Source organism: Schistocerca serialis, chromosome 3 (genome assembly GCF_023864345.2).
Source record: "Schistocerca serialis cubense isolate TAMUIC-IGC-003099 chromosome 3, iqSchSeri2.2, whole genome shotgun sequence".
Taxonomy (NCBI): Eukaryota; Metazoa; Arthropoda; class Insecta; order Orthoptera; family Acrididae; genus Schistocerca; species Schistocerca serialis.
Window position 1 is genome coordinate 960,316,998 of NC_064640.1, and position 72,089 is coordinate 960,389,086.

At 45.2% G+C, this 72,089-nt stretch overlaps 1 protein-coding gene across 1 annotated transcript; it reads right to left on the minus strand.

The window, feature by feature from the left end:
- Nucleotides 1–10,176: 10,176 nt before the first annotated feature.
- On the minus strand, nt 10,177–21,660 carry LOC126471344 (proline-rich protein 2-like). The gene is made up of 3 exons (XM_050099465.1): nt 21,450–21,660; nt 16,959–17,546; nt 10,177–10,214 (listed from the first exon to the last, which is right to left on the minus strand). The coding sequence occupies exons 1-3, from the start codon at nt 21,658–21,660 to the stop codon at nt 10,177–10,179; spliced, it is 837 nt and encodes a 278-aa protein (XP_049955422.1).
- Between the last annotated feature and the right edge of the window lie 50,429 nt (nt 21,661–72,089).

Here is a 72,089-nt window from a genome sequence, read left to right on the forward strand (position 1 = left end):
AGCAGCTGGCAGGAATAATTATGACTCTCTTAAGGTAGCCAATACCTCGTCACCAGCGAGAATCACATTAGTAACTTCAAGAAACCCCAAGCAAGTGTAACGATGTTCATCTTAACAAACACAACTAGTGGCGTATTGCTTCAGGCAGACTAACCACAGTATCTAAAAAATGTCTATTTGGGCGAGCAACTGTCAGGAATTACTATGACTCTCTTAAGGTAGCTAATAACTCGTCACCAGCTAGAATTACATCAGGAACTTAATGAAACCCCTGGTAAGAGTAACGATGTTCCTCTTAAAATACACAAGTGGTGGCGTATCGCTTCAGGCAGATTGGCCACAGTATAAAAAAAATGTGTATTTAGGTCAGCAACTGGCAGGATTCACTTAGACACTCTTAAGGTAGTCAATGCCTTGTCACCAGTAGAATCACATCTTCATAGTGAAGAAACATCTGGCAAGAGTAATGATGTTTCACTAAAGATACATAACTAGTTGTGTATCGCTTCGGGCAGACTGGCCACAGTATCTAAAACATGTGTATTTGGTGGAACAACTGGCAGGAATACTATGACTCTCTTAAAGGACCCAAGGCCTCGTCACCAGCGCGTTTTACTTTTGCAACATCAAGAAACTGGTTGCAAGAATAACGATGTATCTCTTAAGATACACAACTGGTGGCGTATCGCTTCAGGCAGACTGGCCACTGTATATAAAAATTGTGGATTTGCGTGAGAAACTGGCAGGAATCACGTAGTCTCTCTTAAGGTAGCCAATGCATCGTCACCAGTAGAATCACATCTTCAAAGTCAAGAAACCCCTCGCAAGAGTAAAGACGTTACACTTAAGATACACAACTAGTGGTGTCTCGCTTCAGGCAGGCTGGACACAATATCTAAAAATGTGTATTTGCGTGAGCAACTGGCAGGAATAATTATGACTCTCTTAAGGTAGCCAAGGCCTCGTCACCAGCGAGAATCACATCAGTAACTTCAAGATACCCCAGGCAAGGGTAACGATGTATCTGTTAAGATACACAACAAGTGGCGTATCGCTTCAGGCAGACTGGCCACAGTATCTATCAAATGTGTATTTGGGTGAGCTACTGTCAGGAATCACTATGACTCTTTTAAGTTAGCTAATATCTCGTCACCAGCGAGAATCACATCGGGAACTTAAATGAGTCCCTGGCAAGAGTAACGATGTTCCTCTTAAAATACACAACTAGTGGCGGATCGCATCAGGCAGCCTGGCCACAGTATTAAAAAATATGTATTTCGTGGAGCAACTGGCAGGAATCATTATGACTCTCTTAAGGTAGTCAATGCCCTTCTCCAGTAGCATCACATCTTCAAAGGCAAGAAAACCCTGGCAAGAGTAACGTTCTTTCACTTACGATACACTACTAGTAGTGTATCGTATCAGGTAGAGTGGCCACAGTTTTAAAAAATGGGTATTTGCGTGAGCATCTGGCAGGAATACTATGACTCTCTTAAGGTAGCTGAGGCCTCGTCACCAGCGAGAATCACATCAGGAACTACATGAAACCACTGGCAAGGGTAACGATGTTTCTCTTTAGATTCTCAACTATTGGCGTCTTGCGTCAGGCAGACTGGCCACTGTAACAAAAAAAAAAGTGTATTTGGGTGAGCAACTGGCAGCAATGACTATGACTCTCTTAAGGTAGTCAATGCCTCGTCACCAGTTGAATCACATATTCAAAGTCAAGAAACCTCTGTCAAGAGTGAAGATGTTTCACTTAAGATACACATCTAGTTGTGTATCGTTTGGGGCAGATTGGCTACCGTATCTAAAAAATGTGTATATGTTTGAACAACTGGCAGGATTGCTATGACTCTCAGAAGGTTGCCAAAGCCTACTAACCATCGAGGATCACGTAAGCAACTTCAAGAATCCCCTGGCAAGGGTAACGATGTTTCTCTTAAGATACACATCTAGTGGCGTATCGCTTTGGGCAGACTGTCAACTGTATCAAAAAATTGTGGATTTGCGTTAGCCACTGGCAGGAATCACTTACACTCTCTTTAGATAGCCACGGCCTCGTCACTAGCGAGAATCACATCAAGGACTTCAAAAACCCCTGGCAAGTGTAACGATGTTCATCTTAACAAACACAACTAGTGGCGTATTGCTTCAGGCAGACTAACCACAGTATCTAAAAAATGTCTATTTGGGCGAGCAACTGTCAGGAATTACTACGACTCTCTTAAGGTAGCTAATAACTCGTCACCAGCGAGAATCACGTCAGGAACTTAATGAAACCCCTGGTAAGAGTAACGATGTTCCTCTTAAAATACACTAGTGGTGGCGTATCGCTTCAGGCAGATTGGCCACAGTATAAAAAAATTGTGTATTTAGGTCAGCAACTGGCAGGATTCACCTAGACACTCTTAAGGTAGTCAATGCCTTGTCACCAGTAGAATCACATCTTCATAGTCAAGAAACCTCTGGCAAGAGTAAAGATGTTTCACTAAAGATACATAACTAATTGTGTATCGCTTCGGGCAGACTGGCCACAGTATCTAAAACATGTGTATTTGGTTGAACAACTGGCAGGAATACTATGAATCTCTTAAGGGACCCAAGGCCTCGTCACCAGCGCGATTCACATTAGCAACTTCAAGAAACTGCTTGCAAGAATAACGATGTATCTCTTAAGATACACAACTGGTGGCGTATCGCTTCAGGCAGACTGGCCACTGTATATAAAAATTGGGGATTTGCGTGAGAAACTGGCAGGAATCACATAGTCTCTCTTAAGGTAGCCAATGCATCGTCACCTGTAGAATCACATATTCAAAGTCAAGAAACCCCTCGCAAGAGTAAAGACGTTTCACTTAAGATACACAACTAGTGGTGTCTCGCATCAGGCAAGCTGGACACAATATCTAAAAATGTGTATTTGCGTGAGCAACTGTCAGGAATAATTATGACACTCTTAAGGTAGCCAAGGCCTCGTCACCAGCGAGAATCACATCAGGAACATCATGAGCCCCCTGGCAAGCGTAACGATGTTTCTCTTTAGAATCTCAACTATTCGCGTATCGCTTCAGGCAGACAGGCCACTGTAACAAAGAAAGTGTATTTTGGTGAGCAACTGGCAGGAATAACTCTGACTCACTTAATGTAGCTAATGACTCGTCACCAGCGAGAATCACATTAGGAACTTAAAGAAACCCCTAGCAAGAGTAACGATGTTCCTCTTAAAATACACAACTAGTGGTGGATCGCTTCAGGCAGACTGGCCACAATTTCAAAATAATGTGTATTTGTGTGAGCAAGTGTCAGGAATCACTATGACCCTTTTAAGGTAGCTAATGACTCGTCACCAGCGAGAATCACATCAAGAACTTAAAGAAACCCCAGGCAAGAGTAACGATGTTCCTCTTAAGATACACAACTAGTAGTGATTCGCATCAGGCAGCCTGGCCACGGTATTAAAAATGTGTATTTGGGTGAGCAACTGGCAAGAATAATTATGACCCTCATAAGGTAGCCAATGCCCGTCTCCAGTAGAATCACATCTTCAAAGGCAAGAAATCCCTGGCAAGAGTAACGTTCTTTCTCTTAAGATACACAGCTAGTAGTGTATGGTATCAGGTAGACTGGCCACAGTATCTATCAAATGTGTATTTGGGTGAGCAACTGACAGGAATCACCGTTACTCTTATAAGGTAGGCAATGTCTCTTCACCAGAAAGAATCACATCAGCAACTTCAAGAAACCGCTGTTAAGAGTAACGATGTTTCTCTTAAGATACACAACAAGTGGCGTATCGCTTCAGGCAGACTGGCCACAGTATCAAAAAATTGTGCATTTGGGTGAGCAACTGTCAGGAATTACTATGACCCTCTTAAGGTAGACAATGCCTCGTCACCAGTAGAATCACATTTTCATAGTCAAGAAACCCCTGGCAGAGAAACGATGTTTCACTTAAGATAGACAATTAGTGGCGTATCGCTTTGGGCAGACTGGGCTCAGTATCTAAAATATGTTAATTATCCTGAGCTACTGGCAGGTATACTATAACTCTCTTAAGATAGGCAAGGCCTCGTTACCAGCGAGAATCACATCAGCAACCTCAAGAGACCGCTGGCAAGAGTAAAGATGTTTCACTTAAGATACACAACTAGTGTTGTATCGCTTCAGGCTGACTGGCCACAGTATCTAAAAAATGTCTATTTGAGTGAGCAGCTGGCAGGAATAATTATGACTCTCTTAAGGTAGCCAAGACCTCGTCACCAGCGATAATCACATCAGTAACTTCAAGAAACCCCAGGCAAGTGTAACGATGTTCCTCTTAACAAACACAACTAGTGACGTATTGATTCAGGCAGATTAACCATAGTATCTAAAAAAATGTCTATTTGGGCGAGCAACTGTCAATAATTACTATGACTCTCTTAAGGTAGCTAATGACTCGTCACCAGCAAGAATTACATCAGGAACTTAATGAAACCCCTGGTAAGAGTAACGATGTTGCTCTTAAAATACACAAGTAGTGGCGTATCGCCTCAGGCAGATTGGCCACAATATAAAAAAATTGCATATTTATGTCAGCAACTGGCAGGATTCACTTAGACACTCTTAAGGTAGTCAATGCCTTGTCACCAGTAAAATCAGATCTTCATAGTGAAGAAACCTCTGGCAAGAGTAAAGACGTTTCACTTAAGATAAGTAACTAGTTGTGTATCGCTTCGGGCAGACTGGCCAAAGTATCTAAAACATGTGTATTTGGTTGAACAACTGGCAGGAATACTATGACTGTCTTAAGGGAGCCAAGGCCTCGTCTCCAGGGCGATTCACATTAGCAACTTCAAGGAACTGCTTGCAAGAATAATGATATATCTCTTAAGATACACAACTGGTGGCGTATCGCTTCAGGCAGACTGGTCACAGTATCAAAAAAATGTGTATTTGGGTGAGCAACTGTGAGGAATCACTATGACCCTCTTAAGGTAGACAATGCCTCGTCACCAGTGGAATCACATCTTCATTGTCAAGAAACCCCTGGAAAGAGAAACTATGTTTCACTTAAGATAAGCATCCGGTGGCGTCTCGTTACAGGCAGACTGGGGACAGTATCTAAAAAATGTCTATTTGGGTGAGAAACTGTCGGGAATCACTATGACTCTCTTAAGGTAGCCAACGCCTCGTCACTATCATAATCACATCAGCAACTTCAAGAAAGCCCTGGCAGGCATAACGATGTTCGTCTTAAGATACACAACTAGTGGCGTATCGCTTCGGGCAGACACCACAGTATCAAAATAATGTGTAATTGGGTGAGCAACTGTCAGGAATCACTATGACTCTCTTAAGGTAGCCAAGGCCTCGTCACTAGCGAGAATCATATCAGGAACTTCAAAAACGCCTGGCAACTGTAACAATGTTCCTCTTAATAAACACAACTAGTGGCGTATCACTTCAGGCAGACTGGCCACAGTATCAAAATAATGTGTATTTGGGTGAGCAACTGTCTGGAATCACTATGACTCTCGTAAGGTAGCCACTGCCTCGTCACCAACGAGAATCACATCAGGAACTTCAAGAAACCGTTGGCAAGAGTAACGATGTTTCTCTTAAGATACGCATGTAGTAGCATATCGCTGGAGGCAGACTGGCTACAGCATTTGAAAAATGTGTATTTGGATGAGCAACTGGCAGAAATCATTATGACTCTCTTAAGGTAGCCAATGCCTCGTCACCATCATAATCACATCAGAAACTTCAAGAAACCCCTGGCAGGAGAAACGATGTTCGTCTTAAAATACACAACTAGTGGTGTATCGCTTCGGGCAGACTGGCCACAGTATCAAAATAATTTGTATTTGGGTGAGCAACTGTCAGGCTTCACTATGACTCTCGTAAGGTAGCCAAGGCCTCGTCACTAGCGAGAATCACATCAGGAACTTCAAAAACCCCTGGCAAGTGTAACAATGGTCCTCTTAATAAACACAACTAGTGGCGTATCACTTCCGGCAGACTGGCCACAGTATCAAAATAATGTGTATTTGGGTGAGCAACTGTCAGGAATCACTATGACCCTCGTAAGGTAGCCAATGCCTCGTCACCAACGAGAATCACATCAGGAACTTCAAGAAACCGTTGGCAAGACTAACGATGTTTCTCTTAAGATACGCATGTAGTAGCATATCGCTGCAGGCAGACTGGCTACAGTATTTAAAAAATGTGTATTTGGAAGAGCAACTGGCAGAAATCATTACGACTCTCTTATGGTAGCCAATGCCTCGTCACCATCATAATCACATCAGAAACTTCAAGAAACCCCTGGCAGGAGAAACGATGTTCGTCTTAAAATACACAACTAGTGGTGTATCGCTTCAGGCAAACTGGCAACAGCATTTAAATATTGGGTAATTCGGTGAGCACCTGGTAGAAATCACTAAGACTCTCATAAGGTAACAAATGCCCGTATCCAGTAGAATCACATGTTCAAAGTCAAGAAACCCCTGGCAAGAATAACGTTCTTTCTCTTAAGATACACAACAACTAGGGTATCACTTCAGGCAAACTGGCCACAGTATCAATCACATGTATATTTGGGTGAGCAACTATCTGGAATCAATATGACTCTCTTAAGGTAGCCAAGGCCTCGTCACTAGCGAGAATCATATCATTAACTTCAAAAACCCCTGGCAAGGGTAACGATGTCCCTCTTACGATACACAACTAGTTGCGTATCGCTTCGGGCAGACTGTTCATAGTATCAAAATAATGTGTATTTGGGTGAGTAACTGTCAGGAATCACTATGACTCTCTTAAGGTAGCCAAAGCCTCGTCACCAGTAGAATGACATCTACAAAGTCAGGAAGCCCCTGACAAAAGTAAAGTTGTTTCACTTAAGATACACAACTAGTGGTTTATCGCTTCAGGCAGACTGGATAGAGGATCTAAAAGAAGTGTATCTGGGTGAGCAACTGGCAGGAATCACTATGACTCTCTTAAAGTTGCCAATGTCTCGTCACCGGTAGTATAACATCTTCACAGTCAGGAAACCCCTGGCAACAGAAACGATGTTTCATTTAAGTTAAACAATTAGTGGCGTATCGCTTTGGGCGGACTAGCCTCAGTATTAAAAAATTTGTATTTGGGTGAGCAACTGGCAGGAATCATTATTACTCTCTTAAGGTTGCCAATGCCTCGTCACCATCATAAACACGTCAGCAACTTCAAGAAACCCCAGGCAGGAGTAACGATGTTCCTCTTAAGGTACACAACTAGTTGCATATCGCTTCAGGCAGACTGGCCACAGCATTTAAAAAATGTGTACTTGCGCGAGCAACTGGCAGGAATACGATGACTCTGTAAAGGTAGCCAATGTCTCGTCACCAGCGAGAATCACATTAGCAACTTTAAGAAACTGCTGGCAAAGTAACGATGTTTCTCTTAAGATACACAACTAGTGGCGTATCACTTCAGGCAGACTGGCCACAGTATTCAAAACATGTGTACTTGCGTGAGCAACTGGCAGGAATACGATGACTCTCTTAAGGTAGCCAATGCCTCGTCACCAGCGAGAATCACATCAGGAACTTAAAGAAACAACTGGAAAGAGTAACGATGTTCCTCTTAAGATACAGAACTAGTGGCAATTCGCATCAGGCAGCCTGGCCACGGTATTAAAAATGTGTATTTGGGTGAGCAACTGGCAAGAATAATTATGACCCTCATAAGATAGCCAATGCCCGTCTCCAGTAGAATCACATCTTCAAAGGCAAGAAATCCCTGGCAAGAGTAACGTCCTTTCTCGTAAGATACACAGCTAGTAGTGTATGGTATCAGGTAGACTGGCCACAGTATCTATCAAATGTGTATATGGGTGAGCAACTGGCAGTTATCCCCGTTACTGTTATAAGGTAGCCAATGTCTCTTCACCAGGAAGAATCACATCAGCAACTTCAAGACACCGCTGGTAAGAGTAACGATGTTTCTCTTAACATACACAACTAGTGGCGTATGGCTTCAGGCAGACTGGCCACAGTACCAAAAATTTGTGTATTTGGGTGAGCAACTGTCAGGAATTACTATGACCCTCTTAAGGTAGCCAATGCCTCATCACCAATAGAATCACATCTCCATAGTCAAGAAACCCCTGGCAAGAGAAACGATGTTTCACTTAAGATAGACAATTAGTGGCATATCGCTTTGGGCAGACTGGACTCAGTATCTGACATATGTTAATTAGCGTGAGATACTGGCATGTATACTATAACTCTCTTAAGATAGGCAAGGCCTCGTTACCAGCGAAAATCACATCAGCAACCTCAAGAGACCGCTGGCAAGAGTAAAGATGTTTCACTTAAGATACACAACTAGTGGTGTATCGCTTCAGGCAGACTGGCCACAGTATCTAAAAAATGTGTATTTGAGTGAGCAACTGGCAGGAATAATTATGACTCTCTTAAGGTAGACAAGGCCTCGTCACCAGCGAGAACCACATCAGGAACTTCAAGAAACCCCAGGCAAGGGTAACGATGTTTCTGTTAAGATACACGACTAGTGGCGTATCGCTTCAGGCAGACTGGCCACAGTATCTATCAAATGTGTATTTGGGTGAGCAACTGGCAGTAATCACCGTTACTCTTATAAGGTAGCGAATGTCTCTTTACCAGGAAGAATCACATCAGCAACTTCAAGAAACCGCTGGTAAGAGTAACGATGTTTCTCTTAAGATACACAACTAGTGGCGTATCGCTTCAGGCAGACTGGCCACGGTATCAAAATATTGTGTATTTGGGTGAGCAACTGTCAGGAATCACTATGACCCTCTTAAGGAAAACAATGCCTCGTCACCAGTAGAATCACATCTACATTGTCAAGAAACCCCTGGAAAGAGAAACTATGTTTCAGTTAAGATAAGCATCTGGTGGTGTTTCGTTTCAGGCAGACTGGGCTCAGTATCTAAAAAATGTCTATTTGGGTGAAAAACTGTCGGGAATCACTGTGACTCTCTTAAGGTAGCCAATGCCTCGTCACTGTCATAATCACATCAGCAACTTCAAGAAGGCCCTGGCAGACATAACGATGTTTCTCTTAAGATACACAACTAGTGGCGTATCGCTTCAGGCAGACTGGCCACAGTATCAAAATAATGTGTATTTGGGTGAGCAACTGTCAGGAATCACTATGACTCTCTTAAGGTAGCCAAGGCTTCGTCACTAGCGAGAATCACATCAGGAACTTCAAAAACCACTGGCAAGTGTAACAATGTTCCTCTTAATAAACACAACAAGTGGCGTATCACTTCAGGCAGATTGGCCACAGTATCAAAATAGTGTGTATTTGGGTGAGCAACTGTCAGGAATCACTATGACTCTCTTAAGGTAGCCAAGGCTTCGTCACCAACGAGAATCACATCAGGAACTTCAAGAAACCGTTGGCAAGAGTAACGATGTTTCTCTTAAGATACGCATGTAGTAGCATATCGCTGCAGGCAGACTGGCTACAGCATTTAAAAAATGTGTATTTGGATGAGCAACTGGCAGAAATCATTATCACTCTCTTAAGGTAGCCAATGCCTCGTCACCATCATAATCACATCAGAAACTTCAAGAAACCCCTGGCAGGAGTAACGATGTTCGTCTTAAAATACACAACTAGTGGTGTATCGCTTCAGGCAAACTGGCAACAGCATTTAAGTAATGGGTAAATCGGTGAGCACCTGGTAGAAATCACGAAGACTCTCATAAGGTAATAAATGCCCGTATCCAGTAGAATCACATGTTCAAAGTCAAGAAACCCCTGGCAAGAATAACGTTCTTTCTCTTAAGATACACAACAACTAGGGTATCACTTCAGGCAAACTGGCCACAGTATCAATCAAATGTGTATTTGGGTGAGCAACTATCAGGAATCAATGTGACTCTCTTAAGGTAGCCAAGGCCCCGTCACTAACGAGAATCACATCAGGAACTTCAAAAACCCCTGGCAAGGGTAACTATGTTCCTCTTAAGATACACAACTAGATGCGTATCGCTTCGGGCAGACTGGCCACAGTATCAAAATAATGTGTATTTGGGTGAGCAACTGTCAGGAATCACTATGACTCACTTAAGGTAGCCACGGCCTCGTCAATAGCGAGTATCACATCAGGAACTTCAAAAACCCCTGGCAAGGGTAACGATGTTCCTCTTAAGATACACAACTAGTGGCGTATCGCTTCAGGCAGACTGGAAACAGTATGAAAAAATTGAGTATTTGGGTTAACAACAGGCGGGAATCACTTAGACTCTGTTAAGGTAGCCAATGCCTCGTCACCAGTAGAATGACATGTACAAAGTCAGGAAATCCCTGGCAACAGTAAAGTTGTTTCACTTAAGATACACAACTAGTGGTTTATCGCTTCAGGCAGACTGGCTAGAGGATCTAAAAGAAGTGTATCTGGGTGAGCAACTGGCAGGAATCACTATGACTCTCTTAAGGTAGTTAATTCCTCGTCACCAGTAGTATAACATCTTCATAGTCAGGAAACCCCTGGCAACAGAAACATTAAAAAATGTGTATTTGGATGAGCAACTGGCTGAAATCATTATGACTGGTAACGCTACCACCCTGCTCGGACGTACGTTAGCTCTATAAAGCCTGTACTGCAATACGTTCACGGGGTTCACCTTATAAACACGGATTTTAGTACATTAGTTGACCGCGTGTACCTAACAGAAGCAAGATCGGACTTATACTCAGTCAATAACTACAGTGATGCATCAAGCAAATGTAAAGTATAATTACTCTTTCGCATGGACAAGAAGTACGCACAGTAGATGCTACCTATTATTAATAATTCGGTCGCCAGCCTACTTAGGCAATGAGTGAGTTTTTCCTTCTACAAGTGGGTGCATGTACAAGCATAACTACACGTAGTAACGTGGCGTTATTTGGCAAAGTTTGGAACCAAAAAAAATCCACTGAACTAAAGTTTTCTCCTTTTGTATTAATTTGGACGAGCTAAATTTACACAACACCACACAGTAATGATTACTACGAACTGCATTTTGTATGTTGGGCAGACTGAAATCGGGCATAGATTGCCCTAGCATCGACAATCTTGAAAATACACACACAATATCAGTATTAATGATGGAAAAACACTAATACACTTAGGATTAATAGAGACTTAGCTTTACTGGTCAAATGTGATCAACACATTTCAAGGTTTGAAAGACTGGTCAAGAGGAGGGGGGGGGGGGGGGGACCCTGAAACTGTTATTGTTGTTAAACTGAAACTATTAAGTACTGAAGGCAAATTAACACTCAAAATAATCAATCTATGGATAACTACTCTTTGGTCTTACTTCTGGATAATTTAACTGTCATTATTTCTGTCTCAAATTAATTAAATAACATCGCTAACTCAATTCAAAAAACTCTCTTCCAATTTAGTCATGCTTTTGTTCTTTACCAACATTTGCAACAACACACAGAACTTTAGACTCCTTTATGGCATAGATTAATCTGCTGATAATTTTCATTAACACTAACATTAAACTTTCAGTTCAGGATACTCGGGTTGCACAATACGAGGTAAGGACCCTGTCTAGGTCAGTGATCAGGATAAGTCACGGCTAAGGCAATGCTGGTAAAAGTCACGTTATTATTGAACAGTCAGAAACATTTTCGACACTGGTCCACACAGATACACTTCTAAAGATGAAATAAATGTTTGAGCTGTGCAAGTCGGTGCGGCGGATGGCGGGCAGCGTGATAGCGAGAAGCACGGCACACATGCAACCACGGCTAAGGCTCTCACTGCAGCGGCACTTTCCTTCTTCTTAGCGTCGTTATATTTCCAACTTTGTGCCTCAGAATATAGCCATGCCAAGTAGTCGTTGGAATCGGTTCATCCGAGGCTCAATGGAATCCACTTTCCCTGGGTAGCCTCCTCGGTACAGTACGTGTACTTCCGAAGGATGCCCAACTCCGACTGTTGCTCGCCTCCGACTGTAATACTGTGCCCGTTGCGCCGAACCGCGGCAGTGTGTGTTTTCCCGCCTCGCCTGCCTCCACCTTTTCCCGCTCCCCTACAGGTAGGGTATTCACCACAGGTTTTCTACTACACATATCCTAATGCATTACCTACGTATGGACCAAGTGTATAAATTACAATTTTCACATCTTACAATAGTTTTAACATTAAATACGCTTTCCTTTGATTACCACATAATTTGAAATCTAACATAAATAATAATATTGGTTTCAAAAGTTGCTCACAGTCTCTTTAACATAACGATACGAACCAAAAAAAAAGTTCAAATCATTGCTTACATTAATTTATCTAAATTCATAAAGAAAAAAATTATTATATGTAAAGTTGTCGTTACACATGCCCCTGTTTCCAGAAAATTTTCTGAAGTCCAAATTTTATGGGAACACTAAATCTTACAATTATACAGTGGTTCCGAATCTTTACTTAATTGTCCAAAAAGATTTACACTACATATTTCCTTTTACTCACTGTATATAGGTTTACACTTTTTTAACACATCAAGAATAATTACTTGTCATTTACTCAAGTGCCTTTTGCACAGTCCAACTTCCCATCATAACATCACTAAAATAGCAGTTTAATCATTTTTTCTAAATTTCTCAAAGAAATAATTTAAGATTCTGGAATACAAACATATAACTACAAAAACAATTGCATATTTTGTATACACAATAAGATAATTTGTAGCTGCTTGTTTTGAATAGCAGTCCATTTTCTTACTTACTAAACAAAACACACACACATATATTCAGAAAATTAACTACACATATTTGCTGCCTATTATGCGGATTTGGGCAGTCCTTTTCACTTCATATTGTCACATCTCCTGGATCACATTTACAATTTTCCATCGATTATTTATCTGCCCTCATTGGTATTTGGCAGTCCTTCATATTATGGTTCATACACTGCCCATTTTCATTTTTGACAGTCCCATCTTTTATCTGGCTGATAGCATTTATCCTTTCTTTTCAGTCCTTTTCTCCATACACTTTTACAGTTACAGTACAATTGGTGATCTGAAACTCACATTACTCGACTTTCGCGCCAATGATCTTCGTCTTCGACTCTTTCGAGAAATGCTTGGAAGCTGCGATGATTGCTTCCTACATACCTCTTTGAATCTTCTGGAAGCTTTTTCTGTAACTCCCAGATAATTCCTGAATCTGATCTTCGGCCTCTTAAATGCGTCAATTTCCGGTACCAATGCTCGCAGAAATCTTTCAAAGAATTCCTGCCCCTGTTATCATGCTGTTTGGCCATGATGAACTCCCGCCATAAATGGTCCTGCTTTTGTTCAGACCAATATTCTTCCGTAAATCTCTGCCTAAATTCTTCGAACGTCATTCGTTCGGTATTTAAATTTATGCCCCAGCGGGTAGCGTCACCTGCTAAGGTGCTAATTACTACATTTATCATTTCCTGATCTGACAAGTGCTCAGGAAATACTCTCTCGCAATTTTTGATAAAATCTAACAGATGCCACCCGTTATGTTTCTTGGCTGGATCGAAGCGTTCCTCGCCTTCTAACAGCTTCGTAATTGGTGTGCCATTACAGACAACACCACACCTCTCTTTAATTTTGCTCTCCAGATCGAAAATTCTGCCTTGAATTTTCGTAGTATTTTGTTTACAATTTTGAACACATCCGGATACTTTTTTACTTAAATCCCTTTCAGTGTCTAAAACTACCTTTTTCAATTGCGATATCCCGTGTTGACATTCGTTTACGATCTCAGTTTTAAGACCGAAAACTTTTTCGTCTACCTTAGTTTCAACCAGAGGTTCTACTTTCTCTTGGATGTTGAGAATTTCAACATCGAATCTACTATTAATGTTTCCAATTTCCTCCTGCATAGTATCCATATTTCTGTTAATGGTATCAATTTCAAGTTTCAGTGTATTTACCACAGAACTTAAATTACACACTTTTTGTTCTACCTGTTCTATTAGTTTACAAATTTTAATTCCCTGTCCTTCGACCTGTGCTTTAATTTGATCCACCTGTGTTTTGAGTTGCTCGTCAACGTATGTTTTAAGCTGCTCATTCTGTGTTTTGAGCTGCTCGTCAACGTGCGTTTTAAGCTGCTCGTTCTGTATTTTGAGCTGCTCACTCTGTCCTGCAATTTGTTTGGTTAATTGTTCAAATCAATCGTTCATGTTTAAAATTTTCACACTGTTTTGTTCTACGGAATCGGTGTGTTCCGATCCTACTTCTAACGTTTCTTTCGGTTCTTTCTTTATCAGTGATGAATCAAATATGTCAGTGGATTCGTTCACGTACCCACTATCATCTACAAGTCACCCTCTTCTTTCTGTTTTGTCCCTTGCTGTATTCGAGACGATCTCGACATTTCAACCTGTTCGTTGACGTGTTCGTGGTATTGTAAGTACGCCAATTGTCTTCCGCTAACGCCATCTGTTATCTGGCCGCGTAAACTCTGGCTACTGCCAGACGCATTCTCCCTTTCACTTTGCGCATCTACCCTGCCTACGTTCCTGTCCATATTGAATGCCAACTATACCACACTATTATACTTGACTCACACTGCAGTTTATTTTACTGACTTTTATTGCAATTCGTGCCACTGAACATCCACTGTTCGGTATTTACATTAATTTGTAACCGACAACAGCTGGATGTCCTGTCACCGGGAAGCCACTTGTAACGCTACCGCCCTGCTCGGACGTACGTTAGCTCTATAAAGCCTGTACTGCAATAAGTTCACGGGCTTCACCTTATAAACAAGGATTTTAGTACATTAGTTGACCGCGTGTACCTAATGGAAGCAAGATCGGCACTTATACTCAGTCAATAACTACAGTGATGCATCAAGCAAATGTAAAGTATAATTACTCTTTCGCATGGACAAGAAGTACGCACAGTAGATGCTACCTATTATTAATAATTCGATCGCCAGCCTACTTACGCAATGAGTGAGTTTTTCCTTCTACAAGTGGGTGCATGTACAAGCATAACTACACGTAGTAACGTTGCGTTATATGACAAAGTTTGGAACCAAAAAAAATCCACTGAACTAAAGTTTTCTCCTTTTGTATTAATTTGGACGAGCTAAATTTACACAACACCACACAGTAATGATTACTACGAACTGCATTTTGTATGTTGAGCAGACTGAAATCAGGCATAGATTGCCCTAGCATCGACAATCTTGAAAGTACACACACAATATCACTATTAATGATGGAAAAACCCTAGTACACTTAGGATTAATATAGACTTAGCTTTACTGGTCATATCTGATCAACACATTTCAAGGTTTGAAAGAATGCACAAGAGAAGGGGGGGGGGGGGACCCTGAAACTGTTATGGTCGTTAAACTGAAACTATTAAGTACTGAAGGCAAATTAACACTCAAAATTATCAATCTATGGATAACTACTCGTTTGTCTTACTTCTGGATAATTTAACTGTCATTATTTCTGTCTCAAATTAATTAAATAACATCGCTAACTCAATTCAAAAAACTCTCTTCCAATTTAGTCATGCTTTTGTTCTTTACCAACATTTGCAACAACACACAGAACTTTAGACTCCTTTATGGCATAGATTAATCTGCTGATAATTTTCATTAACATTAACATTAAACTTTCAGTTCAGGATACTCGGGTTGCACAATACGAGGTAAGTACCCTGTCTAGGTCAGTGATCAGGATAAGTCACGGCTAAGGCAATGCTGGTAAAAGTCACGTTATTATTGAACAGTCAGAAACATTTTCGACACTGGTCCACACAGATACACTTCTAAAGATGAAATAAATGTTTGAGCTGTGCAAGTCGGTGCGGCGGATGGCGGGCAGCGAGATAGCGAGAAGCACGGCACACATGCAAGCACGGCTAAGGCTCTCACTGCAGCGGCACTTTCCTTCTTCTTAGCGTCGTTATATTTCCAACTTTGTGCCTCAGAATATAGCCATGCCAAGTAGTCGTCGGAATCGGTTCATCCGAGGCTCAATGGAATCCACTTTCCCTGGGTAGCCTCCTCGGTACAGTACGTGTACTTCCGAAGGATGCCCAACTCCGACTGTTGCTCGCCTCCGACTGTAATACTGTGCCCGTTGTGCCGAACCGCGCCAGTGTGCGTTTTCCCGCCTCGCCTGCCTCCACCTTTTCCCACTCCCCTACAGGTAGGGTATTCACCACAGGTTTTCTACTACACATATCCTAATGCGTTACCTACGTATGGACCTAGTGTATTAATTACAATTTTTACATCTTACAATAGTTTTAACATTAAATACACTTTCCTTTGATTACCACATTATTTGAAATCTAACATAAATAATAATATTCATTTCAAAAGTTGCTCACAGTCTCTTTAACATAACGATACGAACCAAAAAAAAAAGTTCAAAACATTGCTTACTTTTGTGGCGGTGTTCGTAGCGACAAGCAATTCCCTGTAGAAACGGCTTACGAAGTCACCGCCACACTTTTAATAGCGGGCCGACCGGTCCGCTGGAACAGTGAACAGAAAGATGAAAACCCAAACACTCGGATTAAATAAAAGTCGGTACTTATCTTCATTAACGAAGATACAGCACACACAATAGTGAACTCCGTGTCTACAGAAATCTGTCTAGTTCGAGTCGGAGCGGCTAGGTCAGCGTCAGCTGACGACAAACAACAACTCTGCTGCGATGAACCCACGACTCACTAGCAAGTACACAATTCGGTGGCGAGTATACAACTGAGCGGCGAATACAGAACTGTTCTAGCGCTCGCGACTGCAGCGCTTAAGAAGCCAGAAGCCAGCGGTGGCGCGCGCAGACTTGCGGCGATTTCCTGTCTCCCTGGCGCTGCTTATGCGGATGGCGTCCGGACCTTGATGCTGCCAACCTTTTGGCAGCGGGCTCGGGTGGCATTACTGGCAAGGATATAACACTCCTCCCCCCCAAATCGCCGCACCGTCGTTGAATAATGACGTGGCGAGCGTCGACGGCGGGGGAGGGGTCTGGCCGCAGGCGTAGCAGAAGAGACCGGGGCGGAGACTTGTCGGTGGCAGTCCCCGGTCCGCACCCCAGCATTGGCTGCGCGGGGCCTCGGGAAACACCGACTGAAAACCGAGGTCAGGGTGCACGCCTGTGACCACGGGCGCAGCTTCTGGTACTGGACGCGACGGGGCGTCGGGACCCACGACGAGAGGCAGCGTCTCCTGACGCTGCGTCGACGGCTGCTGAGTGGGCGCCGGACAAGGCGCTGCGGTGTCAGACTCCTTGGGGGTGCCCAAGGAAAGCGGCTGCAGGACAGGCTGCACAGCCACCGCTTGGGACGGCGGCCCGGCTGAGGGGTCGACGTCCATCAGCTCCGAAGGCGGTGGCGACTGAAGAGGGACCGCAGGCGCCGGAGCGACTACCTGGGGCGCTCCCGGATGAAGCTGCGCGGGAGGCATCAACGGGACGGGCTGTCGGCGTGGTAGCGGCGACGGCTGCTGCTGCTGCCCTGGGGGCGGCAGCGAAGTCGGAAGGCGCGGCTGGAACCCGCCGCGGACCAAATCTGTGAACAAAGAACGAGCGGCAGAATCCGGGCGCCAGCGCGGCGCAACTGGTTCTGATGCCTCCGGTGCACCCCAGTAGCACCTTGAACAGTATAAAAACCGCGACCCTGGACACGTAGGACGGTACCACGTTCCCAACGACGGCGACCGTGATAAACTCTGAAAAAAACGGCGTCGTTGCGCTGAAAACGCGTGCGATGCTCAGAAGCGGCGCGTCGATCCGGGGGGTGCAACAACCGTAGTAGGGTGCGATGACGACGGCCGTGGAGAAGCTCCGCAGGCGAGGGGCCGTCGCGTGGCGTGGTCCGGTACGACGATAGGAACGTGATGAGGGCCTGCTGACGAGAGTGCGTAGCACGAAGGCGGTCCATATGTTCCTTGAAAGTGCGTACAAAACGTTCCGCTGCACCATTCGATTGAGGGTGGAACGGCGGAGTAAGAACATGGCGAATGCCATTGGCAGAACAAAAACTTTCAAATTCAGCAGAGGTAAATTGTGGACCATTGTCAGACACTAAAACTTCTGGAAGACCCTCAATACAAGAAATTGAAGTCAACGCCTGGATAGTTTGTGCAGACGTTGTAGACTGCATGGGCACAACAAACGGAAAATTACTAAATGCATCTATCACGATGAGCCAACGAGAATTCCAATATGGACCAGCGAAATCAATATGTACTCGCTGCCAGGGACCGGCAGGGCGTGCGCACTCAAAATAGCGTTGAGGCGGAGCAGCTTGGTGTTCGGCACACGTCGAACAATCTGTAGACATCTGCGTAATCTGCTTATCAATGCCGATCCATGTACAATGACGGCGGGCAAGCTGCTTGGTGCGGACCACTCCCCAATGACCTTTATGCAACAGGTCGAGGACCTTGGATTGGAGCACTTGGGGAACCACTACACGAAGCTGGTCATTCTCGGTGCGTAACAGGAAAACTCCGTGCGAAACAGATAACAGATGACGTTGCGGATAATAGCGACGAACCACAGGATCCGATATGTCCTTTGCCTTGGACGGCCAACCACGTTGAACAAAACGTACTAGTAAACTCAGATGAGGATCCGTAGCTGTCTCACGTGCCACCTGACGATAATCAATCGGAAAATCCCGGAGGGATTGATGCTCATCGGCGTCAATCTGATGGCAAGAGTCTTCAGAGGAATCGAAGACATCATCCGCAGCAATCGGCAATCTAGAAAGCGCGTCAGCGTTTGCATGCTGAGCAGTAGGGCGATACAGTATCTCATACTGGTATTGTGATAACAAAAGAGCCCAACGTTGTAGTCTCTAAGCTGTCCGCTGAGGAACTGGTTTAGACGGATGAAACAGTGACGTCAGGGGCTTGTGATCTGTTACTAAATAGAATGGTCTACCATAGAGGTAGTGATGGAATTTTGTGACACCGAACACAATAGCCAACGCTTCCTTGTCCAATTGGCTATAATTACACTGAGCTTTGTTTAGCAATTTAGATGCGAACGCAATAGGACGTTCGGTGTTACCGACTCGGTGAGACAACACAGCACCGAGGCCGAAAGAAGAGGCATCACAAGCTAACACCAGAGGCTTGTTAGGGTCGTAACGGACCAGACAACGATCATTCAATAAAGCCTCTTTAAGCTGCTGAAAGGCTGATTGGCAATCAGCTGACCACACAAACGGAACATTCTTACGGCGGAGACGATGCAACGGTGCAGCAATCTGTGATGCATTAGGTATAAACCTAATATAATACGTCAATTTGCCAAGAACTGCTTGCAATTCATGCAGATTGCGAGGGGCGGGCAAATCACGAATAGCTGCTAAATGTGACTGGGAGGGATGAATGCCTTGAGCATTAATAACATGTCCCAGATACTCCATCTCCGTAAGGAAAAATGAACATTTATCGATGTTGCAACGTAGGCCTGCCTGAGACAACACTTTAAACAAACACTCCAAATTACTGAAATGTTCAGCAGGCGTCCGACCGGACACAACAATATCGTCTAAATAGTTGCAACACGATGGCACATTAGCCAGAAGTTGTGACAAAAAACGCTGAAAAACAGCTGGAGCTGACGCACAACCAAAAGGCAAACGCAGAAAACGGAACAACCCCAACGACGTGTTTATGACAAAATACTGTTGTGATTGCTCGTCGAGGGGCAATTGCAAATATGCTTCACGGAGATCAATTTTGGAAAAGAAACGAGCTTCCCCTAACTTATTCATCAGCTCGTCCGGTCTAGGCAAAGGAAAAGAATCAATGACAGTCTGAGGATTAACTGTCGACTTAAAATCAGCACACAAACGTAACTTGCCGGACGGTTTCTTTATAATAACTAAGGGAGAAGCCCACTGGCTCGCTGAAACGGGTTGAATAACACCGTTGTTTTACCAACGACGAAGTTCATCTTCTACAGGTGCCCGGAGGGCGTGAGGCACTGGACGAGCACGAAAAAATCGAGGCTGAGCATTATCTTTTAACGTAATATGAGCGGCAAAGTTCGCAGCACAACCTAGTTCGTCTTTAAATATGTCACTGTATCGTTTACACAAATCGGTTATGCTGTCTTGAGGAACAACAACAGAATTAATTTGCAACACATTGTCTTGGATTGACAGGCCAAACAAGTCAAAACAGTCTAATCCGAAAATGTTTACACTGTCTGTAGCGCGGAGCACTGTGAATGAAACTGTTTTTGTATTGCCACGGAATGTGGCTGGCACGCTACATACACCTAACACGGGAATGTGTTCGCCACTATAAGTAGCCAAAGAATGTTTTGCCGCTGAAAGTTTAGGGCGGCCGATAGCCGCATACGTAGCACTATTTATGAGAGTCACAGACGCACCAGTGTCTAATTGAAAATTGAAGGTCTTATCCTGGATGCGTAGCTTCACAAATAGTTTATTACACTGTCTCTGGATCGGTGCAGTGGAGGCGGAAGACACAAAATCAGCGCGTTTAGCGAGTGTTCGCTGCTTACGACAACTCGTGGGTTGGGCGGGTGGAACAACAACTCCCGCGACACTTGCAGTCTGTACATTACTTTTTACAGCGTTTGAATTACGCTTGGGTCGCATAGCAGAGGGCTGGGTGGGTGGCTTATTCCGAACAAGTTTATTACCCACACGAACCGTGGAAGAGTCTTTAAACGCGACCTTCTGGGCGGGCTGGCTTTGAAGAACATGAATATCCATGGGCTGGGCAGCACTAGAATTGTTCTTGCGTTTACGCAAACAAACAGTCTGGATGTGTCCTTTCCTTTGACAAAAGTGACAAACCGCGTTTCTTAACGGGCAACGTTCACGAGGATGAGCAAGAACACACTTAGGGCAAGACTTAACTCTATCATTTCGCATACGCGGCTGACGAATGTGTTTAACATGACGCGGCCGGCTAGTGTTTACAGTCTGACTCTGCCGGTGGGGCCGCGGGCGTGACATGCTTAGCACAGGCAATTTGAGAAATACATGGCTGATCTAACTCACACTCAGCATAGTCAAAAGTATCTTGGGCTTCAATGATGTTCATCACAGTCTCTAATGACGGGTCAGGCAACTTTAAGATAGCAGCACGAATACGAGAATCTGCAATGTTTTGAGTAATAGCGTCTCGTAACATGACATCACTGTAGGAAGCTCCACACACACAATTAAATCGGCACTGACGGGTGAGGCCCCGTAAATCTGTTAACCACTGTTTATTAGATTGATGAGGCAGTTTCTTTAATCTAAAGAACTTGAATCTGGCTGCTGCCACATGAACTCGCGACTCGAAATACTCAGCAAGCTTGTTAACAACAACGTCATAGTCTAAAGCTTCTGGCTTGGATTCCGGGAACAACTTACAAAGTAGTCGATAGACTTCCACGCCTGCAGTGGAAATTAAATAAAGCTGCCGCTCAGTACCTGTGATTTTGTAGACTGTCATGTGCGCCTGCAACTGCGCGAAATATTCTCGCCATTCATCTCGTGATGCATCAAAAGCACGGAAAGGTGGTGCTGCCTGTGCTTGTTCCTTTTGTGTTGGAGGATTAGCCGCTTGTTTGGCGATTGCTTCCACCAGACTTTGTATTTGCTGACTCTGTAACAAGAGCAACTGTTGTAATTCGGCAGACATAGTGAACACAAATTAAACGAGCCCCCAAAATTTTATCGCTATAATTAGTATAACCAGAAACAAGTTGAACCAGCCCTGCACACGAGTTCGGAAGTCCTCGTCGCCAGTTTTGTGGCGGTGTTCGTAGCGACAAGCAATTCGCTGTAGAAACGGCTTACGAAGTCACCGCCACACTTTTAATAGCGGGCCGACCGGTCCGCTGGAACAGTGAACAGAAAGATGAAAACCCAAACACTCGGATTAAATAAAAGTCGGTACTTATCTTCATTAACGAAGATACAGCACACACAATAGTGAACTCCGTGTCTACAGAAATCTGTCTAGTTCGAGTCGGAGCGGCTAGGTCAGCGTCGGCTGACGACAAACAACAACTCTGCTGCGATGAACACACGACTCACTAGCAAGTACACAATTCGTTGGCGAGTATACAACTGAGCGGCGAATACAGAACTGTCCTAGCGCTCGCGACTCCAGCGCTTAAGAAGCCAGAAGCCAGCGGTGGCGCGCGCAGACTTGCGGCGATTTCCTGTCTCACTGGCGCTGCTTATGCGGACGGCGTCCGGACTTTGATGCTGCCAAACTTTTGGCAGCGGGCTCGGGTGGCATTACTGGCTAGGATATAACACTTACATTAATGTAACTAAATTCATAAATAAAAAAATTATTATATGTACAGTTGTCGTTACAAACTCTCTTAAGGTAGCCAATGCCTCGTCACCATCATAATCACATCAGAAACTTCAAGAAACCCCTGGCAGGAGTAACGATGTTCGTCTTAAAATACACAACTAGTGGTGTATCACTTCAGGCAAACTGACAACAGCATTTCAATAATGTGTATTTCGGTGAGCACCTGGTAGAAATCACTAAGCCTCTCATAAGGAAACAAATGCCCGTATCCAGTAGAATCACATGTTCAAAGTCAAGAAACCCCTGACAAGAATAACGTTCTTTCTCATAAGATACACAACAACTAGCGTATCACTTCAGACAGACTGGCCACAGTATCAATCAAATGTGTATTTGGATGAGCAATTATCAGGAATCAATATGTCTCTCTTAAGGTAGCCAAGGCCTCGACCCTAGCGAGAATCACATCAGGAACTTCAAAAACCCCTGGCAAGGGTAACTATGTTCCTCTTAAGATACACAACTAGTGGCGTATCGCTTTGGGCAGACTGGCCACAGTATCAAAATAATGTGTATTTGGGTGAGCAACTGTCAGGAATCACTATGAATCTCTTAAGGTAGCCAAGGCCTCGTCAATAGCGAGAATCACATCAGGAACTTCAAGAAACCGTTGGCAAAAGTAACGATGTTTCTCTTAAGATACGCATGTAGTAGCATATCGCTGCAGGCAGACTGGCTACAGTATTTAAAAAAATGTGTATTTGGATGAGCAACTGGCAGAAATCATTATGACTCTCTTAAGGTAGCCAATGCCTCGTCACCAACATAATCACATCGGAAACCTCAAGAAACCCCTGGCAGGAGTAACGATGTTCGTCTTAAAATACACAACCAGTGGTGTATCGCTTCAAGCAAACTGGCAACAGCATTTAAATAATGTGTATTTCGGAGAGCACCTGGTAGAATTCACTAAGACTCTCATAAGGTAAAAAATGCCCGTATCCAGTAGAATCACATGTTCAAAGTCAAGAAACCCCTGGCAAGAATAACATTCTTTCTCTTGAGATACACAACAACTAGGGTATCACTTCAGGCAGACAGGTCACAGTATCAATCAAATGTGTATTTGGGTGAGCAACTGTCAGGAATCACTATGACTCTCTTAAGGTTGCCACGGCCTCGTCACTAGCGAGAATCACATCAGGAACTTCAAAAACCCCCGGCAAGGGTAACGATGTTCCTCTTAAGATACACAACTAGTGGCGTATCGCTTCAGGCAGACTGGCCACAGTATTCAAAAAATGTGTACTTGCGCGAGCAACTGGCAGGAGTACGATGACTCTCTTAAGGAAGCCAATGCCTCGTCACCATCGAGAACACATTAGCAACTTCAAGAAACCGCTGGCAAGAGTAACGATGTTTCTCTGAAGATACACAACTAGTGGCGTATTGCTTCAGGCAGACTGGAAACAGTATCAAAAAATTGTGAATTTGGGTGAACAACAGGCGGGAATCACTTAGACTCTCTTAAGGTAGCCAATGCCTCGTCACCAGTAGAATGACATCTACAAAGTCAGTAAACCCCTGGCAACAGTAAAGTTGTTTCACTTAAGATACACAACTAGTGGTGTATCGCTTCAGGCAGGCTGGCCACAGGATTGAAATAATATGTATTTCGCGAGCAACTGGTAGAAATAGCTACGATTCTCTTAAGGTAACCAATCCCCGTTTCCAGTAGAATCACATGTTCAAAGCCAAGAAACCCCTGGCAAGATTAACGTTCTTTCTCTTAAATACACAACAACTAGTGTATCGCTTCAGGCAGACTGGCCACAGTATCTAACAAATGTGTATTCGGGAGAGCAACTGGCAGGAATCACCAAGACTCTCATTAGGTACCCAATGTCTCGTCACCAGCGAGAATCATATCAGCAACTTCAAGATTCCGCTGGCAGGAGTAACGGTGTTTCTCTTAAGATACCCATCTAGTGGCGTATCACTTCAGGCAGACTGGCCACAGTTACTAAATAATGTGTATTTGGGTGAGCAATAGGCAAGAATCACTATGACCCCTCTTAAGGTAGCCAATGACTCGTCACCACCGACAGTCACGTCAGCAACTTCAAGAAACCCCTGGGAAGAGTTACGACGTTTCTCTTAAGATACACAACTAGTGTCGTATCGCTTCGGGCAGACTAGCCACTGTATTCAAAAAATGTGTATTTGGGTGAGCAACTGGCTGGATGCACTATTACTCTCTTATGGTAGCCATTGCCTCATCACCAGTCGACTCACATCTTCAAAGTCAGGAAACCCCTGGCAAGTGTAACTATGTTTCTCGTAAGATTCAAAACTAATGGCGTATCGCAGCGGGCAGACTGGCCACAGTATCTAAAAAATGTGTATTCTTGTGAGCAACTGGCAGAAATTGCTATGACTCTCTTAAGGTAGCCAATGCCTGTCTCCAGTCGAATCACATCTTCAAAGTCAAGTAACCCTTGTCAAGAGTAATGTTCTTTCTCTTAAGATACACAACTAGTGGTATATCGGTTAAGGGAGACTGGCCACGGTATCTATCAAATGTGTATTTGGGTGAGGAACTTTCAGGAATCACCATGTCTATCATCAGGTAGCCAATGTCTCGTCACCAGCAAGAATCACATCAGCAACTTCAATATACCCCTGGCAAGAGTAACGATGTTTCTCTGAAGAAACACGAGTGGCGTATCGCCTCAGACAGACTGAACGCAGTATCTAAGAAATGTGTTTTTGCGTAAGCAACTGGCTGGAATCATTATGACTCTCTCAAGGTAGTCAATGCTCCTCACCAGTTGAATCACATCAGGAACATCAAGAAAACCCTTGCAAGGGTAACGTTGTTTCTCTTAAGATACACAACTGGTGGCGTATCGCTTCAGGCGGACTGGCCACAGTATTTAAAAATTGTGTATTTGGGTGAGCAACTGGTAGGAACCATTATGACTCTCGTAATGTAGCCAATGCTCGCCTCCAGTAGAATCACATCTTCAAAGGCAAAAAACCCCTGGCGAGAGTAACGTTCTTTCTCTTAATATACACAACTAGTTGCTTATCACTTCAGGTAGACTGGCCACAGTATCTATCAAATGTGTATTTTGGTGAGCAACCGGCAGGAATCACCATGACTCTCATAAGGTAGCCAATGTCTCGTCACCAGCAAGAATCACGTCAGCAACTTCAAGAAACGGCTGGCAAGAGTAACGATGTTTCTCTTAAGACAAACAAACGAGTGTCGTATCGCTTCAGGCAGACTCGCCACAGTATCAAAAAATGTGTATTTGGGTGAGCAACTGGCAGGAATCACTATGACTCTCTTAAGGTAGCCAATATCCCGTTACCAGCAAGAATCACATCTGCAACTTTAAAAAACCGCTGGCAAGACTAGCGTTGTTTCTCTTAAGATACATAACTAGTGGCGTATCGCTTTGGGCAGACAGGCCACAGTATCAAAAAATTGTGTATTTGGGTGAGCAACTGGCAGGAATCACTTACTCTCTTAAAGTAGCGAATGCCTCGTCACCAGTAGAATCACATATTCAAAATCTAGAAACCCCTGGCAAGAATAACGGTGTTTCCCTTAAGATACACAAGTAGTGGCGTACGGCTTCAGGCAGAGTGGACACAGTATCTAAAAAATGTGTCTTTCGGTGAGCATCTGGCAGAAATCACTACGACTCTCTTAAGGTAGCCAATCCCCGTCTCCTGTAGAAACACATCTTCTAAGTCTAGAAACCCCTGGCAAGAGAAGCGATGTTTCACTTAAGATAAACAACTATTGGCGTATCGCTTCGGGCAGATTGAATACATTGTCTAAAAAATGGGATTTGCGTGAGCAACTGGCTGGAATCATTATGACTCTAAAAGGTAGCCAATGCTCGTCACCAGTTGAATCACTTCTTCAAGGTCTAGAAACCCCTGGCAAGTGTAACGATGTTGCTCTGAAGATACACAACTAATGCCGTTTTGCTTCAGGCAGACTGGCCACAGTATCTGAAAAAATGTGTATATGGGTGTGCAACTGGCAGGAATCACTATGACTCTCTTAAGGTAGCCAACGCCTTGTCACCAGTAGAATCACAACTTCATAGTCAAGAAACCCCTGGCAAGAGTAAAGATGTTTCACTTAAGATACACATCTAGTGGTGTATCGCTTCTGGCAGACTGGCCACAGTATTAAGAACATGTGTATTTCGGTGAGCAACTGGCAGGAATCACTATGACTCTCTTAAGGTAGCCAAGGCCTCTTCACCAGCGAGAATCACATCCACTACTTCAAGAAACCGCTGGCAAGAGTAATGAAGTTTCTCTTTAGATACACAACTAGTGGCGTATCACTTCACGCAGACTGGCCACAGTATAAGAAAATTGTGTATTTTTGTAAGCAACAGGCAAGAATCACTGACAGTCTCTTAGGGTAACCTATGCCTCGACACCAGTAGAATCAATTCCTCAAAGTCAAGCAACCCCTGGCAACAGTATAGATGTTTCGCTTAAGATGAACACCTAGTGGTATATCGCTTCGTGCAGACTAGCCACAGTATCAAAAGAATATGTATTTGCTTGAGCAACTGGCGCGAATCACTATGACTCTCTGAAGGTAGCCAATTCCTCGTCACCAAGAGATTCATATCAGCAACCTCGAAGAAACCCTGTCAGGAACAACGATGACTCTCTTAAGATACACAACGAGTGACATATCGCATCTGGCAAATTGACAACAGGAAGAAAGAAGTGTGAATTTGTATGAGCAAATGGCAGAACTATTCGTCTCTTAAGGAAAACAACGCCTCGTCACCAGTTTTATCACATCTTAAAGGTCAAGAAACTCCTGGCAAGCTTAACGATGTCTCTCCTAGGATACGCACCTAGTGGCGTATCGCTTCAGGCAGGGTGGCCATAGTACATAAAAAATGTGTATTTGGGTGAGCTATTGGTAGTATTCACTATGACTATGACAATGCCTCGTCACCAATAGTATCACATCTTCAAAGTCAAGAGCCCCCTAGCAAGTGTAACGATGATTTTCTTAGGCTACACAACTAGTGGCGTATCGCTTCAGGCTTTTAGCCACAGTATCTAAATAATGTGTATATGGGTGAGCAACCAGCGCGGATCACTATGACTCTCTTAAGGCAGCCAATGACTCGTCACCACCGAATATCACGTCAGCAACTTCATGAAGCCTCTGGCAAGAGTAACGATGTTTCTCTTAAGATACACAACTAGTGGCGTAAATCCACAGGCAGACAGGCCACAGCATCTATCAAATGTGTGTTTGGGTGAGCAACTGCCAGGAATCAATATGACCTTCTTAAGGCAGCCAATGCCTGGTCACCACACACTGCTTGAATACTGCTCAGCAGTGTGGGATCCGTACCAGAGGGTGTTGATAGAAGAGATAGAGAAGATCCAACAGAGATCAGCGAGCTTCGTTACAGGATCATTTAGTAATCGCGAAAGGGTTACGGAAATGATAGATAAACTCCTCTGGAAGACTCTGCAGGTGAGACGCTCAGTAGCTCGGAACGTTGTTTTGTAGCGAACGAAACAACTTGCTCGTCAGCACTGTACTTGGTTCGGAATCGATGCTGCGATTACGAATATGTGTTCTTCTTGCATGGCGTGTGCCGAACAACATTCCGCACCGCCGCGGAAAGTCTTTGCATGGCCAAAAGCCACTTCCCCTTGGCAACGCTTGCACATCGATTTTGTTGGTCCATTCTGGAATGCTCGATGGTTGGTTTTGGTAGATACCTTCAGTAATTTTCCTTTTGTTGTCCAGATGTCTTCCACTACGTCAACTGCCACCATCGAAGCGTTGTCTGCTATCTTTTGCATTGCAGGTCTTCCGCAGACTATTGTTTCCGACAATGGCCTACAATTCATGTCCGCAGAATTTCAGTCATTCTGCCAGGCCAATGGTATTCAACATCTGACATCCGCGCCGTTTTTGCCTCAGTCAAACGGTGCCGCCGCCGGCTGCGTTGCTCCACGGTCGTCCTCATCGAACCATGATGTCTTTGCTGCACCCGCCGCATCAGGTTCCTGTGCAGCGGCAGACTCCTGCTTTTGCTCCAGGCGACGTTGTAATCTATCGCAACCATCGAGGTGCACGGAGTCGGCTCGCAGGGCGCATTCTTCGCTGCCTCGGCCGCGTGATGTATTTGGTTTTGGGGGCCGCTGGTGAGGTGCGTCGGCATCTCAATCAGCTGCGCCTCTGTCGTCGCACGGGTTCTGCCGCTCCCCGTCTGCTTTCAGCGACGGAGCCCTCCGGTCAGCGCCCTGGGGACTCATCTACTGGTTCGCCTCATCCCCAAGTGTTACCGACGATGCCTTCAATTTTGCCCCATGGCGACGCGCCGCCGCCGCCTCCGCCGCAGCCGCCTGTCCTCCAGCCGGCGCCGCCCGCAGTGGACGCTTCGCTGCAGCCGCCAAGCGCCTCCATGGGTCACGCGCCGCCGATCGCTTCCCGTGACCAGCCGTCCTCAGCCATGGAACTCTTGCCCGCTCCGGACCACATGACGTCATCGCGCGTCGAATACCCCGACGCAATGGAGGTCGACCCTTCGGCCCCTCCTGTCTCTTTACGGGCGCATACACCGCATGTTGACGTGCACCCTGGACTAGGCTTTCAGGCGTTTCCTAGATCCCCTCGGACCGAATGGCCGGGTGCGGGTGGCACAGCCTCGCCTATTGTTAGGCTCCCCAACTCATAGCATACATCAACATGAGGTCCTCCCCACGGCGGGCGGAAGCCTTATAACACGACCGTTCGCCCATTTGCGGGGGGAGAATGTGGTGTCACCGCCAGACACCACACTTGCTAGGTGGTAGCTTTAAATCGGCGGCGGTCCATTAGTACATGTCGGACCCGCGTGTCGCCACTGTCAGGGATCGCAGACCGAGCGCCACCACAAGGCAGGTCTCGAGATACGGACTAGCACTCGTCCCAGTTGTACGGACGACTTTGCTAGCGACTACATGGACGAAGCATTGCTCATTAGTCGAGCCAATAGTTAGAATAGCCTTCAGCTAAGTCAATAGCTACGACCTAGCAAGGCGCCATTAGTAACATTGCATGTATCTAAAGAGTCTCACTTGTATCGCCACAATCTCCAGATGTACCACAAGGATGGATTAAAGTTAAGTATTCCAGCAACTACGTACTTTTCTTTATAACATTCATTACGACTCCTGTTTCATACCTCCCGCCATCCTGCTTTAGCTTAGCGCGTGCCTTTCGGCTTCCTCTCATTGTGTCTAGGCTGTCTTGTCTAGACACAACAATTACTATGAGCAAATGGCAGGAGTAACTATTACTCTCTTAAGGAAGACAACGCCTCGTCACCAGTTTTATCACATCTTAAAGGTCAAGACACCCCTGGCAATCTTAACGATGTCTCTCTTAGGATACACAGTTAGTGGCGTATCGCTTCAGGCAGGCTGACCACAGTATCAAAAAAATGTGTATTTCGGTGAGCAACTGGCAGAAATCACTATGACTCTGTTAAGGTAACCAATGCCCGTCTTCGGTAGAATCACGTCTTCAAAGGCAAGAACCCCCGGCAAGAGTGATGATGTTTCCCTTATGATACACAACTAGTGGCGTATCGCTTCAGGTAGACTTGCAACGTATTAGAAAATGAATATTTGGGTGAGCATCCGGCAGGATTCAGTATTACTCCCTTAAGTTAGCCAATGCCTCGTCACCATTAGAATCATATTTTCAAAGTCAAGAAACCCCTAGCAAGAGTAACTTTGATTTCTTAGGATACACAACTAGTGGCGTATCGCTTCAGGCAGACTGGCCACAATATTTAAAGATGTGTATTTGGGTGATTATAATGGTTCAAATGGCTCTGAGCACTTGGGACTTAACTTCTGAGGTCATCAGTCCCATAGAACTTAGAACTGTTTAAACGCAACTAACCTAACGACATCACATACATCCATGCCCGAGGCAGGCATCGAACCTGCGACCGTAGCTGTCACGCGGTTCCGGACTGAGCGCCTAGAACTGCGAGACCACCGCAGCCGGCGTATTTGTGTGAGCAACAATCAGGAATCACTATGACTCTCTTAAGGTAGCCAATGCCCCGACACCAATAGAATCACATCTTCACAGTCAAGAAACCCCTGACGAAGAGACCATGAGGCTAAAATTAGAGAGATTAGAGCCCATACAGAGGCATACCGACAGTCCTTCTTCCCACGAACAATACGAGACTGGAATAGAACGGAGAACCGATAAAGGGGATCAGGGTACCCTCCGCCACACACCGATGTAGATTTTGAAAACCACCGAGAAACGCATCAGCAACTTCAAGAAACCCCTAGCAAGTGTAACGATGTTTCATTTAAGATACACAACTATTGGTGTATCGCTTCGGGAACACTGGCCACAGTATATAAAAAATGTATATTTCTTTGAGCAACTGGCCGGAATCAATATGACTCTTTTAAGGTAGGCAATGCGTCGTCACCTCAAGAATCACATCTTCAAAGTCAAGAAACCCCAGGCAAGAGTAACGATGTTTCACTTAAGATACACAACCAGTGGCGGATCGCTTCGGGCAGACTGGCCACAGTATCTAAAGAATGTGTAATTGCGTGAGCAAATGGCGCAAATCACTATGACTCTCTGAAGGTAGCCAATGCCTCGTCATCAGGAGACTCATATCAGCAACCTCGAAGAAACCCTGGCAGGAGCAACTATGACTCTCTTAAGATACAAAACAGGTGACATATCGCATGTGGCAAATTGACCACAGGAAGAAAGAAGTGTGAATTTGTATGAGTAAATGGCAGGAGTAACTATTCCTCTCTTAAGGAAGACAATACCTCGTCACCAGTTTTATCACATCTTAAAGGTCAAGAAACCCATGGCAAGCTTAACAATGTATCTTGTAAGATACACACCTAGTGGCGTATCGCTTCAGGCACGCTGGCCATAGTACATAAAAAATGTGTATTTGGGTGAGCAACTGCTAGTAATCACTATGACTCTCTTAAGGTAGACAATGCTTCGTCACCAGTAGAAACACATCTTTATAGTGAAGAAACCCCTGGCAAGAGAAACAATGTTTCGCTTAAGATAAACATCTAGTGGCGTATCGCTTCGGGCAGACTGGCCACAGTATCTAAAAAATGTGTATTTCGGTGAGCAACTGGCGGAAATCACTATGAATGTCTTAAGGTAGCCAAGGCGTCGCTACCAGCGAGAATCACATTCGGATCTTCAAGAAAACCCTGGCAAGGGTAACGATGTTTCTCTTAAGATACACAACTCGTGGCGTATCGCTTCAGGCAGACTGGCCAGAGTACCTAAAAATTTGTATTTGGGTGTGCAACTGTCAGTAATCATTATGAGTCTCTGAAAGTAGCCAATGTCCGTCTCCAGCAGAATCACATCTTCAAAGGCAAGAAACCCCTGTCAAGAGTAACGTTCTATCTGTTAAGAAACACATCTAGTAGCGTATCGCTTCAGGTTGACTGGCCACAGTATCTATCAAATGTGTATTTGGGTGAGCAACCGGCAGGTATCACCATGACTCTCATAAGGTAGCCAATGTTTCTGAAGTGGAGTGACAAGGCAGCCAGTCCACAGTGACGGGTAGCCGAAAGAAAGGCACGCGTACACACACACCGACGGGCGTCAAGTACTGGAACAGGCTACGTAATTAAAGCTATGAAGAAAAGTACGTAGCTTGATTAATACTTATCTGTAATCAATCATTGTGGTACATCGCTCTTGACTATACACAGGAGACTTTAATTACAATCACTGTGAGGCTAATGGCGCCTTGCTAGTTCGTAGCCATTAACTTAGCTGAAGGCTATTCTGTCTCTCGGCTAATGAGAGTGAAAGGCTTCGTACATCTAGTCTCTAGCTAGGTCGTCCGTACAACTGGGACGAGTGCTTGTTCGTATCACGAGACCTGCCTTGGGGTGGCGCTAGGTCTGCGATCACACAGTGGCGACACGCGGGTCCGACATGTACTAAATGGACCGCGGCCGATTTGAACTACCACCTAGCAAGTGTGGTGTCTGGCGGTGACACCACATTCCTCCCCCGCAAATCGGCGAACGGTCGTGAGATAAGGCTTCCGCCCGCCGTGGGGAGGACCCCACGTTGACGTATGCGATGAGGTGGGGAGCCTAACAACAGGCGAGGCTGTGCCACCCGCACCCGGCCATTCGGTCCGAGGGGAGCTAGGAAACGCCGGAAAACCTAGTCCAGGGTGCACGTCAACATGCGGTGTATGCGTCCGTTAAGAAACAGGAGGGGCCGAAGGGTCGACCTTCATTGCGTCGCGGTAGCCGACGCGCAATGACGTCATGTGGTCCGGAGCGGGCAAGAGTTCCATGGCGGAGGATAGCTGGTCACGGGAAGCGATCGGCGGCGCGTGACCGTGGGAGGCGCTTGGCGGCTGCAGCGAAGCGTCGAATGCGGGCGGTGCCGGCGGGAGGACAGGCGGCGGCGGCGGCGGCGGCTGCTGCGGCGGCGCGTCGCCATGGGGCAAAATGGAAGGCATCGTCGGTAACACCTGGGGCTGAGGCGAGCCAGTAGATGGGTCCCCAGGGCGCTGACCGGAGGGCAGCGTCGCTGAAAGCAGACGGGGAGCGGCAGAACCCGTGCGACGACAGAGGCGCAGCTGATTGAGATGCCGACGCACCGCACCAGAGGCCCCCAAAACCAAATACATCGCGCGGCCGAGGCAGCGAAGAATGCGCCCTGCGAGCCAACGCCGTGAACCGCGATAGTTGCGATAGAATACAACGTCGTCTGGAGCAAAAGGAGGAGTCTGCCGCTGCACAGGAACCTGATGCGGCGGATGCAGCAAAGACATCAAGGTGCGATGAGGACGACCATGGAGAAACTCAGCCGGCGAGCGACCATCTCGGGGCTGAGAGCGATACGAAGACAAAAAGAGCAAGAATGCGTCCTCCCGAGAATGCGACTCTTTCAACTTCAACATCTGTGACTTTAAAGTCCGGACCAACCGTTCAGCGGCACCGTTTGACTGAGGCGAAAACGGCGCGGATGTCAAATGTTGAAAACCATTGGCCTGGCAGAATCACTGAAATTCTGCGGACATGAACTGTAGGCCATTGTCGGAAACAATAGTCTGCGGAAGACCTTCAATGCAAAAGATAGCAGACAACGCTTGGATGGTGGCAGATGACGTCGTGGAATACATCTGGACAACAAAAGGAAAATTACTGAAGGCGTCGACCAGAACCAACCATCGGGCATTCCAGAATGGACCAGCAAAATCAATGTGCAAGCGTAGCCAAGGGGAAGTGGCTTTCGGCCATGCAAAGACTTTCCGCGGCGGTGCGGATTGTTGTTCGGCACACGCCATGCAAGAAGTACACATATTCGCAATCGCAGCAGCGATTCCGAACCAAGTGCAGTGCTGACGAGCAAGTTGTTTCGTTCGCACTATACCCCAATGTCCTTGGTGAAGAAGCCGTAAGACAGAGGACTGTAACGAACGTGCGACCACGACTCGGGACTGATCATTATCAGAACGCAACAACAAAACACCACGTCGAACAAAAAGTCTCTCCTTGTGAGCAAAAAATCGGCGAACCAACGGATCCTCGATCCGAGACTTTGACAAAGGCCATTGCGTAGCAACAAAACGCAAGACAGTAGCAAGGACAGGGTCAGCAGCTGTGGCTGTAGCTACACGACGAAAATCAATCGGAAACGATTCGACCACGTCATCGGTTTCCAAATCAATGAACATGCAAGCAAGTTCGGAAGAATCGAATGCCTTATCCTCAGCAACAGGCAAACGGGACAACGCATCGGCGTTTCCGTGCTGAGCAGTGGACCGATACAAGATATCGTAGCGGTACTGCGAGAGGAAAATAGACCAGCGAATGAATTTCTGCGCTGTACGCGGAGGTACAGGCTTGTTCGGATGAAAAAGCGATGTCAAAGGTTTGTGGTCTGTGATGATGGTGAAGTGACGACCATACAAGAGATCATGGAACTTTGTAACACCAAACGCGAGAGCCAAAGCTCCTTTCTCTATCTGCGAGTAATTTCTTTGCGCAGACGAGAGCAATTTGGACGCAAAGGCAATAGGGCGATCATGGGAGCCAACTTTGTGCGCAAGCACAGCACCGATCCCGAAATCCGATGCATCTACCATCAACAAAAGGGGTTTCTGGGGATCGAAAGGCGTGAGGCAAGTATTAGAAAGCAACGCCGATTTCAACTGGCGAAAGGCGCGTTCGCATTCCGTCGTCCAGACGAACGGAACACCTTTACGGCGTAAGCGATGAAGCGGAGCTGAAATGGAAGAGGCATTGCGCATATATTTGTGATAATAGTTAATTTTAACCGACACACTCTGTAGCTGTTTCACATTGCGAGGGGAAGGTAAATCTTGTATGGCACGGAGGTGCTCTGGACTCGGATGTATGCCTTGGGCATTGATGACGTGGCCCAAGTATGGTAAGTCAGGAGCAAAAAACACACATTTGTCCTTCCTCAAGCGAAGACCATTGTGTCGCAAGACCTGAAATAACGTTCGTAGGTTCGCAAGATGATCTTCTTCTGTCTGTCCGGAGATCACTATATCGTCCAGATAGTTTGCTGCAGTAGGGACCGACGCACAAATAGTTTGTAAATACTGCTGAAACAATGCAGGGACGGATGCACACCCGAACGGCAGTCTTTTGAACCTGTGCAATCCAAGATGCGTGTTAACCACCAATACGCGCTGGGATTCGTCGTCCACAGGTATTTGCAAATACGCATCGGCTAGATCCAACTTCGAAAAATATTTTCCCTGGCACAGTTTAGCAAAAAGATCTTCCGGGCGGGGCAAAGGAAAAGTAGCAGTCACTAGTTGTGGATTCACTGTGGCCTTGAAGTCCACGCAAAGTCTCAATTTTCCGGAAGGTTTTGGCAAAATTACTAAGGGTGAGGCCCAGAGAGAAGCTTGCACACGTTCAGTTACACCCTGTGATTCTAGATAGTTTAATGTTCTTGCGACCTCATCACGCAATGCGTGGGGAACATTGCGCGCTCTGAAAAATTTCGGTTGCGCGTTGACCTTCAGTTTCAGATGTGCTTCATAGTTTTTAGCGCAACCTAAGCCCGGTGCAAAAATGTCTGCAAATTCGTCACATAAGCGAGAAACACTGTCTGAAGGCACAGTTTGATTCACTGATAGGACCTAATTTACAATAGACATGTTAAACAACTGAAATAAGTCTAAGCCAAACAAGTTACTGCAGTAGAAGAACGAAGAACGTAAAACGACACAAGTTTTGTTTGTCCTTTATATGTTGCAAAAAGAGTGCACTGTCCTAACACAGGTATTGTCTGTCCTGAATAACTATGTAACTTAAGATTTGCGGCACGCAATGGAGGTGCGCCCAGTTGTTTGTACGTGTCGTGATTGAGCAATGAAACTGCAGCTCCTGTATCGAGCTGGAATGGTATCACTTTGCCTTCAAAGTCTAAGTCCACAAAAAGTTTATTGTCCTGCTGACGACAAGAGCGACTGTTTTGTGCAATTTGAATAGACACGTACAGAATCACTTGCTAATGGACGTGATTTCTGGCGACGTCGACGCACAGTTTTCGTGGGACGAACACAGTCACTGTTAGAGAAAGTAGCACTGGACGAAGTGGAATTAACGACATGAATGTCCATGGGCGAAGGTCCACGATCCTGTGTGTCCTTGGGTCGATTCCGGCGCGAAGCAAAGGGCCTGGAATGATTAAGAGTGTCTGATCTGAGCTTTTTCTGGCAAACACTTTGAACATGTCCTTTCCGATTGCAGAAAAAGCAAATAGCTTGGCGGGACGGCAATGTTCACGCGAATGTCTAGTAGCACACCGCGGGCATGATTTCACTGCAGTTGTGGGCTGGTGCGGCACACGTGGCTTAGGGAGCGGCGGCAGCTGCGTTTGTTTGTGCGATGGCAGTTGACCGGGCCGCGCAGCTCGCCTGGCGGGCCGGTTAATGTTACACACTGCTGGCGAAGGTTCAAAAGATTCCTGAGCACAGTCAAGTGTGTCTTGTCTATCCAATATGTCTATCACTTGTTGAAGGGAGGGATTAACTAGTTTCAAAATTTGCTCCCGTATGCGAACATCAGAAACGTTTTGTGCAATTGCATCACGTACCATTGTATCTGAATAAGAAAGACCACAGTCACAGTCAAAGGCACAGTCCCTTGTAAGTCCTTGCAATGTTGCTACCCACTCCCAATTAGTTTGACCGGCCGTACGTTTTGTACGAAAAAACGTATACCGCTTTGCAACCACATTAACTGTTTCTTTCAAATAGGCATCTAAAGCAGACAAAATTTCCTCGTAGGACAGAGTTGCTACTTCGCGTCGGGGAAACAATTTCACTATCAAACGGTATGTGGACACACCGACACAAGAAAGCAAAAACGGCTGCCGCTCATTACCTTGAATTCTGTAGGCGGCGAGGTGGAAGGCAAACTGGCGGGACCACTCTTGCCAGGACTCGTGGTTCGGGTCGTAGTGCCTAAAAGGCGGTGCAACGGCAGGTTGTGGCTGCGGTACCGGTGAAGCGGCGGCGGCCGCATCGGTTTGAATGGCACGTTGCCCCTGGACGAGCTGTCCAAGGGCATCCAATAACGCCTGCGTCTGCTGATTCTGCAAGCGATAAAATTCGGACAGGACATCTGGCGAAGCCATGACACCAGTAAATGTAAGCAATCAGAAAGAATACTTTAACTCGTCGCCAATGAAGTGGACTGACAAGGCAGCCAGTCCACAGTGACGGGTAGCCGAAAGAAAGGCACGCGTACACACACACCGACGGGCGTCAAGTACTGGAACAGGCTACGTAATTAATGCTGTGAAGAAAAGTACGTAGCTTAATTAATACTTATCTTTAATCAATCATTGTGGTACATCGCTCTAGACTATACACAGGAGACTTTAATTACAATCACTGTAAGGCTAATGGCGCCTTGCTAGTTCGTAGCCATTAACTTAGCTGAAGGCTATTCTGTCTCTCGGCTAATGAGAGTGAAAGGCTTCGTACATCTAGTCTCTAGCTAGGTCGTCCGTACAACTGGGACGAGTGCTTGTTCGTATCACGAGACCTGCCTTGTGGTGGCGCTAGGTCTGCGATCACACAGTGGCGACACGCGGGTTCGACATGTACTAAATGGACCGCGGCTGATTTAAACTACCACCTAGCAAGTGTGGTGTCTGGCGGTGACACCACAGTTTCGTCACCAGGAAGAATCACATCAGCTTCTTCAAGAAACCGTTGGCAAGAGTAACGATGTTTCATTTAAGATACACAACTATTGGTGTATCACTTCGGGAACACTGGCCACAGTATATAAAAAACGTATATTGGTTTGAGCAACTGGCGGGAATCAATATGACTCTCTTAAGGCAGGCAAAGCGTCGTCACCACAAGAATCACATCTTCAGAGTCAAGAAACCCCTGGCAAGAGTAACGATGTTTCACTTAAGATACAAAACTAGTGGCGTATCGCTTCGGGCAGACTAGCCACAGTATCAAAAGAATATGTAATTGCTTGAGCAACTGGCGCGAATCACTATGACTCTCTGAAGGTAGCCAATTCCTCGTCACCAAGAGATTCATATCAGCAACCTCGAAGAAACCCTGTCAGGAACAACGATGACTCTCTTAAGATACACAACGAGTGACATATCGCATCTGGCAAATTGACCACAGGAAGAAAGAAGTGTGAATTTGTATGAGCAAATGGCAGGAGTAACTATTCCTCTCTTAAGGAAAACAACGCCGCGTCACCAGTTTTATCACATCTTAAAGGTCAAGAAACTCCTGGCAAGCTTAACGATGTCTCTCCTAGGATACGCACCTAGTGGCGTATCGCTTCAGGCAGGGTGGCCATAGTACAAAAAAAATGTGTATTTGGGTGAGCTATTGCTAGTAATCACTATGACTCTCTTAAGGTGGACAATGCCTCGCAACCAATAGAATCACATCTTCAAAGTCAAGAGACCCCTAGCAAGTGTAACGATGATTTTCTTAGGCTTCACAACTACTGGCGTGTCGCTTCAGGCAGACTGGCCACAGTATCTAAAAATTGTGTATTTCGGTGAGCAACAGGCAGAAATCACTATGACTCTCTTAAGGTAGCCAATGCACGTCTCCAGTAGATCACATGTACAAAATCAAGAAACCCCTGTCAAGAATAACTTTCTTTCTCTTAAGATACACAACAACTAGCGAATCGCTTCAGGCAGACTGGCCACAGTATCTATCAAATGTGTATTTGAGTGGGCAACTGGCAGGAATCACCAAAACTCTCATAAGGTAGCCAATATCTCGTTACCAGCAAGAATCACATAAGCAACTTCAAAAAATCCCTGGCAGGAGTAACGATGTTTCTCTTAAGATACACAACTAGTGGCGTATCACTTCAGGCAGACTGGCCACGCTACCTAAATAATGTGTATTTGTGTGAGCAACTGGCAGGAATCACCATGACCTTCTTAAGGCAGCCAATGCCTGGTCACCACACACTGCTTGAATACTGCTCAGCGGTGTGGGATCCGTACCAGAGGGTGTTGATAGAAGAGATAGAGAAGATCCAACAGAGATCAGCGAGCTTCGTTACAGGATCATTTAGTAATCGCGAAAGGGTTACGGAAATGATAGATAAACTCCTCTGGAAGACTCTGCAGGTGAGACGCTCAGTAGCTCGGAACGTTGTTTTGTAGCGAACGAAACAACTTGCTCGTCAGCACTGTACTTGGTTCGGAATCGATGCTGCGATTACGAATATGTGTTCTTCTTGCATGGCGTGTGCCGAACAACATTCCGCACCACCGCGGAAAGTCTTTGCATGGCCAAAAGCCACTTCCCCTTGGCAACGATTGCACATCCATTTTGCTGGTCCATTCTGGAATGCTCGATGGTTGGTTTTGGTAGATACCTTCAGTAATTTTCCTTTTGTTGTCCGGATGTCTTGCACTACGTCAACTGCCACCATCGAAGCGATGTCTGCTATCTTTTGCATTGCAGGTCTTCCGCAGACTATTGTTTCCGACAATGGCCTACAATTCATGTCCGCAGAATATCAGTCATTCTGCCAGGCCAATGGTATTCAACATCTGACATCCGCGCCGTTTTTGCCTCAGTCAAACAGTGCCGCTGAACGATTGGACCGGACTTTCAAGTCACAGATGTTGAAGTTGCCAGGGTCGCATTCTCGGGAGGACGCGTTGTTGTTCTTTTTGTCATCGTATCGCTCTCAGCCCCGAGATGGCTCGCTCGCCGGCTGCGTTGCTCCGCGGTCGTCCTCATCGAACCATGATGTCTTTACTGCACCCGCCGCATCAGGTTCCTGTGCAGCGGCAGACTTCTGCTTTTGCTCCAGGCGACGTTGTAATCTATCGCAACTATCGAGGTGCACGGAGTCGGCTCGCAGGGCGCATTCTTCGCTGCCTCGGCCGCGTGATGTATTTGGTTTTGGGGCCTCTGGTGAGGTGCGTCGGCATCTCAATCAGCTGCGCCTCTGTCGTCGCACGGGTTCTGCCGCTCCCCGTCTGCTTTCAGCGACGGTGCCCTCCGGTCAGCGCCCTGGGGACCCATCTACTGGCTCGCCTCATCCCCAGGTGTTACCGACGATGCCTTCAATTTTGCCCCATGGCGACGCGCCGCCGCCGCCTCCGCCGCAGCCGCCTGTCCTCCAGCCGGCGCCGCCCGCAATGGACGCTTCGCTGCAGCCGCCAAGCGCCTCCATGGGTCACGCGCCGCCGATCGCTTCCCGTGACCAGCCGTCCTCAGCCATGGAACTCTTGCCCGCTCCGGACCACATGACGTCATCGCGCGTCGAATACCCCGACGCAATGGAGGTCGACCCTTCGGCCCCTCCTGTCTCTTTACGGGCGCATACACCGCATGTTGACGTGCACCCTGGACTAGGCTTTCAGGCGTTTCCTAGATCCCCTCGGACCGAATGGCCGGGTGCGGGTGGCACAGCCTCGCCTGTTGTTAGGCTCCCCAACTCATAGCATACATCAACATGAGGTCCTCCCCACGGCGGGCGGAAGCCTTATAACACGACCGTTCGCCCATTTGCGGGGGGAGAATGTGGTGTCACCGCCAGACACCACACTTGCTAGGTGGTAGCTTTAAATCGGCGGCGGTCCATTAGTACATGTCGGACCCGCGTGTCGCCACTGTCAGGGATCGCAGACCGAGCGCCACCACAAGGCAGGTCTCGAGATACGGACTAGCACTCGTCCCAGTTGTACGGACGACTTTGCTAGCGACTACATGGACGAAGCATTGCTCATTAGCCGAGCCAATAGTTAGAATAGCCTTCAGCTAAGTCAATAGCTACGACCTAGCAAGGCGCCATTAGTAACATTGCATGTATCTAAAGAGTCTCACTTGTATCGCCACAATCTCCAGATGTACCACAAGGATGGATTAAAGTTAAGTATTCCAGCAGCTACGTACTTTTCTTTATAGCATTCATTACGAATCCTGTTTCATACCTCCCCCCATCCTGCTTTAGCTTAGCGCGTGCCTTTCGGCTTCCTCTCATTGTGTCTAGGCTGTCCTGTCTAGACACAACAATTAGTATGAGCAAATGGCAGGAGTAACTATTCATCTCTTAAGGAAGACAACGCCTCGTCACCAGTTTTATCACATCTTAAAGGTCAAGACACCCCTGGCAAGCTTAACGATGTCTCTCTTAGGATACACACTTAGTGGCGTATCGCTTCAGGCAGGCTGGCCATAGTACATAAAAAATGTGTATTTGGGTGAGAAACTGCTAGTAATCACTATGACTCTCTTAAGGTAGACAATGCTTCGTCACCAGTGGAAACACATCTTTATAGTCAAGAAACCCCTGGCAAGAGAAACGATGTTTCGCTTAAGATAAACATCTAGTGGCGTATCGCTTCGGGCAGACTGGCCAAAGTATTTAAAAAATGAAAATTTGGGTGAGCAGCTGGCAGAAATCACTATGACTCTGTTAAGGTAGCTGATGCCCGTCTCCGGTAGTATCACGTCTTCAAAGGCAAGAAATCCTTGCAAGAGTAACGATGTTTGCCTTATGATACGTAACTAGAGGCGTATTGCTTCAGGCAGACTAGCCACAGTATCTATCAAATGTGTATTGGGCTGAGCAACTGGCAGGAATCACCAAAACTCACATAAGGTAGCCAATATCTCGTTACCAGCAGGAATTACATATGCCACTACAAGAAACCCCTGGCAAGAGTATCGGTGTTTCTCTTAAGATACACAACTTACGGCTTAGCGCTTCGGGCAGACAGGCCATAGTATCTAAAAAATGTGTATTTCGGTGAGCAACTGGCAGAAATCACTGTGACTCTGTTAAGGTAACCAATGCCTGTCTCCGGTAGAATCACGTCTTCAAAGGCAAGAACCCCTGGCAAGAGTAACGATGTTTCCCTTATGATACTCAACTAGAGGCGTATCGCTTCAGGCAGACTAGCGACAGTATCTAAATAATGTGTAAATGGGTGAGCAACTGGCAGGAATCCCTATGATTTTCTTAAGATAACCAATGACTCGTCACCACCGAGAATCACGTCAGCAACTTCAAGAAACCCCTCGCAACAGTAACGATGTTTATCTTAAGATAGACATCTAGTGGCGAATCGCTTCTGAGAGACTGGCCACATAACCTAAATAATGTGTATTGGGGTGAGTAACTGGCAGGAATCACTATGACTCCCTTAAGGGTGGCAATGCCTCTTCACCAGCAGAATCACATCAGCAACTTCAAAAAACCCCTGGCAAGAATAACGATGTTCTTCTTCAGATAAACAGATGCTGGCGAATCTCTTCGGGCTGAATGGCCACAGTATCTAAAAAATATGTATTTGGGTGAGCACCTGCAGGGATCACTAGGACTCTCTTGAGGTTGACAATGCCTCGTCAACAGCGTGAATCACATCAGCAACTTCAACAAACCCTGGCAAGAGTAACGATGTTCCTCTTAAGATACATTACTAGTGGCATATCTTTTCAGGCAGAAGGCCACAGTATCTAAAGAATGTGCTTTTGGGGGAGCAACTGGCAGGAATCACTACGATTCTCTTAAGGGAGCCAATGCCTCATCGCCAGCAGAATCACATCAGCATTTCAAGAAACCCCTGGCAAGTGTAACGATGTTCCTCTTAAGATAAACAGCTAGTGGCGTATCTCTTCGGGCAGAATGACCACGGTATTTGAAGAAATGTGTATTTGGTAGAGAAACTGGCAGGAATAACTGTGACTATCTTAAGGTACCCAATGCCACATCACCAGGAAAATCATATCAGGAAACTAGAAGAAACCATGTAAGGAGCAACGATGACTCTCTTAAGATACACAACTAGTGACATATCGCAACTGGTAGATTCGCCACAGGAAGAAAGAAGTATGAATTTGTGTGAGCAAATGGCAAAAGTAACAATTCCTTTCTTCAGGAAGACAACGGCTCGTCACCAGTAGTATCACTTCGTGAAAGTCAAGAAACCCCTGCCAGGTTACCGATGTTTCTCTTAAGATGAACAACTAGTGGCGTATCTATTCGGGCAGAATGGCCACAGTATTAAAAAAAATATTTATTAGTGTGACCAAGTGGCAGGAATAACTACACTCCTGGAAATGGAAAAAAGAACACATTGACACCGGTGTGTCAGACCCACCATACTTGCTCCGGACACTGCGAGAGGGCTGTACAAGCAATGATCACACGCACGGCACAGCGGACACACCAGGAACCGCGGTGTTGGCCGTCGAATGGCACTAGCTGCGCAGCATTTGTGCATCGCCGCCGTCAGTGTCAGCCAGTTTGCCGTGGCATACGGAGCTCCATCGCAGTCTTTAACACTGGTAGCATGCCGCGACAGCGTGGGCGTGAACCGTATGTGCAGTTGACGGACTTTGAGCAAGGGCGTATAGTGGGCATGCGGGAGGCCGGGTGGACGTACCGCCGAATTGCTCAACACGTGGGGCGTGAGGTCTCCACAGTACATCGATGTTGTCGCCAGTGGTCGGCGGAAGGTGCACGTGCCCGTCGACCTGGGACCGAACCGCAGCGACGCACGGATGCACGCCAAGACCGTAGGATCCTACGCAGTGCCGTAGGGGACCGCACCGCCACTTCCCAGCAAATTAGGGACACTGTTGCTCCTGGGGTATCGGCGAGGACCATTCGCAACCGTCTCCATGAAGCTGGGCTACGGTCCCGCACACCGTTAGGCCGTCTTCCGCTCACGCCCCAACATCGTGCAGCCCGCCTCCAGTAGTGTCGCGACAGGCGTGAATGGAGGGACGAATGGAGACGTGTCGTCTTCAGCGATGAGAGTCGCTTCTGCCTTGGTGCCAATGCGTGTCGTATGCGTGTTTGGCGCCGTGCAGGTGAGCGCCACAATCAGGACTGCATACGATCGAGGCACACAGGGCCAACACCAGGCATCATGGTGTGGGGAGCGATCTCCTACACTGGCCATACACCACTGGTGATCGTCGAGGGGACACTGAATAGTGCACGGTACATCCAAACCGTCATCGAACCCATCGTTCTACCATTCCTAGACCGGCAAGGGAACTTGCTGTTCCAACAGAACAATGCACGTCCGCATGTATCCCGTGCCACCCAACGTGCTCTAGAAGGTGTAAGTCAACTACCCTGGCCAGCAAGATCTCCGGATCTGTCCCCCATTGAGCATGTTTGGGACTGGATGAAGCGTCGTCTCACGCGGTCTGCACGTCCAGCACGAACGCTGGTCCAACTGAGGCGCCAGGTGGAAATGGCATGGCAAGCCGTTCCACAGGACTACATCCAGCATCTCTACGATCGTCTCCATGGGAGAATAGCAGCCTGCATTGCTGCGAAAGGTGGATATACACTGTACTAGTGCCGACATTGTGCATGCTCTGTTGCCTGTGTCTATGTGCCTGTGGTTCTGTCAGTGTGATCATGTGATGTATCTGACCCCAAGAATGTGTCAATAAAGTTTCCCCTTCCTGGGACAATGAATTCACGGTGTTCTTATTTCAATTTCCAGGAGTGTATGACTCTCCTAAGGTACCCAATACCTCGTCACCAGTAGAATCACATCTTCAAGGTCAAGAAAACCCTAGCAAGAGTAACGATGTATCTCTTAAGATAGACAACTAGTGGCGTATCGCTTCATCCAGACTGGCCACATAACTTAAATAATGTGTATTTGGGTAAGCAACTGGCAGGAATCACTATGACTCTATTGAGGTAGACAATGCCTCGTCACCAGCGAGAATCACATCAGCAACTTCTAGAAACCGCTGGCAAGAGTAACGATGTTCTTTTTAAGAAACACAACTAGTGGCATATCGCTTCGGGCAGACTGGACACAGTATCTAAAAAATGTATATTTCGGTGAGCAACTAGAAGGAAACACTAGGACTCTCTTAAGGTAGCCAATTCCTCGTCACCAGAAGAATAACATCTTCAAAGACATGAAAACCCTGGCAAGAGTAACGATGTTTCTCTTAAGACAGACAACTAGTGGCGTATCGCATTGGGTCGACTGGCCACAGTATCTAAAAAATGTTTATTAGCGTGAGCAACTGACAGGAATCATTATGACTCTCTTAAGGTAGCCAATGCATCGTCACCAGTGAGAATCACATCAGCAACTTCTAGAAACCCCTGGCAAGAGTAACGATGATCCTCTTCAGATAAACAGCTAGTGGCGTATCTCTTCGGACAGAATGGCCACAGTATTTAAAAAATTTGTATTTGGGTGAGCAACCGGCAAGAATAACTATGACCTACTTAAGGTTGCCATCGCCTAGTCACCAGTAGAATTACATCTTTAAAGCCAAGAAAACCATGGCAAGAGTAACAATGAATCTCCTACGGTAGACAACTAGTGATGTAACGCTTCAGGGATACTGGTTACAGTATCCAAATAGTATGTACTTGGGTGAGGACTTGGCTGGAATCACTGTGACTCTCTTAAGGTAGCCAATGACTCGTCACCAGGAAAATCATATCAGGAATCTCGAAGAAACCCTGAAAGGAGCAACGATGACTCTCTTAAGATACACAACTAGTGGCGCATCGTTCGGGCAGACTGGCCGGAATATCTAAAAAATAAGTATTTCCGTGAGCAACTGGAAGGAATCACTTGGCTCTCCTAAGGGAGCCAATGCCTCGTCATCAGTAGAATATCATCTTCAAAGACAAGAAACCCCAGGCAAGAGCTACGACGTTTCTATTAAGATACACAACTAGCGGCATATGGCATCGGGCCGACTGGCCACAGTATCTGAAAAATGTTTATTTGAGTGAGCAACTGCCTGGAATCACTATGACTCTCTTAAGGTGGACAATGTCACATCACCAGCGAGAATCACATCAGCAACATTAAGAAACCGCTGGCAAGAGTAACGATGTTTCATTTAAGATACATAACGAGTGGCGTATCACTTCAGGCAGACAGGCCACAGTATCTAAAACATGTGTACTTGTTTGAGCAACTGGCAGGAATAACTATGACACTCTTAAGGTAGCCATTGCCTAGTCACCAGTAGAATCACATCTTAAAGTCCAGAAACCCCTGGCAAGAGTAACGATGATTCTCTTAAGATACTCAACTAGTGGCGCATCGCTTCAAGCAGACCGGCCACAGTATCTAAAATATGTGTATTTCGGTTAGCAACTGCCAGGAATCACTATGCCTCTTTTGGGGTAGCCAATGCCTCGTCACCAGGAGAATCATATAAGCATACTCGAAGAAACCCTTGAAGGAGCAAGGATGACACTCTTCAGATACACTACTAGTGACATATCGCATCTGGCAGATTCGCAACCGGAAGAAAAAAGTGTGATTTGTGTGAGCAAACGGCAGGAGTAACTATTCGTCTCTTAATGAAGACAACGCCTCGTCACCATTAGTATCACATCTTCAAATTCATGAAACCCATGGCGAGAGTTACGACGTTTCTCATAAGATACACAACTAGTGGCGAATCGCTTCGGGCAGACTGGCCACAGTATCTAAAAAATGTAAATTTGGATGAGCAACTGACAGGAATCACTATGCCTCTCATAAGGTAGCCAATGTCTCCTCACCAACAAGAATCACATCAGCAACTTCAAGAAACCCCTGGCAAGGGAAACGATTTTCTTTTTAAGATACAATACTAGTGGCGTATCGCTTCAGGCAGACGGGTCACAGACTCTAAAAAATGTGTATTTGTGTGAGCAACTAGCACGAATCACTGAGACTCTCTTAAGGAAGCCAATGCCTCGTCACCAGGAAAATCATATCAGGAAAGTAGTAGAAACCCTTTAAGGAGCAACGATGACTCTCTTGAGATACACAACCAGTGACATATCGCATCTGGTAGCTTCGCCACAGGAAGAAAGAAGTGCGAATTTGTGTGAGCTAATGGCAGAAGTAACTATTCCTCTCTTAAGGATGACAACGCCTCGTCACCGGTAGTATCACAACTTGAGGGTCAAGAAACCCCTGACAAGAGTAATGATGTTCCACTTAAGATACACAACTAGTGGCGTATCGCTTCGGGCAGACTGCCCACAGTATCTAAAAAATAAGTATTTCCGTGAGCAACTGGCAGGAATCACTATGACTCTCTAAAGGTTGCCAATACCTCGTCACCAGTAGAGTCACATCTTCAAAGTCATGAAACCCATGGCAAGAGTAACGATGTTTCACTTAAGATACACAACTAGTGTCGTATTGCTTCGGGCTGACTGGCCACAGTATCTAAAATATGTGTATTTCGGGTGAGCAACTAGCAGGAATCACTATGACTGTCTTGAGGTAGACAATCCCTCGTGACCAACGAGAATCACATCAGCAAATTCAAGAAAACTCTGGCAAGCGTAACGATGTTCATTTTACGAAGGAGAACTTGAATCATATCGCTTCAGGCAGACTGGCCACAGTATCTGAAAAATGTTTATTTGGGTTAGCAACTGGCAGGAATCACTATGACTCTCTTAAGGTAGCCAATGCCTTGTCACCAGCGAGAATCACATCAGCAACTTCAAGAAACCCCTGGCAAGAGTAACGATGTTCCTCTTAAGATAAACAGCTAATGGCTTATCGCTTCGGGCAGACTGGCTACAGTATCTAAATAGCATGTACTTGGGTGAGGACCTGGCAGGAACCACTGTGACTATCTTAAGGTCACCGGGAATATCGTATCAGGAAACTCAAAGAAACCCTGTAAGGAGCAACGATGACTCCCTTAAGATACACAACTAGTGACATATCGCATCTGACAGATTGGCCACAGGAAGAAAGACGTGTGAATTTGTGTGAGCAAATGGCAGGAATAACTATGACTCTCTTAAGGGAACCAATGCCTCGTCTCCAGTAGAATCACATCTTCAAAGTCAAGAAAATCCCTGGCATGAGTTACGATGTTTCTCTTAAGATACACAACTAGTGGCGCATCGCTTCGGGCAGACTGCCCACAGAATCTAAATAATAAGTATTTCCGTGAGCAATTGGAAGGAATCACTTGGACTCTCTTAATGTAGCCAATGCCTCGACACCAGTAGAATAACATCTTCAAAGACAAGAAATACCAGGCAAGAGTAACGATACTTTTTTAAGATACACAACTAGCGGCGTATCGCATAGGGCCGACTGGCCACAGTATCTGAAAAATGTATATTTGGATGAGCAACTGGCAGCTAACACTATGACTCTCTTAAGGTAGTCAATGCCTCGTCACCAGCGAGAATCACATCAGCAACTTCAAGAAACGACTGGCAAGACTAAAGATTTTCCTCTCAAGATGCACAACTAGAGGCGTCTCGCTTCAGGCAGACAGGCCACAGTGTCTAAATAATTTGTATTTGAGTGATCAATTGGCAGGAATCACTATGACTATCTAAAGGAAGCCAATGCCTCGTCACCGGTAGAATAACATCTTCAAAGACAAGAAACCCCTGGCAAGAGAAACGATGTCTCTCTTACGTTACACAACTAGTAGCATATCGCATCGGGCAGACTTGCCACAGTATCTATAAAATGAGTATTTGGGTGAGCAACTGGCAGGAATCAATATGACTCTCTTAAGGTAGCCAATGACTCGTCACCAGTAGAACAACATCAGCAACTACAAGAAACCTCTGGCAAGAGTAAAGATGTTCCTCTTCAGATACACAGCTAGTGGCGTATCGTTTCAGGCAGACTGGTCACAGTATCTAAAAAATGTGCATTTGGGTGAGCAACTGGCAGGAATCACTATGACTCTCTTAATTTAGCTAATGCCTCGTCGCCAGCAGTATCACATCAGCAACTTCAAGAAAGCACTGGCATGAGTAACGATGTTCCTCTTAAGATATACAGCTAGTGGCGTATCTCTTAGGGCAGAATGGAAACAGTATGTAAAAAATGTGTATTTGGGTGAGCAACTGGCAGGAATAGCTATGGCTCTCTTAAGGGAACCAATGCCTCGCCACCAGTAGAATCACATCTTCAAAGTCAAGAAAACCCTGGAATGAGTTACGATGTTTCTCTTAAGATACACAACTAGTGGCGCATCGCTTCGGGCAGACTCGCCACATTATCCAAAAAATAAGTATTTCCGTGAGCAACTGGAAGGAATCACATGGACTCCCTTAAGGGAGCCAATCCTTGTCATCAGCAGAATATCCTCTTCAAAGACAAGCAATCTCAGGCAAGAGTAACGATGTTTCACTTAAGATACACAACTAGTGGCGTATTGCTTCGGGCAGACTGCCCACAGTATCTAAAAAATAAGTATTTCCGTGAGCAATTGGAAGGAATCACTTGGACTCTCTTAAGGTAGTCAATGACTCGTCGCCAGTAGAATAATATCTTCAAAGACAAGAAATCCCAGGCAAGAGTAACGATACTTTTCTAGATACACCACCAGCGGCGTATCGCATCGGGCCGACTGGCCACAGTATCTGAAAAATGTTTATTTGGGTGAGCAACTGGCAGCAATCACTATGACTCTCTTAAGGTAGCCAATGCCTCGTCACCAGCGAGAATCACATCAGCAACTTCAAGAAACCACTGGCAAGAGTAACGATGTTCCTTTTAAGATGCACAACTAGAGGCGTCTCGCTTCAGGCAGACAGGCCACAGTATTTAAAAAATGTGTATTTGGGTAATCAACTGTCAGGTATCACTATGACTCTCTAGAGGTTGCCAATACTTCGTCACCAGTAGAATCACATTTTCAAAGTCATGAAACCCCTCCCAAAAGTAACGATGTTTCACTTAAGATACACAACTAGTGGCATATCGCTTCGGGCAGACTGGCCACAGTATCCAAAATATGTGTATTTCGGTGAGCAATTGGTAGGAATCACTACGACTCTCTTAAGGAAGCCAATACCTCGTCACCGGTAGAATAACATCTTCAAAGACAAGAAACCCCTGGCAAGAGAAACGATGTCTCTCTTACGTTACACAACTAGTAGCATATCGCATCGGGCAGACTTGCCACAGTATCTAAAAATTGAGTATTTGGGTGAGCAACTGGCAGGAATCACTATGACTCTCTTAAGGTAGCTAATGCCTCGTCGCCAGCAGTATCACATCAGCAACTTCAAGAAAGCACTGGCATGAGTAACGATGTTCGTCTTAAGATATACAGCTAGTGGCGTATCTCTTTGGGCAGAATGGAAACAGAATCTAAAAAATGTGTATTTGGGTGTGCAACTGGCAGGAATAACTTTGACTCTCTTAAGGGAACCAATGCCTCGTCACCAGTAGAATCACATCTTCAAAGTCAAGAAAACTCTGGCATGATTTACGATGTTTCCCTTAAGATACACAACTAGTATCGTATCGCTTCGGGCAGAGAGTCCACAGTATCTAAAAAATGTGCATTTAGGTGAGCAACTGGAAGCAATCACTATGACTCTCTTAAGGTAGCTAATGCCCCGTCGCCAGCAGTATCACATCAGAAACTTCAAAAAACCACTGGCATGAGTAACGATGTTCCTCTTAAGATATACAGCTAGTTGCGTATCTCTTTGGGCAGAATGGAAACAGTATCTAAAAAATGTGTATTTGGGTGTGCAACTGGCAGGAATAACTATGACTCTCTTAAGGGAACCAATGTCTCGTCACCAGTAGAATCACATCTTCAAAGTCAAGAAAACCCTGGCATGAGTTACGATGTTTCTATTAAGATACTCAACTACTGGCGCATCGCTTCGGGCAGACTGGTAACAGTATTTAAAAAATGTGTATTTGTTTGAGCAACTGGCAGGAATCACTATCACTCTCTTGAGGTATCTAACGCCTCGTCACCAGTAGAATCACATCTTCAAATTCAAGAAACCCCTGTCAAGAGTAACGATGTTTCACTTAAGTTACACAGCTAGTGGCGTATCGATTTTGTCAGACTGCCCACAGTATCTAATAAATGTGTATTTGGGTGAGCAACAGGCAGGAATTATACCGACTGTCTTAACGTAGCCAGAGCCTCGTCGCCAGCCAAATCACATCAGCAACTTCAAGAAACCCTTGGCAAGGGTAACGATGTTCCTCTTAAGATAAACAGATAGTGGCATATCTCTTCGGGCAGAATGGCCACAGAATCTAAGACATGTGTATTTGGGTGAGCAACATGCAGAAATCACTATGACTCTCTTAATGTAACCAATGCCTCGTCACCAGTAGTATCACATCTTCAATGTCAAGATAACCCTGGCAAGAGTAACGATGTTCCACTTTAAATAAACAACTGGTGGCGTAACTCATCTGGCAGAATGGCCACAGTATTTAAATTATGTTTATTTGAGCGAGCAACTGGCAGGAATCCCTATGACTCTCTGGAGGTAGACAACGCCTCGTCACCAGCGAGAATCACATCAGCAACTTCAAGAAACCTTTGGCAAGAGCAATGATGATCCTTTTAAGAAACACAACAGGTGGCATATCGCTTCAGGCTGACTGTCCATAGTATCTAAAAAAAGGGTATTTTGGTGAGCAACTTGGTGGAATCACTATGACTCTCTTATGGTTGTGGTGACACCGCCAGACACCACACTTGCTAGGTGGTAGCCTTTAAATCGGCCGCGGTCCGTTAGTATACGTCGTACCCGCGTGTTGCCAGTATCAGTGATTGCTGACCGATCGCCGCCACACGGCAGGTCTAGAGAGACTTCCTAGCACTCGCCCCAGTTGTACAGCCGATTTTGCTAGCGATGGTTCACTGACAACTTACGCTCTCATTAGCCGAGACGATAGTTAGCATAGCCTTCAGCTACGTCATTTGCTGCGACCTAGCAAGCCGCCATTATCAATTGCTATTTATCTTGTGATGAATGTACGGGCAGACAGAAGTCCACCAATTATTTATTAAAGTTAAGTATTCCAGCAGCTACGTACTTTTCTTGATAGTATAATTACTTTACCTGTTCCAGACCTCACGCCAACCTGCGTGAGCTTAAACGCGGGCCTTTCGGCTTCCTCCAAAACCCGTGAATTGGCTCCTGCCAATTCACAACAAGGGTAGCCATTGCCTCGTCACCAGTAGAATCACATCTTCAAGTCAAGAAACCCCTGGCAAAAGTAACGATGATTCTCTTAAGATACTCAACTAGTGGCGCATCGCTTCGGGCAGACTGGCCACATTATCAAAAAAATAAGTATTTCCGTGAGCAACTGGAAGGAATCACATGGACACTCTTAAGGGAGCCAATGCCGCGACATCAGTAGAACCACATCAGCAACTACAAGAAACCTCTGGCAAGAGTAAAGATGTTCCTCTTCAGATACACAACTAGTGGCGTATCGTTTCAGGCAGACTGGTCACAGTATCTAAAAAATGTGTATTTGTTTGAGCAACTGGCAGGAATCACTATCACTATCTTAAGGTATCTAACGCCTCGTCACCAGTAGAATCACATCTTCAAATTCAAGAAACCCCTGGCAAGAGTAACGACGTTTCACTTAAGTTACACAGCGAGTGTCGTATCGCTTTTGTCAGACTGCCCACAGTATCTAAAAAATGTGTATTTGGGTGAGCAACTGGCAGGAATTATACCGACTGTCTTAAGGTAGCCAGTGCCTCGTTGCCAGCCGAATCACATCAGCAACTTCAAGAAACCCTTGGCAAGAGTAACGATGTTCCTCTTAAGATAAATAGCTAGTGGCATATCTCTTCGGGCAGATTGGCCACAGAATGTAAATCATGTGTTTTTGGGTGAGCAACATGCAGGAACACTATGACTCTCTTAATGTAACCAATGCCTCGTCACCAGTAGTCACCAGTAGTATCACATCACAATGTCAAGATAACCCTGGCAAGAGTAACGATGTTCCACTTTAAATAAACAACTGGTGGCGTAACTCATCTGGCAGAATGGCCACAGTATTTAAATTATGTTTATTTGAGCGAGCAACTGGCAGGAATCCCTATGACTCTCTTGAGGTAGACAACGCCTCGTCACCAGCGAGAATCACATCAGAAACTTCAAGAAACCTTTGGCAAGAGTAATGATGTTCGTTTTAAGAAACACAACAGGTGGCATATCGCTTCAGGCTGACTGTCCATAGTATCTAAAAAAAGGGTATTTTGGTGAGCAACTTGGTGGAATCACTATGACTCTCTTATGGTTGTGGTGGCACCGCCAGACACCACACTTGCTAGGTGGTAGCCTTTAAATCGACTGTGGTCCGTTAGTATACGTCGTACCCGCGTGTTGCCAGTATCAGTGATTGCTGACCGAGCGCCGCCACACGGCAGGTCTAGAGAGACTTCCTAGCACACGCCCCAGTTGTACAGCCGATTTTGCTAGCGATGGTTCACTAACAACTTACGCTCTCATTAGCCGAGACGATAGTTAGCATAGCCTTCAGCTACGTCATTTGCTATGACCTAGCAAGACGCCATTATCAATTGCTATTTATCTTGTGATAAATGTACGGGCAGACAGAAGTCCACCAATTATGGATTAAAGTTAAGTATTCCAGCAGCTACGTACTTTTCTTGATAGTATAATTACTTTACCTGTTCCAGACCTCACGCCAACCTGCGTGAGCTTAAACGCGGGCCTTTCGGCTTCCTCCAAAACCCGTGAATTGGCTCCTGCCAATTCACAACAAGGGTAGCCATTGCCTCGTCACCAGTAGAATCACATCTTCAAGTCAAGAAACCCCTGGCAAAAGTAACGATGATTCTCTTAAGATACTCAACTAGTGGCGCATCGCTTCGGGCAGACTGGCCACATTATCAAAAAAATAAGTATTTCCGTGAGCAACTGGAAGGAATCACATGGACACTCTTAAGGGAGCCAATGCCGCGACATCAGTAGAACCACATCAGCAACTACAAGAAACCTCTGGCAAGAGTAAAGATGTTCCTCTTCAGATACACAACTAGTGGCGTATCGTTTCAGGCAGACTGGTCACAGTATCTAAAAAATGTGTATTTGTTTGAGCAACTGGCAGGAATCACTATCACTATCTTAAGGTATCTAACGCCTCGTCACCAGTAGAATCACATCTTCAAATTCAAGAAACCCCTGGCAAGAGTAACGACGTTTCACTTAAGTTACACAGCGAGTGTCGTATCGCTTTTGTCAGACTGCCCACAGTATCTAAAAAATGTGTATTTGGGTGAGCAACTGGCAGGAATTATACCGACTGTCTTAAGGTAGCCAGTGCCTCGTTGCCAGCCGAATCACATCAGCAACTTCAAGAAACCCTTGGCAAGAGTAACGATGTTCCTCTTAAGATAAATAGCTAGTGGCATATCTCTTCGGGCAGATTGGCCACAGAATGTAAATCATGTGTTTTTGGGTGAGCAACATGCAGGAACACTATGACTCTCTTAATGTAACCAATGCCTCGTCACCAGTAGTCACCAGTAGTATCACATCACAATGTCAAGATAACCCTGGCAAGAGTAACGATGTTCCACTTTAAATAAACAACTGGTGGCGTAACTCATCTGGCAGAATGGCCACAGTATTTAAATTATGTTTATTTGAGCGAGCAACTGGCAGGAATCCCTATGACTCTCTTGAGGTAGACAACGCCTCGTCACCAGCGAGAATCACATCAGAAACTTCAAGAAACCTTTGGCAAGAGTAATGATGTTCGTTTTAAGAAACACAACAGGTGGCATATCGCTTCAGGCTGACTGTCCATAGTATCTAAAAAAAGGGTATTTTGGTGAGCAACTTGGTGGAATCACTATGACTCTCTTATGGTTGTGGTGGCACCGCCAGACACCACACTTGCTAGGTGGTAGCCTTTAAATCGACTGTGGTCCGTTAGTATACGTCGTACCCGCGTGTTGCCAGTATCAGTGATTGCTGACCGAGCGCCGCCACACGGCAGGTCTAGAGAGACTTCCTAGCACACGCCCCAGTTGTACAGCCGATTTTGCTAGCGATGGTTCACTAACAACTTACGCTCTCATTAGCCGAGACGATAGTTAGCATAGCCTTCAGCTACGTCATTTGCTATGACCTAGCAAGACGCCATTATCAATTGCTATTTATCTTGTGATAAATGTACGGGCAGACAGAAGTCCACCAATTATGGATTAAAGTTAAGTATTCCAGCAGCTACGTACTTTTCTTGATAGTATAATTACTTTACCTGTTCCAGACCTCACGCCAACCTGCGTGAGCTTAAACGCGGGCCTTTCGGCTTCCTCCAAAACCCGTGAAGTGGCTCCTGCCAATTCACAACAAGGGTAGCCATTGCCTCGTCACCAGTAGAATCACATCTTCAAGTCAAGAAACCCCTGGCAAAAGTAACGATGATTCTCTTAAGATACTCAACTAGTGGCGCATCGCTTCGGGCAGACTGGCCACATTATCAAAAAAGTAAGTATTTCCGTGAGCAACTGGAAGGAATCACATGGACTCTCTTAAGGGAGCCAATGCCGCGTCATCAGTAGAATATCATCTTCAAGGACAAGAAACCCCATTCAAGAGTAACCTTATTTTTTTAAGATACACAACTAGTGGCGTCTCGCTTCAGGCAGACAGGCCACAGTATCTAAAAAATGTGTATTTGGGTGATCAACTGGCAGGAATCACTATGACTCTCTAAAGGTGGCCAATACCTCGTCACCAGCAGAATCACATCTTCAAAGTCATGAAACCCCTGGCAAGAGTAACGATGTTTCACTTAAGATACACAACTAGTGGCATATCGCTTTGGGCAGACTGGCCACAGTTTCTGAAATAAGTGTATTTCGGTGAGCAACTGGTAGGAATCACTACGACTCTCTTAAGGAAGCCAATGCCTCATCACCGGTAGAATAACATCTTCAAAGACAAGAAACCCCTGGCAAGAGAAATGATGTCTCTCTTCAGTTAAAAAACTAGTAGCGTATCGCATCGGGCAGACTTGCCATAGTATCTAAAAAATGAGTATTTGGGTGAGCAACTGGCAGGAATCATTATGACTCTCTTAAGGTAGCCAATGCCTCGTCCCCAGTAGAAACACATCAGCAACTACAAGAAACCTCTGGCAAGAGTAAAGATGTTCCTCTTCAGATACACAACTAGTGGCGTATCGTTTCAGGCAGACTGGTCACAGTATCTAAAAAATGTGTATTTGTTTGAGCAACTGGCAGGAATCACTATCACTCTCGTAAGGTTTCTAACGCCTCGTCACCAGTAGAATCACATCTTCAAATTCAAGAAACCCCTGTCAAGAGTAACGATGTTTCACTTAAGTTACACAGCGAGTGTCGTATCGCTTTTGTCCGACTGCCCACAGTATCTAAAAAATGTGTATTTGGGTGAGCAACTAGCAGGAATTATACCGACTGTCGTAAGGTAGCCAGTGCCTCGTCGCCAGCCGAATCACATCAGCAACTTCAAGAAACCCTTGGCAAGAGTAACGATGTTCCTCTTAAGATAAATAGCTAGTGGCATATCTCTTCGGGCAGATTGGCCACAGAATGTAAATCATGTGTATTTGGGTGAGCAACATGCAGGAACACTATGACTCTCTTAAGGTAACCAATGCCTCGTCACCAGTAGTATCACATCTTCAAAGTCAAGATAACCCTGGCAAGAGTAACGATGTTCCACTTTAAATAAACAACTGGTGGCGTATCTCATCTGGCAGAATGGCCATAGTATTTAAATAATGTTTATTTGAGTGAGCAACTGGAAGGAATCCCTATGACAGTTTTAAGGTAGCCAATGCCTCGTCACCAGGAAAATCATATCAGCAAACTTGAAGAAACCCTGGAAGGAGCAACGTTGACTGTCTTTAGATACACAAATAGTGATATATCGCATCTGCCAGATTGGCCACAGGAAGAATGAAGTGTGAATCTGTTTGAGCAACTTAAAGGTGTAACAATTCTTCTCTTAAGGGAAGACCACGGCTCGTCACCATTAGTATCACATCTTCAAAGTCAAGAAACCCCTGGCAAGAGTAACGATGTTTCTCGTAAGATACACAACTACTGGTGTATCGCATCAGGTAGACTGGCCTCAGTATCTAAAAAATGAGTATTTGGGTGAGCAACTGGCCGGAGTCACTATGACTCTCTTCGGTTAGCCAATGCCTCGTTACCAGTAGAATCACACCTTCAAAGTAAAGAATCCCCTGGCAAGAGTAACAATGTTTCTCTTAAGATACACAACTAGTGGCGTATTGCTTCTGGCAGACTGGCGACAGTATTTAAAAAATGTTTGTTTGGGTGATCAACTGGCAAGTATCACTTTGACCCTTTTAAGATAGCCAATTCCTCGTCACCAGTAGAATCACATTCTCAAAGTCAAGAAATAGGCAGAGAGGCCACAGTATGTATAATATGTGTATTTGTGTGAGCAACTATCAGGAATCACTATGACTCTCTTAAGGTAGCCAATTCCTTGTCACCAGCAAGTATCACAGCAGCAACTTCAAGAAACCCCCTGCCAGAGTAACGATGTTTCTCTTAAGATACACAACTAGTGGCATATCACTTTGGGCAGACTGGCCACAGTTGGTATGTAACGTGTAATTGGGTGAGCAACTGGCAGTAATCACTAAGACTCTTTTAAGGTAACCAATGCCTCGTTACCATTAGACTCACATCTTCAAAGTCAAGAAATCCCTGGCAAGAGTCACAATGTTTCTCTTAAGATACATATCTATTGGCGTATCGCCTCAGGCAGACTGGCCACTGTATTTAACAAATGTGTATTTGGGTGAGCAGCTGGCAGGAATCATTAGGACTTTCTTAAGGGAGCCAATGCCTCGTCACCAGCAGAACCACATCATTAACTTCAAGAACCCCATGCCAGGAGTAACGACGTTCTTCTTAAGATGAACAATTAGTGGCGTGTCTCTTTGCGCAGACTCGCCGCAGTATCTAAAAAAAGGAAATTTGGGTGAGCATTAGACTGGAATCGCTATGACTTTCTTATCGTAGCCATTGCCTCGTCACCAGGAGACTCAAATCAGCAAACTAGAAGAAACCCCGGCAGAAACAACGATGACTCTCTTAAGTTACACAACTAGTGACATATCACAATTGGCAGATTGGCCACACGAAGAAAGAAGTGTGAATCGTGTGAGCAAATGTCTACCCCTAAGGTAGACAATGCCTCATCACAAGTTGAATCACCTCTTCAAGGTCAAGAAAAACCTGGCAACAGTAACGATGCTTCACTTAAGATACACAACTAGTGGCGTATCGGTTCGGGCAGATTGGCCACTGTATCTAAAAAATGTATATTTGGGTGAGCAACTTGCAGGAATCTCTATGACTCTCTTAAGGAATCCAACGCCTCGTCACCAAGAGAACCATATCAGCAAACTTGAAGATACCCTGGCAGGAGCAACGATGACTCAGTTAAGACTCACAGCTAGTGACATATTGCATCTACCAGGTTGGCGACAGGAAGGAAGAGGTGTGAATCTGTGTGAGCAAATGGCAGGAGTAACTATTCCTCTCTTAAGGTAGACAAAGCCTCGTCGCCAGTAGTATCACACCTTCAAAGTCAAGGACCCCTGGCAAGAGTAACGATGTTTCTCTTCAGATACATAATAGTGGTGTATCACTTAAGGCAGAGAGGCCGCAGTATCTATAATATGTGTATTTGGGTAAGCAACTATCAGGAATCACTATGACTCTCTTAAGGTAGCCAATCCCTCGTCACCAGCAAGAATCACATCAGCAACATCAAGAAACCCCTGGACAGAAAAACGATGTTTCTCTTAAGATACACAACTAGTGGCGTATCACATCAGGCAGATTGGCCACGCTATCTGAAAAATGTGTATTTGGGTGAGCACCTGTCAGGAATCACTATGACTCTCTTAAGGTACCCAGTACCTCGTCGTCAGCAGAATCACATCAGCAACTTCAAGAAACCCTTGGCAAGAGTAACGATGTTTCTCTTATGTTACACAACTAGTGCCATATCGCGTCAGGTAGACTGGCCACAGTAACTAAAAAATGTGTATTTGGGTGAGCACGCGGCACGAATCACTATGACTCTCTTAAGGTAGCCAATGAATCGTCAGCAGTCGAATCACATCCTCAAAGTCAAGAAATACCTCGCAAGAGAAACGACGTTTCTCTTAAGATACATATCTAGTGGCGTATCGCTTCAGGCAGACTGGCCACTGGATTTAAAAAAAGTGTGTTTGGGTGAGCTGGTGGCAGGAGTCGTTAGGACTCTCTTAAGGCAGCCAATGCCTTGTCACCAGCAGAACAACATCAGCAACTTCAAAAAGCCCATGCCCAGAGTAACGATGTTCTTCTTAAGATAAGCAATTAGTGGCGTATCTCTTCGCGCAGACTTGCCACAGTATCTAAAAAAAGTAAATTCGGTTGAGCAACAGGCTGGAATAGCTATGTCATTTTTGACGTAGCCATTGCCTCGTCACCAGGAGAATCATATCAGCAAACTAGAAGAAACCCTGGCAGGAGCAACGATGACGCTTTTAAGATACACAGCTAGTGACATATAGCATCTGGCAGATAGGCCACTGGAAGAAAGAGATGTGAATCTGTGTGAGCAAGTGGCAGGAGTAATTATTCCTCTCCTAAGGTAGACAACGCTTCGTCGCCAGTAGTATCACAACTTCAAAGTCAATAAACCCCTGGAAAGAGTAACGATGTTTCTCTTAAGATACACAACTAGGGGCGTGTCGCTTCCGGCAGACTATACACACTATCTAAAAAATGTGTATTACGGTGAGCAACTGGCATGAATCACTATGACTCTCTTAAGGTAGCCAATGGCTCGTCACCTATAGAATCACGTCCTCAAAGTCACGAAATCCCTTGCAAGAGTAACGATGTTTCACTTAAGATACAGCACTAGTGGCGCATCGCTTCGGGCAGACTCTGCACACTATCTAAGAAATGTGTATTTGATTGAGCAACTAGCAGGAATCACCATGACCCTCTCAAGTTAGCCAATGCCTCGTTACCAGTAGAATCATATCTTTAAAGTAGGAAACCCCTGGCAAGAGTAACAATGTTTCTCTTAAGATACACAACTAGGGGCGTATCGCTTCTGGCATATTGGACACTGGAAGAAAGAAGTGTGAATGTGTGTGAGCAAATGGCGGGATTAAGTATTACTCCACTCAGGTAGTGAATGCCTCGTCACCAATAGTAACACACCTTCAAAGTCGAGATTGCCCTGGCAAGAGTAACGATGTTTCTCTTAAGTTTAACAATTAGTGGCGTATCGCTTCAGACAGACTGGCCACAGTTTCTAAAAAACCTGCGTTTGGGTGAGGAACTGGCTGGAATCACTATGACGCTATTAAGGTAGCCAATGCCTCGTCACCTGGAGAATGATATCAGCACCCTTGAAGAAACCCTGTCAGGAGCAACGATGACTCTGAAAAGATACACAACAAGTGACATATCGCATCTGGCAGATTGGCTACAGGAAGAAAGAAGTGTGAATCTGTGTGAGCGAATGGCAGGAGTAACTATTCCTCCCTTAAGCTAGCCAATGCCTCGTCAAAAGTAGAATCACATCTTCAAAGTCAAGAAATCCCTGGCAAGAATAACGACGTCTCTGTTAAGATAAAAACTAGTGGGATATCGGTTTGGGCAGACTGACCACACTATCTAAAAAATGTGTATTTGATTGAGCAACTGGCATGAATCACTATGACTCTATTAAGGTAGCCAATGCCTCATCACCAGGGAGAATTACATCTGAAACTTCAAGAATCACCTGGGAAGAGTACTGATGTTTCTCTTAAGAGAAGTAGCGTATCGCATCAGGCAGACTGGCCACAGTATTTAAATATGTGTATTTGGCTGAGATCGCAACGACTCTCTTCATGTATTTAATGCCTCGTCGCCAGGAGAACGATATCTGCAAACTCGAAGAAACCCTGGCCGGGGCAATGATGACTCTGTTAAGATACAGAACAAGTGACATATCGCATCTGGCAGATTGGCCACAGGAAGGAAGAAGTGTGAATCTGTGTGAGCAAATGGCTGGAGTAACTATTCCTCTGTTAAGGTAGACAACGCCTCGTCACCGGTAGTATCACATCTTCAAACTCAAGATACCCCTAGCAGAGTAACGATGTTGCTCTTAAGATACACAACTAGTGGCGTATCAATCGGGGAAATTGGCCAATGCCTCGTTACCAGCAGAAACAAATCTTCAAAGTCTAGAAACTCTGGCAAGAGTAACGATGTTTCTCTTAAGATACACAACTAGCGGTGTATCACAACAGGCAGACTGGCCACAGCATCTATATAATGTGTAGTTGGGTGAGCAACTGGCAAGAATCACTATTACTCTCTTAAGATAGCCAATTCCTCGTCACCAGCGAGAATCACATCAGCAACTTCATGAAACCCCTGGCAAGAGTAACGATATTTCTCTTAAGATTCGCAAGTAGTGGCGTATCGCATCACGCATAACGGCCACAGTATCCAAAAAATGTGTATTTGTTTGAGCAACTGGGAGGAATCACTATGACTCTCTTATGGTAGCCAATGCCTCGGCACTAGTAGAATCACATCTTCAAACGAAACAAATCCCTGGCAAGAGTAACGATGTTTCTCTCAAGATACACAACTAGTGGCGTATCTACAGCTACATCTACATTTATACTCCGCAAGCCATCCAACGGTGTGTGGCGGAGGGCACTTTACGTGCCACTGTCATAAGCTCCCTATCCTGTTCCAGTCGCGTATGGTTTGCGGGAAGAACGACTGTCTGAAAGCCTCCGTGCGCGCTCTAATCTCTCTAATTTTACATTCGTGATCTCCTCGGGAGGTATAAGTAGGGGGAAGCAATATATTCGATACCTCATCCAGAAACGCACCCTCTCGAAACCTGGCGATCAAGCTACACCGCGATGCAGAGCGTCTCTCTTGCTGAGTCTGCCACTTGAGTTTATTAAATATCTCCGTAACGCTATCACGGTTACCAAATAACCCTGTGACGAAAAGCGCCGCTCTTCTTTGGATCTTCTCTATCTCCTCCGTCAAACCGATCTCGTACGGATCCCACACTGATGAGCAATACTCAAGTATAGGTCGAATGAGTGTTTTGTAAGCCACCTCCTTTGTTGATGGACTACATTTTCTAAGCACTCTCCCAATGAATCTCAACCTGGTACCCGCCTTACCAACAATTAATTTTATATGATCATTCCACTTCAAATCGTTCCGCACGCATACTCCCAGATATTTTACAGAAGTAACTGCTACCAGTGTTTGTTCCGCTATCATATAATCATACAATAAAGGATCCTTCTTTCTATGTATTCGCATTACATTACATTTGTCTATGTTAAGGGTCAGTTGCCACTCCCTGCACCAAGTGCCTATCCGCTGCAGATCTTCCTGCATTTCGCTACAATTTCCTAATGCTGTAACTTCTCTGTATACTACAGCATCATCTGCGAAAAGCCGCATGGAACTTCCGACACTATCTACTAGATCATTTATATATATTGTGAAAAGCAATGGTCCCATAACACTCCCCTGTGGCACGCCAGAGGTTACTTTAACGTCTGTAGACGTCTCTCCATTGATAAAAACATGCTGTGTTCTGTTTGCTAAAAACTCTTCAATCCAGCCACACAGCTGGTCTGATATTCCGTAGGCTCTTACTTTGTTTATCAGGCGACAGTGCGGAACTGTATCGAACGCCTTCCGGAAGTCAAGAAAAATAGCATCTACCTGGGAGCCTGTATCTAATATTTTCTGGGTCTCATGAACAAATAAAGCGAGTTGGGTCTCACACGATCGCTGTTTCCGGAATCCATGTTGATTCCTACATAGTAGATTCTGGGTTTCCAAAAACGACATTATACTCGAGCAAAAAACATGTTCCAAAATTCTACAACAGATCGACGTCAGAGATATAGGTCTATAGTTTTGCGCATCTGCTCGACGACCCTTCTTGAAGACTGGGACTATCTGTGCTCTTTTCCAATCATTTGGAACCCTCCGTTCGTCTAGAGACTTGCGGTACACGGCTGTTAGAAGGGGGACAAGTTCTTTCGCGTACTCTGTGTAGAATCGAATTGGTATCCCATCAGGTCCAGTGGACTTTCCTCTATTGAGTGATTCCAGTTGCTTTTCTATTCCTTTGACACTTATTTCAATGTCAGCCATTTTTTCGTTTGTGCGAGGATTTAGAGAAGGAACTGCAGTGCGGTCTTCCTCTGTGAAACAGCTTTGGAAAAAGGTGTTTAGTATTTCAGCTTTACGCGTGTCATCCTCTGTTTCAATGCCATCATCATCCCGTAGTGTCTGGATATGATATTTCGAGCCACTTACTGATTTAACGTAAGACCAGAACTTCCTAGGATTTTCTGTCAAGTCGGTACATAGAATTTTACTTTCGAATTAACTGAACGCTTCACGCATAGCCCTCCTTACGCTAGATTTGACATCGTTTGGCTTATGTTTGTCTGAGAGGTTTTGGCTGCGTTTAAACTTGGAGTGGAGCTCTGTTTGCTTTCGCAGTAGTTTCCTAACATTGTTGTTGTACCACGGTGGGTTTTTCCCATCCCTCACAGTTTTACTCGGCACGTACCTGTCTAAAACGCGTTTTACGATTGCCTTGAACTTTTTCCATAAACACTCAACATTGTCAGTGTCGGAACAGAAATTTTCGTGTTGATCTGTTAGGTAGTCTGAAATCTGCCTTCTATTACTCTTGCTAAACAGATAAACCTTGCTCTCTTTTTTTATATTCCTATTAACTTCCATATTCAGGGATGCTGCAACGGCCTTATGATCACTGATTCCCTGTTCTGTACATACAGAGTTGAAAAGTTCGGGTCTGTTTGTTATCAGTAGGTCCAAGATGTTATCTCCACGAGTCGGTTCTCTGTTTAATTGCTCGAGGTAATTTTCGGATAGTGCACTCAGTATAATGTCACTCGATGCTCTGTCCCTACCACCCGTCCTAAACATCTGAGTGTCCCAGTCTATATCTGGTGAATTGAAATCTCCACCTAAGACTATAACATGCTGAGAAAATTTATGTGAAATGTATTCCAAATTTTCTCTCCTGTTATTCTGCCACTAATGCTGCTGAGTCGGGAGGTCGGTAAAAGGAGCCAATTATTAACCTGGTTCGGTTGTTGAGTGTAACCTCCACCCATAATAATTCACAGGAACTATCCACTTCTAATTCACTACAGGATAAACTACTACTAACAGCGACGAACACTCCACCACCGGTTGCATGCAATCTATCCTTTCTAAACACCGTCTGTACCTTTGTAAATATTTCGGCAGAATTTATCTCTGGCTTAAGCCAGCTTTCTGTACCTATAACGATTTCAGCTTCGGTGCTTTCTATCAGCATTTGAAGTTCTGGTACTTTACCAACGCAGCTTCGACAGTTGACAATTACAATACCGATTGCTGCTTGGTCCCCGCATGTCCTGACTTTGCCCCGCACCCGCTGAGGCTGTTGCCCTTTCTGTACTTGCCCAAGGCCATCTAACCTAAAAAAACCGCCAGAGCCCACGCCACACAACCCCTGCTACCCGTGTAGCCGCTTGTTGCGTGTAGTGGACTCCTGACCTATCCAGCGGAACCCGAAACCCCACCACCCTATGGCGCAAGTCGAGGAATCTGCAGCCCAAGGATTTTCTGTCAAGTCGGTACATAGAATTTTACTTTTGAATTAACTGAACGCTTCACGCATAACCCTCCTTACGCTAACTTTGACATCGTTTAGTTTCTGTTTGTCTGAGAGGTTTTGGCTGGGTTTAAACTTGGAGTGGAGCTCTCTTTGCTTTCGCAGTAGTTTCCTAACTTTGTTGTTGTACCACTTCGGACAGACTGGCCACAGTATCTAAAAGATGTGTATTTGGGTGAACAAGTAGCAGGAATCACTATGTCTCTCTTAAGGTAGTCAATGCCTCGTTACCAGTAGTATCACATCTTCAAAGTCAATAAATCCTTGGCAAGAGTAACGAGGTTTGTATGGGAACAATATCTAAAATATGTGTATTTATGAGCCACGGGCAGGAATCACTATGACTCTATTATGGTAGCCAATGCCTCGTCACCAGGAGAATTATATCAGCAAACTCAAAGAAACCCAGGCAGGAGCATCGATGACTCTGTTAAGATACACGACTAGTGACATATCGCGTCTGGCAGATTGGCCAAAGGAAGAAAGAAGTGTGAATCTGTGTGAGCAAATGGCAGAAGTAACTATTACTCTCTTAAGTTAGACAACGCCTCGTCACCAGTAAAATCACATCTTCAAAGTCAAGACACAACTGGCAACAGTAACGATGTTTCTCTTAAGATACACAACAAGTAGCATACCGGTTTGGGCACTGGCTACAGTATCTAGATAATGTGTATTTGGCTGAGCAACTGGAAGGAATCACTATAACTTCCTTAAGGTAGCCAATTCCTTGTCACTAGCGAGAACCACATCAGCAACTTCAAGAAACCCCTGGCAAGAATAACGATATTTCTCTTAAGATACACAACATGTGGCATATCGGTTTGTGCAGACTGGCCACAATATCTAAAAAAAGTGTATGTGGGTGAATAACTGGAAGGAATCACTATGATTCTGTTAAGGTAGGAATTTTATTGCCACCAGCAAGAATCACATCAGCAAGTTCAGGAAACCCCTGGCATGAGTGAAGATGTTTCTCTTATGATACAGAACTAGTGGCATATCACATCTGGGAGACTGGCCACAGTATCTATAAAATGTGTATTGGGGTGAGCTACTGACATGAATTACTATGACTCTCTTAAGGGAGATAATACCTCGTCACCGGTAGAATCACATCTTCAAAGTCAAGGAACCCCTGGCAAGAGTAACAATATTTCTCTTAAGATACACAACTAGTTGCGTATCGCTTCCGCCAGACTGGCATGAGTATCTATAAAATTTGTATTTGTGTGAGCAACTTGCAGGAATCCCTATGTTTTTATTAAGGTAGCCAATGCCTCGTCATCTGTAGAATCACATCTTCAAGGTCAAGAAACCGCTAACAAGGGTAACGATGTTTGTCTCAAGCTAGGCAACTACTGGCGTAACGCTTCATGCAGACTGGCCAATGTAACTAATTAATGTATTATAGGGTGATCAACTGGCAAGAATCACTATGACTAGCTAAAGGTAGCCAATGCCTCGTCAGAAGCAGAATCACATCTTCAACGTCAAGAAACCCCGGGCAAGAGTATAGATATTTCTATTTAAAATAGACAACTCGTAGCGTATCGCTTCAGGCAGCGTGGCCACAGTATCGAAGAACTGTGAATTTGGGTGAGCAACTGTCAGGAATCACTATGACTCTCTTAAGGTATCCAATGCGTTGTCACCGGTGAGAATCACATCAGCAACTTCAAGAAACCTCTGGCAAGAGTGACGATGTTTCTCTAAAGAAACACAACTAGTGGCGTATCGCCGACGGCAGACTGGCCTAAGTATCTATAAAATGTGTATTTGGGTGAGCAATCGGCAGGAATCACGATGAGTCTCTTAAGATAGGCAGTGCCTCGTCAATAGTAGAATCACAACTTCAAAGTGAAATAAACTCCTGGCAAGAGTAACGTTGTTTCACTTAAAATAGACAACTGGTATCGTATCGCTTCAGGCATCCCGGCCACAGTATCTAAAAAAAGTGTATTTGGGTGAGCAACTGGCTGGAATCACTATGACTCTCTTAAGGTTGCCAATCCCTCGTCGCCGGCAGAATCACATCAGCAACTTCAAGAAACCCCTGGCAAGTTTAACGATGTACCTCTTAAGTCAAACAGCTAGGGGCGTATTTCTTCGAGTAGACTGGACATAGTATCTAAAAAATGTGAGCAACTGGCAGGAATCACTATGACTCTCATAAGGAAGCCGATGCCTCGTCACCACTAGAATCACACCTTCAAAGTCAAGAATCCCCTGGCAAGAGTAACGATGTTTCTCCTAAGATACACTATTAGTGGCGTATTGCTTCAGACAGACTGGCCAAAGTATCAATAAAATGTGTATTTGGGTGAGCATCTCGCAGGAAACACAATGACTCTCTGAAGGTAGCCAATGCCTCATCACAAGTAGAATCACATCTTCAAAGTCATGAAACTTCTGGCAAGAGTAACAATGTTTCCCTTAAGATACATAACAAGTGGTGTATCGCTTCCTGAAGAGTGGCCACAGTATCTAAATAAACTGTATTTGGATGAGTAACTGGCAGGAATCACTATGACTCTCTTAAGGTAGTCAATGCCTCGTCACCAGTAGAATCACACCTTCAAAGTCAAGAAACCCCTGGCAAGAGTAACGATGTTTCTCTTAAGATAGACAACTAGTGGCGTATCGCTTCAGGTAGACTTGCCATCGTGTCTAAAAAATGTGTATTTGGGTGAGCAACTGGCAAGAATCACTATGACATCCATGAGGTAGCCAATGCCTTGTCACCAGTAGAATCACACTTTCAAAGTCAAGAAACCCCTGGCATAAGTAACGATTCTTCTCAGAAGATAAACAACTAGTGGCGTATCGGATCAGGCAGAACAGTCACAGTATCTAAAAAATGTGTCTTTTAGTGAAAAACTAGCAGCAATCGCTATGACTATCTCAAGGTAGCCAATGCCTCGTCACCTGTAAAATCACATCTTCAAAGTCAAGAAACCCTTGACAAGAGTAACAATGTTTCTCTTAAGATACACAACAAGTGGCGTATCGCTTCCTGCAGAGTGGCCACAGTTTCTAAATAAAGTGTATTTGGGTGAGCAACTATCAGGAATCACTATGACTCTCTTAAGATGGCCAATGCCTCGTCACCAGTAGAATCACATCTTCAAAGTCAAGAAACCCCTGGCAAGTTTAACAATGTTCGTCTTAAGATACACAACTAGTGGCGTATCGCTTCTGGCAGACTGTCCATAGTATCTAAAATATGTGTATTTGGGTGAGCAACTGGCAGGAACCACTATGCCTCTCTTAAGGTGGCCAGTGCTTTGTCACCAGCGAGAATCACGTCATAAACTTCAATAAAACCCCTGGCAAGACGAACGATGTTTCTCTTAAGATACACAGTAGGTGGCGTATAGCTTCAGGGAGACTCGACACAGTATCTGAAAAATGTGTATTTGGGTGAGCAACTGGCTGGTATCGCTATGACTCTCTTAAGGTGGTTAAACCCTCGTCGGCAGCAGAATCACATCAGAAACTTCAAGAAACCCTGGCAAGATTAACAATGTTCCGCTTAAGATAACCAGCCAGTGGCAGATCTCTTCGGGCAGACTGGTCACAGTATCTAAAAAATGTGTGATTGGGTCAGCAACTGGCAGGAATCATTATGACTCTTAAGTTAGCCAATGCCTCGTCACCAGTAGAAATTCATCCTCAAAGTCAAGAAACCTCTGGCAAGAGTATCGATGTTTCACTTAAGATACACAACTAGTGGCGTATCGCATCTATCAGATTGGCTACAGTATCTTAAAAATGTGTTTTTTGGTGAGTAAGTGGCAGGAATCACTATGAATCTCTTAAGGAAGTAAATGCTTCGTCACCAGTAGAATCATATCAGCAACTACAAGAAACACGTAGCAGGGAAAATGATGTTTCTCTTAAGATAAACAACTAGTGGCATTGCGCTTTGGGCAGCCTTGCCACAGTACCTAAAAAATGTGTATTTGGGAGAGCAACTGGCAGCAATCACTAAGACTCTCTTAAGGTAGCAAACGATGCGTCGCCAGCAGAATCTCATCAGCAACTTCTAGAAACCTCTGGCAAGAGTAACGATGTTCCTCTTACGATAAACACCTAGTGGCGTATCTCTTCGAGCAGTCTGCCCAAAGTATCAAGAAAATGCGTATTTGTGAGAGCAACTGGCAATAGACACTATGAATCTCTTAGAGTAGCCAATGCCTGTTCACCAGTAGAATGACATCTTGAAAGTCAAGAAACCCCTGGCAAGAGTAACAATGTTTCTCTTAAAATACAAAACTAGTGGCGTATCGTTACAGGCAGACTGGCCACTGTATCTAATAAATGTATATTTGGGTGAGCAACTGGCTGGTATCGCTATGACTCTCTTAAGGTAGCGACTCCCTCGTCGCAAGCAGAATCACATCAGCAACTTCAAGATACTCCTGGGAAGAGTAACGATGTTCCACGTAAGATAAACAGGTAGTGGCGGATCTCTTCGGGCAGACTGGTCACAGTACCTAAATAATGCGTAATTGGGTGAGCAGGTGGCAGGAATCTTTATGACTCTCTTAAGGTAGCCAATGCCTCATCACCAGGAGAATCACATCTTCAAAGTCAAAAAAACCCTGGCAGGAGTATCGATGTTTCACTTAAGATACACTACTAGTAGCTTTTCGCTTCGTACAGTCTGGCCATAGTATCCAAAAAATGTGTATTTGGGTGAACAACTGACTGGTATCGCTATGACTCTCTTAGGGTAGCGAAACCCTCGTCGCCACAGAATCACATCAGCAACTTCAAGAAACCCCTGGCAAGTGTAAGGATATTCCACTTAAGATAAACAGCTAGTGGCAGAATTCTTCAGGCTGAGAGGTCACAGTATCTCAAATATGTGTACTTGTGTGAGCAACTGGCAGTAATCATTATGACTCTTAAGGCAGCCAATGCGTCATCACCAGTAGAAGTACATCTTCAAAGTCAAGAAACCCCTAGCAAGAGTATCGATGTACCACTTAAGATACACAACTAGTGGCGTATCGTTTCCATCACACTGGCCACAGTATCTGCTAATGTGTATTTGGGTGAGCAACTGACAGAAATTACTATGACGCCCTTAAGGTAGCCAATGCCTCGTCACCTGCGAGAAACACAGCAGCAACTTCGATAAACCCCTGCCAAGAATAACGATGGTTCTCTTAAGACACACTAATAGTAGCGTATAGCTTCGGGGAGACTGGCCACTGTATATATAAATATTTATTTGGGTGAGCAACTGGCCGGAATAACTATGATTCTCTTAAGGTAGCCAATGCCTCGTCTCCAGTAGAATCACATCTTAAAAGTCAAGAAACCCCTGGCAAGAGTAACGAAGTTTCACTTAAGATACACAACATGTGGCGTATCGCCTCAGGCAGACTGGCCACAGTATCAAAAAATGTGTATTTTAGTGAGCACCTAGCAGGAATTACTACGACTCTCTTAAGGTAGCAAGTGCCGCGTCGCCAGCATAATCACATCAGCAACTTCAGGAAACCCCTGTCAAGAGTGACGATGTTCCTCTTAAGATAAACAGCTAGCGGCGTATCTCTTCAGGCAGACTGCCCACAGTATTCAAAATATGGGTATTTGGGTGAGCAACTGCCACGAGTGACTATGGCTATCTTTAGGTGGACAATGCCTCGTTACCGACGGAATTCACATCAGCAACTTCAAGAAACCCCTGGCAAGAGTAACGATGTCTCTCTTTACATACAATACTTGTCGCGTATCGCATCTGGCTGACTGGCCACAGTATCTTAAAAAAGTGTTTTTTGGTGAGCAACTGGCAGGAGTCATTATGATTTTCTTAAGGAAGCTAATGCTTGGTCCCCAGTAGAATCACATCAGCAACTGCAAGAAACACGTGGCAGGGAAAACGATGTTTCTCTTAAGATAAACAACTAGTTTCATAGCGCTTTGAGCAAATCAGCCAGAGTACCTAAAAATGTGTATTTGGGTAAGCAACTGCCAGGAATCACAATGACTCTCTTAAGGTAGCTAATGGCGCGTCGCCAGCAGAATCACATCAGCAACTTCAAGAAACCCCTGGCAAGAGTAACGATGTTCCCTTACGATGAACAGCTAGTGGCGTATCTCTTCGAGCTGACTGCCCAAAGTATCAAAAAAACGTGTAAATGTGTGAGCAAATGGCAGGAATAACTATGACTCTCTTTAGGTAGTCAAACTCTCGTCACCAGCGAGAATCACATCAGCAAATTCAAGAAGCCCCTCGCCAGAGTAACGGAGACTCTCTTAAGATAAACAACTAGTGGCGTATTGCATCAGGCAGACTGGCCAATTTATCTAAAAAATGTGTATTTTAGTGAGCAACTAGCAGAATCACTATGACACTCTTAAGGCAGTCAATGCCTCGTCACCAGTAGAATCACATCTTGAAAGTCAAGAAATCCCTGGCAAGAGTAACGATGTTTCTCTTAAGATATACAACTAGAAGCGTCTCGCTTCAGGCAGGGTGGCCACAGTATCTAAAAAATTTATATTTGGGTGAGCAACTGGCAGGAACGACTATGACCCTCTTAACGTAGCCAATGCCTCGTCACCCGGAGAATCACACTATCAATGTGGTGAAAACCCTGGCAAGAGTAAACAATGCTTCTCTTAAAATACACGACTAGTGGCGTATCGCTACAGGCAGACTGGCCACAGTATTTAAAAAATGTGTATTTGGGTGAGCAACTGGAAGGAATCACTATGACTCTCTTAAGGTAGCTAATGCCTCGTCACCTGCGAGAATAACATCGGCAACTTCATGAAACCACTGTTAAGGGTAACGATGTTTCTCTAAAAGATAGACATCTAGTGGCAAATAGCCTCAGGCCGGCTGGCCACAGTATCTAAGCAATGTGAATTTTGGTGAGCAACTAGCATGAATCACTATGACCCTCTTAAGGAAGCCAATGCTTTGTCACCAGTAGAATCACATCAGCAACTTCAAGAATCCCCTGGCAGGAATAATGATGTATGTCTTAAGTATCTCAAATATGTGTATTTGGGTGAGCAACTGGCAATTATCCCTATGACTCTCTTAAGGTAGCCAATGACTCATCACCAAAGAGAATCACATCAGTAAGCTCAAGAAACACCTAGCAAGAGTAACGATGTTTCTCTTCAGATACAGTACTAGTGGTGTATGGCATCTGGGAGACTGGCCACAGTATCTACTAAATGTGTATATGGGTGAGCAGCTGGCAGGAATCATAATGAATCTCTGAAGCAAGCCAATGCCTCGTCACCAGTAGAATAACACCCTCAAAGTCAAGAAACACATGACAAGAGAAACGATGTTTCTCTCAAAATACACAACTAGTGGCGTATCGCCTCAAGCAGTTTGGCCACAGTATCTAAATAATGTGTATTTGGGTGAAAACTGGCAGGAATCACATTCACTCTCTTAAGGTAGCGAATGCCGAGTCGCCAGCAGAGTCACATCAGCAACTTCAAGAGGACCCTAGCAAGAGTAACAATGTTCCTCTTACGGTAAACAGCTGGTGGCGTATCTCTTCGAGCAGACTGCCAAAATTACAAAAAAAAATGTGTATTTGAATGAGCAACTGGCAGGAATCCCTATGAATCTTTTAAAGTAATCAATT

What these genes read in the sequence shown, in the direction of transcription:
- LOC126471344 (XM_050099465.1), bottom strand. Translation starts at nt 21,660, where the DNA reads ATGTCTGCCGAATTACAACAGTTGCTCTTGTTACAGAGTCAGCAAATA. An exon ending in GACAGTCTACAAAATCACAG is followed by an intron (nt 17,547 to 21,449) that starts GTACTGAGCGGC and finishes CTTTGTTCACAG; the next exon opens with ATTTGGTCCGCGGCGGGTTC. An exon ending in CACGTCATTATTCAACGACG is followed by an intron (nt 10,215 to 16,958) that starts GTGCGGCGATTT and finishes TACTGTTTCCAG; the next exon opens with TCTGCCTGAAGCGATACGCC.